At 36.0% G+C, this 72,089-nt stretch overlaps 4 protein-coding genes and 1 non-coding gene across 10 annotated transcripts; 3 read left to right on the plus strand and 2 right to left on the minus strand.

Moving 5' to 3' along the window:
- Positions 1-22,078: 22,078 nt before the first annotated feature.
- Positions 22,079-22,158, plus strand: TRNAL-UAG. Its single transcript has one exon. It is a non-coding gene; the product is annotated as a tRNA-Leu (tRNA).
- A 466-nt stretch (positions 22,159-22,624) lies between these two features.
- Positions 22,625-29,123, plus strand: LOC113276065 (transcription factor MYB35-like). 4 transcript variants are annotated; one of them, XM_026525658.1, is made up of 6 exons: positions 24,349-24,994; positions 25,091-25,245; positions 25,367-25,572; positions 26,302-26,498; positions 26,589-26,718; positions 27,129-29,123. In XM_026525658.1, the coding sequence occupies exons 4-6, from the start codon at positions 26,366-26,368 to the stop codon at positions 28,141-28,143; spliced, it is 1,278 nt and encodes a 425-aa protein (XP_026381443.1). In that variant the 5' UTR covers positions 24,349-24,994; positions 25,091-25,245; positions 25,367-25,572; positions 26,302-26,365; the 3' UTR covers positions 28,144-29,123. The 4 variants fall into 4 exon arrangements, 3 of the variants coding, with proteins under 3 accessions (XP_026381443.1, XP_026381444.1, XP_026381445.1); XM_026525659.1 differs by having other exon boundaries at positions 25,367-25,422; XM_026525660.1 differs by having other exon boundaries at positions 25,367-25,422; positions 26,330-26,498.
- On the plus strand, positions 24,870-25,761 carry LOC113272757 (ubiquitin carboxyl-terminal hydrolase 12-like). The gene is made up of 4 exons (XM_026522555.1): positions 24,870-24,994; positions 25,091-25,245; positions 25,367-25,572; positions 25,654-25,761. The coding sequence occupies exons 1-4, from the start codon at positions 24,870-24,872 to the stop codon at positions 25,759-25,761; spliced, it is 594 nt and encodes a 197-aa protein (XP_026378340.1).
- On the minus strand, positions 29,124-32,674 carry LOC113276064. Its single transcript, XM_026525657.1, has 9 exons — positions 32,231-32,674; positions 31,394-31,477; positions 30,806-31,288; positions 30,537-30,672; positions 30,285-30,447; positions 30,060-30,188; positions 29,748-29,942; positions 29,517-29,639; positions 29,124-29,428 (listed from the first exon to the last, which is right to left on the minus strand). The coding sequence occupies exons 1-9, from the start codon at positions 32,418-32,420 to the stop codon at positions 29,321-29,323; spliced, it is 1,611 nt and encodes a 536-aa protein (XP_026381442.1). The 5' UTR covers positions 32,421-32,674; the 3' UTR covers positions 29,124-29,320.
- A 10,523-nt stretch (positions 32,675-43,197) lies between these two features.
- LOC113276069 (mitotic spindle assembly checkpoint protein MAD1-like) lies at positions 43,198-48,268 on the minus strand. 3 transcript variants are annotated; one of them, XR_003323904.1, is made up of 16 exons: positions 48,130-48,268; positions 48,008-48,052; positions 47,822-47,920; positions 47,586-47,696; positions 47,231-47,405; positions 47,051-47,107; positions 46,652-46,788; positions 46,484-46,543; positions 46,312-46,389; positions 45,783-45,856; positions 45,535-45,611; positions 45,260-45,342; positions 45,023-45,153; positions 44,705-44,928; positions 44,167-44,372; positions 43,198-44,016 (listed from the first exon to the last, which is right to left on the minus strand). XR_003323904.1 is itself a non-coding variant. In XM_026525662.1 (14 exons), exons 1-14 carry the CDS (start codon positions 48,199-48,201, stop codon positions 44,915-44,917), a joined length of 1,170 nt encoding a protein of 389 aa, XP_026381447.1. In that variant the 5' UTR covers positions 48,202-48,268; the 3' UTR covers positions 44,400-44,914. The 3 variants fall into 3 exon arrangements, 2 of the variants coding, with proteins under 2 accessions (XP_026381447.1, XP_026381446.1); XM_026525662.1 differs by lacking the exons at positions 43,198-44,016; positions 44,167-44,372 and having other exon boundaries at positions 44,400-44,928; positions 45,066-45,153; XM_026525661.1 differs by lacking the exons at positions 43,198-44,016; positions 44,167-44,372 and having other exon boundaries at positions 44,400-44,928.
- Between the last annotated feature and the right edge of the window lie 23,821 nt (positions 48,269-72,089).

Here is a 72,089-nt window from a genome sequence, read left to right on the forward strand (position 1 = left end):
GTTCTTCTTCATTAATTCAGAACCCTAATCCAATTTCAGAACCCCTTTCTTTGACAGAACCAAATCCATCTCTCTCTTCATCTGTTGTAGCTTCATAATATTCAAACTCATCTTAGCAACAACACCACCAAACCCATTCTTGGTTCAATTTCTCCACCACAATAAACCCATTTTCATATTCTAGTTCATACCCATCTCAGATTCAGTTACTCTTCTCGATTTCATTGAAAATCATCAATCAATCTCTACCCGAAGTAGTCACCATCACTGCCTTCTTCATATTCTCCACGGATCTTCCACTTCTCGATCTTCTCTGAATCTCAATCTCGATCAAACACTAATTCCTCCTTCTCTGATTTCTATCAATTTCATTTCCCTCGATTTGATTTATCATCAGATTTCTTCCTCTCGGTTCCAGTAGCAGCAGCCGCTGCTTTAATTTCAGGTGAAAGAGGGATTGTGTACGAAAGACGATGTCTCTCGTATTTAGGGCAGGTTGGATTTGGGTGGGATTTAGACACCCAACTGTAGAACCACCCAGCTGGCATCCCCTTAGCCTCAGCTGGTCTGTATTTATTCCAAAAGAGTTGTCCCTTATCCTTAACTGGGCTCCAGATAGTGTTCTCCCATGAAAAGGCAAGTTTGCCCTTTTCGCACAAATTGGGTGATTTCTTCTTCTTTTCCTCCGTGCGACTCCAAAATACCTAAAACACTCAAAAAAAACGTAAAATACAAAATTCACAAGAAAAAATAGCAAAGAAAGCATAACTACTACATAGTAAATTAGGTGTTTTAGACACCTATCATAACACTACTAACCCGATTGGGTTTTCTTGTTAGATTTGTACACCTTTTGAGAGAAGTAAATAGTTGTTCAACTTTCTTGTGAAGATCACTAGCAACCTTTAAACTTTTCTTGAACGCAATACATGTATGCTGAAATTGATTATGAAAACCACAAAACATACATGAACCAACATCAACAAACTCATTTGAGAAGTTTTGAGTCGCATCAGGTTTCACAAAGCCTAAACCTCGCTTATCTCCTGACTTTCGATAATTCTTCATGGAAGAATTAAATAAGTTATTCATATCCATAGAAGTAACTTTGACAGACTTCAAATCCTTGTAATTTGCAATATCTGCAACAAGATCAGAATTGATACGGATTTTTTCATCCAACTTCTTTTGGAGAATAACTAGCTCTCTAGAAAGTTCTGGAAGATCAGAGTTTTTGATATAAATTTCGCAATGAAGACCATCAATTTTCCTTATCAATTGTTGTTTTTCTCGATAAAGATTTTTGATGATTTTTTCTAGATCAACGCACTCAACCTCGTTGATGGTTTCTATAACACACTTGGAGTTGAGTAGATCTAAGTCTGGTGAAGTGTTTATAGATACTTTACTATCCATAGAGTCAGATTGCTACAAACACAGATTTATGAGCTCTTAAACGTTTGCCTGCTCTGACACCAATTGAAAAAACGGGGGTCTAACAACCACACCCAATATTTTGTTTATGAAATATGTATGTGAAAAGCGGTGGTCTAACAAAATATAATGCGGAAAATAAATAACACAGACACCAGAATTTTGTTAACGAGGAAACCGCAAATGCAGAAAAACCTCGGGACCTAGTCCAGATTGAACACCACACTATATTAAGCCGTTACAGACTCTAGCCTACTACCAATTAACTTCGAACTGGATTGTAGTTGAACCTTAATCAACCTCACACTGATTCAAGGTACAGTTGTGTTCCTTACGTCTCTTATCCCAACAGGATAATACGTATTTTATTCTCTTAGTTGATCTCATCCACAACCAAGAGTTTCTACGACCCAAAGTCGAAGACTTGATAAACAAATCTGTCTCACACAGAAAAGTCTATAGATTGAATAAATCTGTCTTCCATAGAAATACCCAAGAGTTTTTGTTCCGTATTTTGATAAATCAAGGTGAACAGGAACCAATTGGTAAACCGGACTTATATCTGTGTTTTTAGTAACTATAAATCTGTGTTTATAGTAACGATGAGACGAAGATATTTGTGATTACTTTTATCTTGCCTATCGGATAAATTAATCTCGAGTCAATTATTTCAATTGTACTCAATTCGATAGAATCGTGCAAGATCAGAACACGCAACTACAAAAAAATAGTTGGGTCTGGCTTCACAATCCCAATGAAGTCTTTGAAGTCGTTAACCTACAGGGTCTCGACGGAAACCTAATGTTAAAGGAGAATCGACTTTAGTTATGCAACTAGTAACACACATGAGGTATGGGGATTAGGTTTCCCAGTTGCTAGATTTCTTCTTTTAGATAGTTTTCAAATCAGGGTTTGCAATCCAAGTTACCTTGGTAACAAAGCATTCAATATTCACTGTTAGATGAAAAACCTGATTCAACCAAGATAATATCTTTCAACCTTTAGATAGAACTTAGCTTGTTACACACAAATGAAATGTACCCCCATTTAGGTTTATGTAACCGTACCTAAACGTGCACACCATGCTGGTTCACAAATAGTTAACCGAGGTTATCCATATGATTACTCTCATAACTAGTTCAAATGACTCAAATGAAACTATTTAAAGAGTTGTTCAATAGCTATATTCTCATAGAATTATACAAGAACACAATTGAAGCAAAATTGGTTTGATTCACTCGAATCAATCATGAACATTATAGCCACGGTTTGCAAGATTGCTATCCTTATTATATAAATGTTTATGTTCACGTTTAAAACCGATTTTGAACTTTAAGATTTCCTTGCAATTGAAACAACTCTCTAACTAGTTCATTTGAGTCATTTGAACTAGTTATGCTGAAGAAGAATATGGTTGGTATGAAATGCTCATATGGATAACCTTTTGGTTACCTATTGTTGAACCAACAATGTACACATTTGGGTATGGTTAACAAACCTAGAAGCGTGCATTTCATTTGTGTATGACAAGCTAAGTTTTCGATCTAACGGTTGAGAAATATTAGCTTGAATCTAAATCAGGTTTTCATCTAACGGTGGATATTGATTGCTTTGTGACCAAGGCAAAACCCTGATTTGAAAGACTATATAAGGGGACATCTAGCAACTCTACAAAACTAATCCCCACACTTCACGTGTGATACTAGTTTGCGTGCTAGAGTCGTTTCTCCTTTAACCTTTGGTTTTCTTCTTCTAAAACCAGGTTAACGACTTAAAGGATTCATTGGGACTGTGAATCCAGACCGATACTACTTTTATCGTAGTTGTGTGATCTGATCTTGCATCTTCTATCATACGAGTACAATCAGATTGATTGGCTTGAGATTAATATCTCCGATAGGCAAGATATAAAAAGTAGTCACAAACATCTTCGTCTCATTGTTTGTGATTCCGCAACATCTTGTTTCGCTACCATACGATTAAGATTGTTGTGAGGTGATTGATGTATCTAGGATGTTCTTCGGGAATATAAGATCGGATTATCAATTGGTTCCTGTTCACCATGATTATTATCAAAAGACGGAACAAAAACTTTAGGGTTTTTCTGTGGGAGACAGATTGATCTTTTGATAGACTTGTTTGTGGGAGACAGATTTGTTTATTATCAAAGCCTGCGATTTTGGGTCGTAGCAACTCTTAGTTGTGGGTGAGATTAGCTAAGGGAATCAAGTGCGCAGTATCCTGCTGGGATCAGAGGCGTAGGGAGTACAACTGTACCTAGGATCAGTGGGAGACTGATTGGGGTTCAACTACAGTTCAGTCCGAAGTTATCTTTGATTAGGATAGTGTTTGTGGCGGCTTAATACAGTGTGTGTTTAATCTGGACTAGGTCCCGGGGTTTTTTTGCATTTGCGGTTTCCTCGTTAACAAAATTTCTGGTGTCTGTGTTATTTCAGTTTCTGCATTATATTGTTTTATCTTTATAATTGAAATAATACATGTTGTGCGTTAGATCATCAATTAGAGTAATCAAACCTTTGGTTGTTGATTGTCATTGACTGATCCTTGGATATTGGTCTTTGGTACCATCCAAGTTATTCCCTGTATTTGATTAGTACTCGCAGATTCTGTTTGAGGAAATCAAATCAAGAGAGAGATATAAATTCGTTGATGTACTTTTAATTGATTGAGTCTTGTTGATTCTCTTAAAAGTATATTCGAGTTTGTCCATACAGATTGTTAAACGAAATATTGGGTGGTGTTGTTAGACCCCCACTTTTTCAATTGGTATCAGAGCAGACAAATACGTTAAAGACCTTATAAGTCTGTGTTTGTAGTGATATGATTATGGACGAGTCTATCTCTAATAACGTACCAGTTCAGAAATTACCAGATGATTCTAAAAGCTTGGATTCACCTGAGAGAACTATCACATCTAAGTCAATATCTAAACATTCTCTTGATGTAAAAAATGTTGATTGGGAAACTCTCCTAGAAGAACAGTTGGATGAACTTTCTGATGAAGTTGATTCAGATATTGATAGAGATATTGGCTGAGGAAGTCTCAGAGTATGTTAAGTTTTTGGATTCGTGGAAGATGAAGAAGATTTCAGCTTCTCATGTCTCACCTCTTCTGACTCCTCTCTGTCGAGAAAACAAGAAATTGAGAAGATGTTACGTAGGTGTTTATTTTTCGAATCGTTCTAATGAATCGATCCTCAAGAATTCTGAGGGAAACCTATGTATGAAGTCACTTGAATGTGATAATCTTTATCAAAAGTACTTTTTGTTGGAAGAGAAACTTGCAGAATCTGAAACAAGGTTTAACTCTCAACAAATTAGTTTTAATGACAGAGAAAGTGCTTGTCTGGCTCGAGAAAAACGCCTTGAGGATGATTTAGCTGCCGCTCTTGATAAAATCAAGATGTTGGAAGATGACTTGAAAATTTTCAATACTAGTTCAAGCAAATTAACCACTATGCTAGGAGCAAGTAAAAATCATCGTGGTACACGAGGATTGGGCTATAAGGGAATATATGCTCCAAGTATTAACAAAGAGGTAAAATTTGTCAAGGCTAGTGATTCTTCTCAACAAAAGGTTTCCGCTGATGGCAAAAGTGAAATACCTTTACCGGAAATTAAGGTTCGAAAGAGCAAAGAATATCAACCTCCAAAGTCAGCACATACGGATCGAGGTAAAAACATTCCTTATGTTTGCCACTATTGCGGAAATAAAGGTCACCTGGAAAGGAGATGTCGTTTTCGTATAAGGAATAAGAAACTTCATGATGTTGTTGTTTGGGCATCACGAGAAGTTTTGAAACTTAGATCATATGCTAAGGATAATCCCCTAAACATTACGGGTTGTAACTTTCCAACCTTTAGGCAAAGGAATCGTTGTTGTGGTAAACCTAGATTTGCCTATAAACGTTATACGAAGCCTTTTCACAATCGTAATGGTTATCAAAAGGATAACTTCATAAAGACAAAGGCAAGATTCGATGCTCCCAATTGGAGAAAGACCAACTTGCAAAAGAATAGTCAATCCAATTATCTTCCGAAAAATCTTGAAGAGAGTAATGGGAAGAAGGTTCCGGTTGTTCCTAAATGCACTCAGAAGTGGGTACCAAAGAAATCTAATGATGCTTTGAGTGTGAAAAAGAATGATCGTCCAAAAAATTCCATGACTATGGAGAAGCAGTATCCATGATGTTGGAACTTAACAAGTTTTTTGGAAAAATGGAACTGGATGTGAAAGGCTCTAAAAGTGATCCCTTTCATGATAATCCAAAGGTAAATTGTGGTGAACAAGACATTGTTCACCCCAACACAACTTGATTGTGTTGTAAGTGCATCCTCATCAAGGAATGCCCTGCTATGTATACGGTGAGGGAAGCACAAAAATTGGGACGCACAGATTATGTTCGGTAAGGCTGTAGAATTCAATTGGATTCATCTAAAAAGGTATGTCTATAAACTTGAGAAAGATTTGTGCTTTTATTTGTTTAGAGAACTTATAATGATTCACGTACCTTTCTTATTGTTCTTTTCTACCTAACTTGATTTGTGTTTAAGGTTCTTAAACGTTTAGGTTTGAAAATAGTAGTTCGAGATGTTTGGACTTCATGGTACACCTACCAGGTATGCATAACATCTTTTAAAATCAAAATCCAGGGGTTTAAGTTCGCGGACTTGAAAATTCGTTTGCAAGCCCGTATGCATACTTGACGTCGATATTCGGTAAACCTGTTTTGGCCGTAACTTCTTCGTCTGAACTCGGAATGACCTCATTTTTTTTGTATTATCTTCCTATTTGAATTCTCGTCAAAATGGATATGAGAATTATTATATTTGGATGAGTTAAGATTGGTATTTGTCCTGTCTCTTTTTGTTGAGTGTTTTGCTCAGTTTCGTTGCTCTTGTTCCACTTCTCTGGACTTGGCACTTGTATTCTTGGAGTACTACTCTTCTAAGCTCATTGTAGCTTTTACAAGAATTTTGTTGGTGAATCACAAAGAAGGAAGTTCAAGAACAGGCAGTAGTATGCATTACTATGGGATTCTTGAATGTTCACAATGATCTTATGTGAAATGTAGTGCATGGTCGTTAATGACTTTGTATGTTCTTCTTTGTTAAGAAAATATGTTTACACGCCTTTGGTAGATATTATTGGTGTAAATCCGGGAAAAAAAGATTAATTCTACCCTCAAAGGACAAATCATCTTATATGTGTATTACGAGTTTGTCCTGATGCCTAGGAAACTTCTTATGAGAATTTATTCTTCTTTTGAGAAGGATTACTAGAGTTTGGAATAGACATTATTGTGATTACACATAGCTATTTCCAACATTTTCATCTTCATGTTTTTAAATATTTTCATCTTCATGTTTTTAGATTTATTGGTTTAAATTCTAAATTTATTTGGAAGATGATCTTTGCAGTATTAATCCTTATGGTTTCATGTATTGCAATTCTTCTGGGATATCTGTGTTTGCTTCCGTGAACTATGATTGTCCCATACCTTGTCAAAAGTAAAGTCTTTCGTACGTCGATATGCATGTATTGATAAAAAAATGAACAGACTTTTGACAAATAAAAAAGTTAAGCCTATTATGTCAATTATTGATGGAATATAGGTTAAAATATTTTGTTTGCAAGGATTATGTCTATTGAATGTCGTTATGCGAACAGTGATGGAAAATAGAATGAATCCTTGTGTTATTCCACAGTATGATCTTCGCTGATCCATATTTTATGTAATACTGTGAGGCTCCGTAATGTGTCTTGTGTTGAGCACGATACAACCAAGTTGATTAATTTTTGATTAGTTTTGTTGGTTGTTCCGTAAGGTACTTTTCTTGAACTAAATTAATCATATTGTTTAGTTATTTAGTTATTGCTCCATAAGTCTTTTTATGTCGATCAAAACAAATGACAATTAAATTGATTACTTTTGTAATTAATTTGGTTGTGTATTCCAATTAGATTAATTATGGGTTCTCTTGTAATTAATCTAGTTAAGTATTTTCATACTCCGTAAGATTCCTCTTATGTTGAGTATATGAACGACTATCCTATTCATTTTCTAATGGTTATGTTAGTCGTATGCTCCGTAATTCTCTTATGTCGAGCATAATCAATTAACTTGATCACTTTTGTGTTTAATTTGATTGCGTATTCCGATTAAATTAATCATGGGTTTGTGATTAATTTGATTGAGTTTTTGGATACAGAAAATCATTCTCATGGTTTTTGGTGTCCAATAAAAATCCTTATTTTCTTTTGAAATTAAGGTCGCTCTTGTTGTTCCCTTGGGAATGACATCAAATGGGGGAGAGTTCTTTTGAACTTGTGCTTAATGGTCATATCTTGAGGGGTGTGCGGCTGTGGAATTTTAATGGGGTTATCTTGTATCTTTAAACTCCTTGATGAGTGCTATTAGCTTCGGCTATATGATTGCATCTAAATTAGATGGTATGTATTTTCTTTTAGTCATGAAACGTCTCTTACGAAAATTTCATTATGATCATGTTCTTGTAACTTTGCCAATTTTATTGACAAAAAGGGGGATAATTAATATGTAGTTCACACTACAAATGCATATGGTTTTCGGATCATTGTGTAAGGGGGAGTGGTTTCCATGTGAGATGGAGTATTGACTAAGGGGGAGCGATACATATCACCATCGTATTATTGTTGAAGTTGTGATACAATTAGACTTTGACACTGTGTAATAATACTATGACATTGTATAACAATGATCGAGACCGATGCTTTCTCATTGTTATAGATACGGATCTTCAACAACGGTGATGCTAAACTTACAACCTTTGGGATCATTGGAGTACTTGGAAGTGACAAAGATTTTGAGGAATATTGAAGATTAGACATGTGGAATAGGAGCTACTAAAGTTTCTTTATCTTTTTTGTATTCCATATGTATTGATAGTTTTGTCACTAAAATTGACAAAGAGGGAGATTGTTAGAGCATTGCTCGGTCGAACTCGCATGTGTTGCTATCTCAAGCATGTTTGTCAATGTTAGTGATCAAAACTATAAGTCTTGATTTCTAGTCTACTATAGCTAAGTCTCGGACTATGATAGAAAGTGTAGTTGAGCTCAAGGACTTCATGGCGATTCATCATACAAGAAGAAGAACTACTCAAGGAACCGGTGGAACTTCTCGACAAAAAGGTATTTGAATACTTGAACTTATCTGTCACTCAAAAGTATATCTACTCTATCTCCTACTTCTTGAGACAAAAAGTCGTATGCTATATATAGACTTAGATTATACACATTTGGTATTTCGAGCCGAGTATACCTCGCCTATCTATATCTCGAAACATGTGTTGGTAAGCGTTTCGCTTCGACCATGTTTATATTTACCTAGTGACGTAAGTCATGATATGTTTCAATCACTTTGAAAATTGCTTTGATGAGAAACAGTGTAACAACTATACAACGTCCTCTAAGAATGTTTCAATGGTTGGAATGAGAGTTTAGATTACATAACCAATGATGGACATAAGTATTGTTGTGGAAACACATATGTGCATAAGTCCTATCCCTTGAACCAAAGTTTGTGAACTTTGTTGAACAAGAGAAACCGGAAGAATGGCTTGTTTCCAAGTCTGCAAACTCAGACCGCGAACTGCCGAACTTCTCATCCCTAGAAATTCTGCTGGAATTGACAAACTAGTTGCGTCCGCGAACCCAGTCCGCGAACCGGCGGAAAGTCTTTGCCGAGATTTTCTTCTGGAGTTTGTAAACTCTGCCCGGTTGCTTAAGTCTGCGAACCTAGTGTGCGAACTTAAGAAGGTTATATATCTGAAGATGATTTCTGAACTTAAACTTATAAAGACTAAGGAATGCAATTTGCAAACTATGGCTATAAAGTTCATGAACCGATTCAAGTGAATCAAATCATCTTTGCTTCAATTGTGTCTTGTGTAGTACATAAGATTTCCTTGCAATTGAACAACTCTCTAACTAGTTCATTTGAGTCATTTGAACTATTTATGGTGAAGAAGAATATGGTTGGTATGAAATGCTCATATGTCTAACCTTTTGGTTAACTATTGTTGAACCAACAATGTACATGTTTGGGTATGGTTAACAAACCTAGAAGCGTGCATTTCATTTATATATGACAAGCTAAGTTTTCGATCTAACGGTTGAGAAATATTAGTTTGAATCTAAATCAGGTTTTCATCTAATGGTGGATATTGTTTGCTTTGTGATAGACACATTTTTGTGTCCGATTTTTCTCGATTCTATATATTGTTAGGGCTCATTTTTGTACTTATTATGGTGTTTTATTTATTTGTAGGTATTTTTGGCCAATAAACATTTTTGGAAAAAATTGGCTCGAAAAGTTGTCGGAAAGCACCCGGAGGACATTTGCTATTCGGACTCTCACTTTGGATAAGGGGTAACCTAATTACTAAGGGGCATCCCATTTCCAGGCAGTTTCTAATCGCACCCCTACTCTAGATAAGGGGCAACCATCTTCAACATTTCAAAAACCAGGTTTTGGCGGGAAAATAGGTGCAGTGAAGAACAGTTTTGGCAGTCGTGATTTGGAGGAGTTTGAGGTCGATTAAACCTTTGATTTTCATAGGATAGACTCCTTATGGGTCTAGGAATCTGATATGGGTGTTTAAATCGATTAGACTTGGCTCAATCGACGGATTTTTCTCACAACAGAAAATATGGAAAGTCACGTGTGTGACCTGTTTTAGGGAATTTTAGAGAGATTAAAGCGTTGTAAACCTTCCCAAAGATTTGTATCTATCTAAGGAAGAGTTTAGAATAAAAAGGAAAGCTCAGAAACACGTAGAAATTCTAAAACAAGAAATTGCCGCAACTTGGCCGTGAAGAGAAGGAAAGAGATTTTGGAAGATTTGGGAGAGATTTAATCGGTATTTTTGATATAAATAGATGTCTTGGGTCATATAGAAGAGGTGTTGAGAGTTTGGGAACCTAAGGAGAGCCATAGAAGAAGAAATCAGAGCTTTACCAAACTCTGTTTCTGCTGCTGAAGAGGAAGAACGCGAAGAACATTGACGCACAGGAAACAGTCGCAGAACAGTGTTGTTGTTTAACAGCTGAAGAACATTAAGCTGTGCAGGGCAGTCGTATTCTAGGGTCTTAAAATCAGCGACAAATCAACAGTTTTTTCTGTAACAGTTCCATTGTAGCAGTTGTTTTGCAATACCAATACACTGTTGCAAACAGTCTGTGTTATTACTTTTCACTCTTTTAATCATCTTTTGAGCAACAAACACATATTTTGAGATCATGATTAATATGAGGAGCTAAACCCCATTGCTGAGGCGATAAAGGAAGCTATTTTTCCAACAAAAAGTGGTGTATTCTATTTTATCTTTTTATTTGTAATAATTATATGATTATTTGCTTTGAACTATTATTGAATATTATTTTTATTTGACTGATTGTGATCTATTTTGATGGAGTATGCTTAGTTTTAAGACTTTTGATGCTTCATACTTGGTATTTACAATTATTACTTTTGAAAATCTACTTGTTACAATATTTCAGAATCAAATTAAACAAGAAAATTGCATAAATATAAGTATTGGTTTAATCACGTTGAACTTGGAAAATAGTGGAATCTTAGCCTCGGTGTTTCTTTTAGTATTGATATCATCTTTGATTGAGTTTGCTATAATTTTTAGTGAGTTTTCTATTTTAATATTAGAATTTAAGTCTAATTAATATCCTTCACAAGTCTGAGAATCGAACCACTTTTACCACTATCTACAAATCACATCACTTTGTGACCAAGGCGAAACCCTGATTTGAAAGACTATATAAGGGGACATCTAGCAACTCTGCAAAACTAATCCCCACACTTCACGTGTGATACTAGTTTGCGTGCTAGAGTCGTTTCTCCTTTAACCTTTGGTTTTCTTCTTCTAAAACCAGGTTAACGACTTAAAGACTTCATTGGGATTGTGAAGCAAGACCGATACTACTTTTATCGTAGTTGTGTCATCTGATCTTGCATCTTCTATCGTACGAGTACAATCAAATTGATTGGCTTGAGATTAATATCTCTGATAGGCAAGATATAAAAAGTAGTCACAAACATCTTCGTCTCATTGTTTGTGATTCCGCAACATCTTGTTTCGCTACCATACAATTAAGATTGTTGTGAGGTGATTGATTTATCTAGGTTGTTCTTCGGGAATATAAGACCGGATTATCAATTGGTTCCTGTTCACCTTGATTATTATCAAAAAACGGAACAAAAAATTTAGGGTTTTTCTATGGGAGACAGATTGATCCTTTGATAGACTTGTCTATGGGAGACAAATTTGTTTATTGTTAAAGCCTGCGATTTTGGGTCGTAGCAACTCTTAGCTGTGGGTGAGATCAGCTAAGGTAATCAAGTGTGCAATATCCTGCTGGGATCAGAGGCATAGGGAGTAAAATTGTACCTTGGATCAGTGAGAAACTGATTGGGATTCAACTACAGTCCAGTCCGAAGTTAGATTGGAGTAGGCTAGTATCTGTGGCGGCTTAATACAGTGTGTGTTCAATCTGGACTAGGTCTCGAGGTTTTTCTGCATTTGCGGTTTCCTCGTTAACAAAATTTATGGTGTCTGTGTTATTTCAGTTTATGCATTATATTGTTTTATCTTTATAATTGAAATAATACAGGTTGTGCGTTAGATCATCAATTAGAGTAATCCAACCTTTGGTTGTTGATTGTCATTGATTGATCCTTGGATATTGGTCTTTGGTACCATCCAAGTTATTCCTTGTATTTGATTAGTACTCGCAGTTTCTGTTTGAGGAAATCAAATCAAGAGAGAGATATAAATTCGTTGATGTACTTTTAATTGATTGAGTCTTGTTGATTCTCTTAAAAGTATATTCGAGTTTGTCCATACAGATTGCTAAGCGAAATATTGGGTGGTCTTGTTAGACCTCTGCTTTTTCAAGTATTACATTAACTAGTTGGAATCCTAACAATCTAAGATCCAACAACGTACTACATCATTATTTGAAATAATAAATAATTATTTTTTTGAAGCAAACAATAACTATAAATTATTACTAAATGATAAAAATAATTAAAAAAATTAAAAAAATAAATTTTCTAATATTTTATTAGATATATTAAAATTTAAAATGTAATTTATCATAGTTACAATGTATTTAAAACTAGTTTTTAAGACATGTCTATTTTCGTATTACCCACATCACCAGTACTTTAAAATACCAATTTACCAAACAAAATTTACAGTTTATTATTTCACAGTGCTTTTTAAATTATAGTTTACCAAACGTCATGTCGTTTTATTTTCACAGCACAATACAACGACGCACAACACAACAAAAAAACACCTTTCTAAAACTCACAAAAATACCAAACTCGCCTTAAATCTAATTCATATTCTCCTTTTTTTTCGCTCGTTTTCTTTTCTTTCCTTTCCTTTCCTCTCTTCTTTTTTACCGTCACGGTTTCTTCCCTCTTCCTCTATTTTCTTCTTCAAACTATGATTAATCGTCGATTCTCAAAAATATTCATCGCCGATTAAGTTCATTATACAAAAGAAAATGCAGTTGAAGCAAGTGAAGAGAGGCAATACGCATAATCCAGAAGCAAAAAGACGTGCGGTCAATCCACCACCAACTGATTCGAAGGATGAACCTAAAAGAAAATTGATCAATCAAGATGATGAAACACCCGCAGCAAGCAGATAATCTTGAAGTCTTGATTTCTATAAGTTAAGAATTTAAAAAAACCCACCATTTTTTGTTGCATTTGATTGCATTAAAAGGTTAGATTTGACCATTTTTACGGTTTAAAAATTCAGTTTCTGAACTGCCTATAGCTAGGAATTAAAGAATTTGAAACCGTAAACACTATTATTCGATTGAGCAATGTTGACCTCATAATCGTAAGAGACTTATTTTTTCGTCTACGGTCGGAAATTATGAACTCCCAACCGCAATTTGGAAAATTATGAACTCCCAATCATTCACATAGTTCTTGGAATTCAGACGAACCAATTATAAACTTGTTTGGAAGTGTGGAAAATCGTTTCCAAGATTGTAAGTATGAAAAAGGACTTGCAAAGTAAAGATATCGACATATTTTGAACATGTGCAGTAACTCTTATCATTAATTGTTCAAAGATATTCCTTAATAGCTAAAGGAGAATCCCAGGATCGAAATAAATTGAGAGTCTTTTAATTAAGGTTTCTTAGTTTTTATATGCTATTTAATTTTCAGCAATTAAATGCATATCTTTAGAAAATAATAATTAGTAATGTGCATTTACTGATTATAGATTTTTCTATTGGGATTTCGGTCAATATTTGGACAATGCATTTCCAGGAGTTATGAAAACCGATTTTGTGTTTATTGCATATCTTTGAGAATATTCGGTTTTGGAAATTCCTTGGTGTCCAAACTTCCTTGTCTATAAATATTGAAGTTTGCATTTCTAGCAAACTAATCCTCAGAGCCAGCAAAACTACCTAGTTGTGTTGTTACTAGTGGAGTCGCCTATGCGGAGAGGAAAGTAACCTAATTAGGAGAAATCTCTTACGGCCGCTCAGTTTAAAGACTTCTTTGGGATTGAGAAGCTCTACTAGTACCGTTGGTGGGAAACTAGATAATTGCAGTTTATTATTAGTTTCGATTGATTTGATTGACTAACGGTTGTTGATCTTTGATGTCACCTAGTTTGTTTATGCTTGAGAATCTTCTCTTCTGATATAAGATTCACTCAAACTAGATCGAAGTTTCGATGGGGATCTTTAGACTGTTTGTAGATCTAAAGACGTCTTGTGATAATCCAACGTTAACATACTCTGTTTTGTGTGTGATTGATCACAAGAGATTCAAGTTGTGTGAAGGTGCTGATTGAAGATTAAAGAAGATTTGAAGACAAAAAGACTTTTGGGGTTCATAATCTTTAGTGTACACAATACTTTTTTCGGCTGGAAAGGGATCCAACTATAATTGGTTTATCTTTGTGATAGATTGGATTGATTAGTTGAGTAGATCGGCATCAATACACTTATTTGTGATTAATATTATTGATTCCATAGTATAACAATTACTTCGGTAGTTGTTGAGAGATTGATCTAAGGACCCGACAAAGGAGTTTATTGGTTAAACGGAAGAGCCTTTGTCAGACTCATATCACGTTGTTTGAAAAGAGTTGTCACCGAACAGATTTGTTATTCCTTCACTATTTGGAATACGAACCAAAGGAATTGTTCCAAGTGCGTGACTTATTAACAAGTTGGAGGCGCAGGGATACTGAGGAAACTAGGTGAACTATAGGTTTAGATACTTGGTCTCAACTATACGAAGTTGGTTTTATTTTGTATAGCGGCTTAATTATGAGAGTATTCAATTCTGGACTAGGTCCTGGGGTTTTTCTGCATTTGCGGTTTCCTCGTTAACAAAATCTTGCTGTGTCATTTACTTTTATTTTCCGCAATTATAATTGTTGTTATTATAATTTAAAGTAAACTACACAAATGTTGATTCCTATTTTACTTGATAAACAATCCTTAGAATTTGGTTAAGTCCGAACCTATTATCAAGTAAACATACTTCGTTGTTGTATTGTCTCGATCTTGTATCCATAGTCAATCACACAAGTTATCTTGTTTTCGTATTTTCTCGATCTTGTATCCATAGATGATCACACGAAGTGTGAACCGATTATTGTATTGTCTCGACTCAGTCTATAGACAATCATTTTCGGAGAAAGGACTTATAGGTGGAAAAGATTTAGATTGAGGTATAATTGGGTACCCTCGTCTTTTCAAGCTCGAAATCTCAAATGTGTATATAGAAAACTATATTGTAATACGACTTATGTCTCAATATAGGAGATAGAGTAGAAATAGACTTTCCAAGTGATAGATGAGTTTAAGTCTCCACATACCTTTTTCCGATGAAGTTCCACAAGCTCCCCTTAGTAGTTCTTCGTCTTCAAATGATGAACGCCGTGAAAACTAAGCTCAACTACACAATCTATGTCCTAGTCCGAGACATCTATAAATACGCTAGAAATCAAGACTTATAGTTTGATCATTAACATTGACAAACATGCTTGAGATGGAAACGCATGCGAGTTCGACCGAGCAGTGCTCTAACAATATGGACTAACTCCAATATATTTCCAAGGGAATCAACTAGACAGTCAGACTCAATCAAAGAAAATGCATCCAAGAGTTATATCTCAATTTCTCAAATTAATCTGCAATAGAACATATATAAATCTATTAACCGGATTAATATGAGAAATAACTTGGATGGAACGAAAGACCAATATCCAAGCGCCAATCAATTTCAATCAACAACTAAAGGTTGGATTTACCAATTGATTGAACTATGCACAACTTGTGATATTTCAATTATATAAAAAAATAATACGGAAAATAAATAACATAGACACAAGAAATTTTGTTAATGAGGAAACCGCAAATGCAGAAAAACCCAGGGACCTAGTCCAGATTTGAACACCACACTGTATTAAGCCGCTACAGACTCTAGCCTACTACCAATTAACTTCGGACTGTAATGTAGTTGAGCCCTAAGCAATCTCACACTGATTAAGGTACCGCCGCGTTCCTTACGCCTCTTGAACCACGCCGGATTCTGCGTATTTGATTCCCTTAGATGATCTCACCCATAACTAAGAGTTTCTACGACCCCCCAAGTCGAAGACTTGATAAACAAATCTGTCTCACATAGAAATACCTACGATTTTTTGTTCCGTCTTTTGATAAATCAAGGTGAACAGGAACCAATTGATACACCGGTCATATATTCCTGGAGAATAGCCTAGTAATATCAATCACCTCACAATAATCTTAATTGTATGGAAGCGAAACAAGATATTGTGGAATCACAAACGATTAGACAAAGATGTTTGTGACTACTTTTTTTCTTACCTATCGGAGATTAAATCTCGAGAAAATCTTAGAGAAGATAATACTCAACACGATAGAACAAAGTAAGATCAAAACACGCAACTATAGAGAAAATAGTTGGTTCTGGCTTCAGAATCTCAATTAAGTCTTTATGTCTTTAACCTCTAATGGTTTTAGGAAAAACTTAGGTTAAAGGAGAATCGACTCTAGTCGCAACTAGTATCATACAAGAGGTGTGGGTATTAGGTTTCCCAGTTGCTAGAGTTCTCCCTTATACAATCTTCAAATCAGGGTTTGCAATCAATGATACCTTGGTAACAAAATATTTAATATTCACCGTTAGATGAAAACCTGATTATATAGATCAAGCTAATATCTATCAACCGTTAGATCTAACTTAGCTTGTTATACACAAATGAAATATGACTTCATTTAGGTATGAGTAACCGTGCCTAAATGTGTGCACATGGTTGGCTCAACAATAGTTAACCGAATTTATCCATATGAACACTTTCATATCAACCTTGTTCATCTTAATCACAACTCGTTCAAATGACTCAAATGAAACTAGTTATGTAATTTTTCAATGGTTTGTATTCTCACAGAAGTATACAAGACATAATTGAAGAAAAATTGATTTTGATTCACTCGAATCAATTCATGAATATTATAGCAAGGTTTGCAAAAGAATGCATTCCCGGACTTTGAATAACTTGCAACAGTTAACATACAAGTATGCATATGTTGATATATCCAATCAATGGTTAGTCGTTCTAAACTCCATGTTAATCACTGAAACATTCTTGGAAGACGGGAATAGTTGTCTCACACAAACTATTAGCTTCAAAGCAATTTCAAGTGATCAATAGATCAATACAAAACATTTCCGAGTCTACATCAAAAGACTGTCTCACACAAATCATGTAAGATGTGACCATGCGATTTTCACATGATCATCTTTTGAATTTCGTTAATAATAAATATGAACTTGGTTAAAGCGAAAGCTTACCAACACGTATTTCGAGAAATATGTAAGCGAGTTAAATTCGGCTCGAAATATCAAATGTGTATAAAATAAAGTCTGTATAGCTATATGAATTTTGTCGCAATATGAGATAGAATAGAAATAGACTTCTGAGTGATAGATGAGTTCAAGTCTCCACATACCTTTTGTTGATGAAGTTACATAAGCTCCCCTTAGTAGATCTTCGTCTTCAATCGATGAACGTCGTGAAGCCTAAAACTCAACTACACATTCTATCCTAATCCGAGACATAGCTATAAGTAGACTAGAAATCAATACTTATAATTTTGGCAACTAAACTTGACAAACAAGCTTGAGATAGAAACTATTGCGAGTTCGACCGAGCAGTGCTCTAACAGTTCCAATTAATTTATGTAACCATTTGGGATTAGCGAGGTTACTCATCCTAGTGGGTATGCATATGATGAATGATTCACAAATTTCCTTGAAAGCTAGGATGTCTTAAAGAGAGTTTTCAGAAAATCTAAGTTCCACCAAAACAGTAGGTACGCATACCCGGTACACGTACCCTGTTGATCCGAGTTTCAGAATGAGGGTGAGGTACACTTACCAGTGCGAGTACCCCTGGGATCTGATTTTACGAACTGGCCAAGGTATGCATCCTGGTACACGTACCCTTGCAGCCCGAGTTCGTGGATTGTCCATAGGTATGCATACCCGGTACGCATACCTACCCAGTTCTGATTTAAGCAGAAGCTCACGAACTATTTTACAAACATGTTTAAATTCGCTACAACTCTCATAAACAATTTTAAGACAACTTTTCCCACGAAATCTCTTGAGCTTATGGATCATGGTCTAAATCTTGAGTGTTATTGAATACCACTTATGCTTGTAAGTTCAATAGCATACTTTCCAACATGAACCACGGCTCCAAAATCCTGGATCATAACGTATATATTCTTCTGTGTAATTTTAAGACAGACTTATCACATGCTTGCATGAATTCCTAGAAAGAATTTCATATAAACTGAGAAAGTGTTTGCTTGGATCTCAAGTTATCTTAGCTTGAATTCAACGCTACCTGGAATCTTAAATATTTATAAATAAAGAGACTCTTGTAACAGGATATCTTAATCCCTGGAAATCTTGTGTGATAGTTGTTAAGCTAGAGTTGTCCTATATAACCTAGGTTCTTCATGAACTGTATTCTAGGTTACTACTTAAATACGTTACTTAGGGATTCATTAATCCCAGCCAAATTATCTTTCACATGATAGTTCTTGTATCTGGATTTTGTTCTTAATGATCTTTGAGGTTTTCTTAATCTCACATCAGGAACAATATAGATAGAAATCACAAAGTTCTCTTTGTCTCAGAGTTTGGGATTCCTCAAAATAGGCACCTAAAATCTTCTTTGATTTGTTTGGATTGTCCTTGAGAGGTGGTTAGTAATCTAGGCTTCTCAGCTAGCTGAGTGTAGTTGTTCCGGATTCATGAGGTTTGCTTGACTTCTTCTATTGCAGACAGATTTCCAAACATAGATTGAAAATTAATAGGAAAATCAAATAGACTTGTCTGTTAGAGGTAGAGTGATATCAAAAGTCTTCACTAAAGTTGAAGAAACTCTTAGGATGTAAATGACGTCATCTAAGGGAATCAAGTGCGCAAAATCTTGCGAGGTTCAAGAGGCTTAAGGAACACGAATGCAACTGAATAACTTTGAAGGTAAATTCGGTCTCAATTACATTCCAGTCTGAAGTCTGATAGTAGCCTAGTGCCTGTATCAGATCAATACAGTGTGGTGTTCAAAGATGGACGAGGTCTCTGTTGCAGGTGTATTTTTCTTCGTTAACAAAATTTCGGGTGTCTTATGTTTTTCCTTTAAGTACTAATCAATTTAGATAGTTTAAGTGTTGTTAATTGAGATAAAAAACAAGACTTGTTCTTGTTTAATTCGCATCTTGAAAAATAGGTTGAAAGTTTCATACTTGTTAGAATTTGGATCTCTTGATTTGGATATGACTAGATTGATCTTGGATATTGATTTTTGAGATCGCCAAGAACCCTTCTACACAATTAGGTTCATCGAATTTTGAGTCTAGACATATTGACTGTGGAAGAGAAAGAGAAAAACTCAATGCACAATCTTATTCAATGATCTTTGCCTTGGCCTACTTGTGATTGTATTAGGTTTTGTCCAAACAAGTTTCCGAAAGAAAAAGTTGGTGGTGTACTTGGTACCTATTCCTTTTCAACTCCAGCTTAACACTAATATTGGTGATCTTAGCAATAATGAAGTAAAATCTATTCAAACACCTTCTACTTCAGTGTAACTTCATTCTTCCTATATGGAGCTATTTTCATAATTCCCATGAATTGTGTTGAATTAATATTAGAGACGTCAGAAAATAATTTGAATGTTGAATTATCAGAAATCTTAATAGTCACGGCATGTTAGTTTGAGCTTTGATTCTTTATACCATTATGTGGGAGCCCTTGAAGCAGGGGTGAAACCATGATTTCTAGGTTAGAAGTGCAAAAATTTGCTTTGGGTGTAATTTCTTTTTTATGGGGTGCAAAAAAACAAAATCGCCTTATAAATAAACTTATATCTTTAATTGATCCCAAATTAGGCTTTGGAGCCTACTGGGATGGAGGTACAAATGCACACCCTACACTGGACTGGACTGGCTCCGACCTGGAAGGAAAAGAATGGTCATATTCATGGAGAAAATATAAATCTTTAGATAAAATGTAAATTTTCAGTAAAATGTTTCATATGATAAAGTTGTAAACCAATCCTTTACTCTTGTGATCAGTGACAGTTCACTTTTTACTAGAGCTGCACGTGGGTCGGGTAGATCGGGTTTTAGCTAATACCAACTACCAACCCAACTATAGCGAGTTTTTATTTTCATAACCAACCCCGCACCCATAAATATCGGGCGGGTTTTTGACCCGCCCGCTACGGGTTGATCGGGTTCGGATTTAAACCCGCTTCAGATTGTAGTTTAATATTTTCTGCAAGTTTTCACCTGTAGTGTTTATATCTGTACCTGCTTTATATTCAATGATCGTTCACACACATATGTTTTAAAGTTTAAACATACTTCTTACTTAAGTTCTTAATTACTTAAAAAAATGAAACCATAAACATAAGTCTTCATTGTTAAGTTAAACAAGTACTGTGTACACTAGTACTTCCAATAAAAACAAGTTTAAACAGTACTACTACTTCAAAGTTAAGATTAAAACTTAAACAATAAAAGTTTGCAGACTAGCAATAAGTGACTCATGTCTCTTCTATCATCTTCAAGTCTCTCCTCCTAACAATTAGTTTTTTCAATGGTGTATATTTAATGGGTTTTTTCGGACGGGTTTTAGCTAATACCAACTATCAACCCAACTATAACGGGTTTTTATTTTCATAACCAACCTCGCACCCACAACGGGCGGGTTCGAATTAAAAACCCACAAGTTTAACGGGTTCGAATAAATTGAGCGGATCTTGTGCAGCTCTACCTTTTACATACTTTTTTCTCCTTTTAAGTTTATTTTCAAAAAGGAAAAGAAAATGAGGAAATTAATACGACTTCTTTTTAAGTTCATTTTCAAAAAGAGGAAAAGAAAAACATTACCACGGATAGGGCTGAACATGGTTTCGGTTTTTCGCTGGAACCGGACCAAACCAGACCAATTAGGAAGAAACCAAACCGAACCATTTACTAATGGATTGGTTACGGTGTAGAAAGTGGAAAACCGATAGTGTTGGTTTTGGTTTGGCTTGACCTCTAAAACCGAACCAAAAACCATTAGAAAACCGATTAATTTTTAAACTTAGTTTCTACCGTTAATTTACAAGTAGTAGATTCTACCCATTGATTTAGAGGATAAATAGAAACCCTAAATCTAATATTTCATTATGATACTCTCCCTCTTTCTCTTTCTTCTTCTCTCAGTCGCCTCCCTTCTCCACCCCCAACTACAGCCGCTGCTACTCGATTTTTTTCTTCCCGTCTTCCTTCTTTTTTATTTGTCAATAACTAAATTAAGATATATTATATATCTTCTTTTGATCTCTAGAATTAGAGCAAGTTTTAACTATTCTTGCTATTTTTTGTATTTTTTTTGTCTGTAAATTTGTGTAAACCAATACTATCGGCAACTACGATTTTTTTATCTGTAAATTTGTGTTTTTTTTTTTGGTTTGACATAATTATTGGTTAACCAAAAACCACTGGGACAAACCGAAACCAACTGGAACCATTTGGAAACCAAACCAATGGTTAATGGATTGGTTTGATTTAGATTTTTAGAAACCAATAGTATTGGTTTTGGTTTTGGTTTGGCTAGAAACCGAACCAAAACTGACCATGAACAGCCCTAACCACGGATCAACATACATTTGATAACGAGGAAAACGGCTTACCAACACACGAGCAAGTGGCCTGTTGCACAACATTTCGCATGATATGTTCGGTAGGGCCTTGTAAACTGCCGTTTGAGGACTTTCCCCACAAGAGTGTTTTAATTTGATTTATTCAATCACTACCCGCTAATACGAAGTCGTACAAGCAAGTCAGTTTGGCCGAGTGGTATTTTCGGCCACCGGTATTTTCAGTAGGGCCTTGTGAACTGCCGTTTGAGGACTTTCCACACAAGGGTGTTTTATTTGATTTATGCAATCATTAGCTGCTAATACGAAGTCGTATAACCAAGACAGTTTGGCCGAGTGGTCTAGGGCGCCAGATTTAGGCTCTGGTCCGAAAGGGCGTGGGTTCAGATCCCACAGCTGTCATTTTTTTTTATGGTACTTCTATAATAACGGGTCATCTGAAAGCTTCAGCAGCTATGCTCTTCTTTACATTTTAACTTACTCAAGACTCACTTCTGGTTGCGTCACTTAATTGCTTTAATGCCTTGTATGATATGACCAAAAAATGGCATATACCTTGTATGATATGACTAAAAAATGGCATAATAGGCTAACATAAGAATCCACACGATTTGAACCCTAAATCAAGAAGAGAGTGAGAGTTTATTGAATATATGAGAACAAAAAATGACGGTCTTAACAATGTATAATGCTAACGTAACTGCATTTTTAATAACATCAATAATCCATTATTTGATTGATTAATACAAAGTTTTAGAAATCTAGGGCGCCTCCATTGATCTTGTAAGCCAAATCTTTTGTCTCTACCACCTGTCGCAAATCAATGCCTAACTTTATCCATCAACTCTAAAGCCTATATATATGTATCCCCTTGCATTTCTAACCAGTTCAGAACAAACAAATTCAGTTGTCTAACAATCACTTAAACTAACTTCTTCTCCCATTTCCATGGCTAATAAAATTCCACACATGATGTTTCCGACTGTTAACAAATGTGCATCAATTGGCCGAGAAAAACAAACGGTTGTTGCAGACATGGATGGGACTGTACTCAGGGGACGCAGTTCGTTTCCATATTTTGCTTTAGTAGCTTTTGAAGCCGGAGGGATTCTCCGACTACTCGTTCTATTGTTGCTTGCTCCCTTAGCTGGGTTTCTTTACTACCTAGTTTCAGAATCCGCTGGAATACATGTTCTTATATTTGCAACGTTTACAGGAATGAAAGTTAGTGATATCGAGGCGGTGGCGCGTGCAGTTCTGCCAAAATTCTACTCTAATGATCTTCATCCAGAGACATGGAAGGTATTTTCGTCGTGTGGAAAACGGTGTGTTCTTACGGCGAACCCTAGAATTATGGTTGAGGCTTTTTTGAAGGATTATTTAGGTGCTGATATGGTACTAGGAACTGAGATAAATACTTATAAAGGTAGAGCTACTGGATTTGTATGTAGTCCTGGAATTCTTGTGGGGCAGAAGAAGGCTGACACTCTTATAGAATCTTTTGGAGAAACCATGCCAGATATTGGACTTGGTGACCGACACACCGACTTCCCATTCATGAGACTCTGCAAGGTTATATATTCTACAGAACGATTCGAGTCTGCTTTGACTTTGGTGCAACTTTCTTTTATAATATTCTCTGCAATTGAGGTTCTGACTTTGAGTTTCTTTAAACATGCAGGAAAGCTATGTAGTTCCAGCAAAACCAGAAGTTGAGGCAGTAAGTCGCGATAAATTGCCGAAGCCCATCGTCTTCCACGACGGACGACTAGTCCAAAAACCCACTCCTCTTATGTCATTACTCATAATCCTCTGGATTCCAGTAGGTTTAGTTCTTGCTATCCTTCGAATCGCAGCGGGTGCACTCTTACCTATGCACCTCGTTTATTATGCTTTCTGGGCACTAGGTGTTCGAGTTTACATTAAGGGAACGCCACCTCCACCTGCTAAGAAATCGACAGGTCAAACCGGTGTCCTTTTCATCTGCTCTCATCGTACTCTCCTCGACCCAATTTTCCTATCAACTGCACTTGGTAGTCCAATTTGTGCCGTTACATATTCTGTATCTCGGCTCTCTGAGATCATCTCACCAATAAAAACTGTCCGACTCACCAGAGACAGAGTGAACGACGCTGCCATGATAAAGAAATTGTTAAAAGAAGGTGATCTGGTTATATGCCCTGAAGGAACTACATGTAGAGAACCATTTTTGTTGAGATTTTCAGCGTTGTTCGCCGAACTTACGGACCAGATAGTACCAGTGGCAATGGCAAATAGGATGAGTATGTTTCATGGAACAACTGCGAGAGGATGGAAGGGTATGGATCCATTTTACTTCTTTATGAATCCGAGTCCGGCTTATGAGGTAACATTCTTGAATAAATTGCCCGAAGAGCTTTCGTGTAGTGCCGGAAAATCAAGTCATGAGGTGGCTAATTATATACAGAGGGTAATTGCTGCAAGTTTGTCTTATGAGTGTACTAGTTTCACTAGGAAAGACAAGTATAGAGCTCTTGCACGTAACGATGGAATAGTAGCTGAGAAACCAAAGGTTGCACCCAACAAAGTCATGGGTTGCTAAGGATTAAGAAATAGTCAACGTGTAATCAATCTCTCTCTCTCTCTCTTACATAGGAAGAGGGCATTTTTAATTTGATCAAATTCAAATATGAATGTTGTATTTCATCTATTCAAATGAACAAGTTTGTTTTGGAGAGTTGATTTGCCACAATAGATTTTTTGTTTTTGCTTTCATTTACAGTATCCAATTTTTGATGCATTGAATATTCTCTTTGAATAGTCAAGGAATCAAACAAAGAAAGAAGTTGGAGGAGCAGTAGACCGGAAAATAAGCAACATATGCACAAGTTTCATTTAAATTTAAAGGCATAGGTTTATCCTTTTTGAAGTTTGTGGTCAAAATATAAACTTTGAAATACTATACTAATGGACATTGATCTGTACGATGAACTTTTTCCAATGAATTCATTAGTCTCTAGATATACATTGAATTTAGTAGAACCTCGTTCCCAAACGTCTCTCCTGTTTTCTATTTAAGGAGTATAAAGCTACCTTGGAGCTCCTCTGTGTAACACTTCCTTCTCAAAGGTTTCATGGGAAGTCGGATAGTGGAGCTGCCTCCATATACGGAGTTCGTTTGGAGAATTGACAATATTTCGAAGTTGGCAACTTATATGGAACACTACTCTGACATTTTTTTGGTTGGTGATTGTGAATGGTAAATGCTATAACACACCTTCCCTTAACTTATTTTGCATCCATTTTTTCACTTGGTACAATTGTATAAAGATTTGCATATTATGTGGTTCCTTAGGAAGGTGTCAATTAATCCGAAGGGATATAACTACGGGGATGATGACCACTTGTCCATTATCCTTTGGCCAGTAGACGACTCATCCAAATTATCGTATGCCAAGTTCAGTTTCTCAGTTGTTAATCAAATCAATAGCGACGGCACAGTAATAGCAGGTTAACTCATTACTCGTTGGTTGTTCTTTCATTCGAAGTATATAGGTTTCGAGTTGAACATTTTAATAAACCGTTTCCTAACTAGTACTCCCATTAATATTCTAGTTATTATCTGTTGCAGATGGAGAATACGAATTCGCTGACGAAAATGGTCGGGGTTTCTTAAACTTTATGCCTGTAAGAGAACTCATCAATGATGAAGGTTATGTTGTGAATGATACTTGTATTGTAACTGTTAGGATTTCTTCTTGTAGAATGTTGGATAACTCAACAGATTATGAGGATGGTGATGAGGATGAGGAGGAGGAGGAGGATAAAGTGAATAAGGTAAAAAAGATTATGAAGTGGCTCTGGGAATCATAATACAAACACTTTACTGTAGTACTGTAACGTCGTCCATGCCGTAAGGACTTGAGCACAATGCAAGCTGTCAGGAATCAGTTCAATTTTAATGGATTTGGTCTTTATTTAGCTCATGTTTTGCCCAATAGTGGATTCAATGAAGTTATAGGTTGATGAAAAACAATTTAGTAATGGAATGGCTAAAAGATTATGATTATGAATAAACCATGGCTAGTCTCACTTAAAAATTAATAGGTAAATGAACCAACTTTTTGGCTTCTCGTGAGGCATTACTGTCAACTAAAATTTCATAAAGTATTGAGTACAATATTAGATGTGAGCTTAACCAAATAATTCACCCAAAATGAACCTGATTCAATGCTCTTGGAGCCAAGTATATGAGGTGTGCCTCTATGTGTGTGTGTGTGTGTGAAGTTTTGAGAGAGAGTATAGTAATTTGATATATTTCATGATTTTCATCTCAAACCGTTTTTTAGAGAAGATGACTCTATCATGCTCATGCAATTAGAGTTAAAATGCAAATTGAAAATCTCATGCATTTCTTGTTCTCACACTTGTTAAATGCTTAAACCCATCTCTCCCTCTCCTTCCTCACCCTTTCCCTTACTAGTACTTGCAAATATAGTGTCTAAATATTTACAACTTTGCTGCAATCATCATAAGATTTGATCTTGTCACCCTTCTTCTCATTAGCTATCTCTCTTAATCACGGAATCTCAAGCGAAAACTTTTTTGAAGACAATTTACACTATACATCATGGGAAGACCTCCTTGTTGTGACAAAACGAACGTAAAAAGGGGTCTTTGGACTGCTGAAGAAGATGCAAAGATACTCGCTTACGTATCAAGGCATGGTACCGGTAACTGGACCGCTGTCCCGAAAAAAGCAGGTTATCTTATTATAAATGACTACACATACGACCTTCAATTTTTGATATTTTAGTTACATGTTTGATTTGTATCTGTATTTGAGATTGCAGGACTTAAAAGATGCGGGAAGAGCTGTAGATTGAGGTGGACAAACTATTTAAGACCTGATCTCAAGCATGACACTTTTACACCTCAAGAAGAAGAACTGATTATTAGGCTTCATGCAACCATAGGTAGCAGGTGGGTGGCTCTCTTTCTTTCTTGGTTTCCTTGCTTTACTTCTTCTTTAAATTTTTGTGTTTCTGTCAAGATTTTCCTTTTTGTGTGTGCCAAAGAACTTATAAGGGTGTAGGCGAGTTTTCGTTATGATTTTTCGAGCCCGCCAATCTTTGATAAGATTTTTGATACCATTAGTTAACGTCATCTGGATCCAGATGTTTCTAGGACCATTTTCAAATATATTTTTCCCTTTTTCTTATGTTTGTCCTTTAAAGAGAAGCAGGAAAAGCTTATGTCATGCAAGTAAGAGAAAAGTAAAACAACCTTAACTTCCAATGTATGACATATGATGATGCAGATAGACACAAAATATTAGGGTACTACCTAAGTTCAGTTACTGATGCAGTCAACATGACTTTCCTTTGTTGCAGGTGGTCTCTCATAGCAAACCAGCTTCCCGGAAGGACAGATAATGATGTCAAGAATTTTTGGAACACTAAGCTAAGGAAGAAACTACAAGAAATGGGAATAGACCCAGTTACCCATAAACCCATTTCTCAGATCATTATAGACTATGGTAACATCAGTGGACTGCCAAACAAAACAACAAGGTTTGGATCGCTGAATCGAGATTTAAGGAATGCGTTTATGTCCACAAAACCAGAACCAGTTTCATCTTCAGTTACACAAGATCATTCCATTTCTAACATGACAAGTAATAATACTTCAACGGGTGTGGATATCAAGACACCAAAAATGGAACCAACGCCAGAAATGTCTTTTAACAACTGTCGTTCATCATCATGGGATCTTTTAGCTCAAATTCATGCTATGCAGCTAGTTACAGGATCTTCAAATAACTGCAACAAGAACAAGGAGATTGTTCAGCCTAATTACTTCCATGAAGGCTCATCCTCCTCTTCATCAGCTTCTTCTTCTAATATCATTAACAATCAGGCAGGGTCATCATCGCCACCACCATCTTATCTTCTGAACCCTCAGTCATCTTTAGTGCCAACAACTGAACCTTCATCTCCATTGTTTAGTTGGAGTGAGTTCCTTCATGAAGATGCATTTCTTCCTTCTGATCAACAACAACAACCGCAGCAGCAGCAACAAAAACAAGATCTTCAATGGATGTCATATTCGAATGGTTCTTCATCAATTCAAGCACAGCATGAGATGCCTAAAATGGAGAACTTCAAGAATGTGGATGAACAACGTACTTCCAATGGAGTTAGAGAAATGGGTAATGGTAATTTCAATTATATGGGTCAACAAACAAGTTATCATCCTGTGGTTAATGGTATGGCAGGCGAAGCAGCGACTGGCATTGGACCATCTTCGGCTTCTAATAACTCATTTGTTAAAGGAATCTTAGATCAAGAGATTCATGACAGTGAGATGTTGTGGGAATTCCCTAGTCTTTTTGATGACTCATATTAATGAGCCTGCTTATTTCAATTCAGCATTCCTAATTATAGGATCAACCAATGAGCCTGCTTTAAGTAGTTAGTAGTTCTGTGTGGTCTAGTAGCAGTAGTAGTACCAAACTGGTTGCCATTTCATAAGTTATTAAAAGATGTTCTATTGGTAAATTTGTTGTTGTTATGATGCTACTAAATTTGGTTAGAGAGAGGATTACCCTCACACATAATTGCAGGGCTAGAATGGTTTCTAAATGAATGGCCAACTACTAACAAATATTAGAGAAAATTACAACCACAACTTATCCAAAAACAGTCAATTGAGAAAGAAAGAAAGAAATCCTTGGGGAGGAGCAGATTATACAAAAATATTCACCCAAAGACAGAAATTTTTCAGGAAAGAAACAAAGAGGTGGGGAAGATTGTCTATGGTTACATTGCAGAGATCATCAACTTCATTCCGGAGGCAAGGTTCTTCCGGACTTATATGGAACGATCGCCTTCAAGTTTTTGATTTGCAAACTTCATCAGTGCCAAGTTCTGCAATTGGTGCTGAGAATTTCCAAGACAGAGGAAACATGTCACCACGTTCATTTTCTTCTTCCTCTGAACCAACAACACCAACAACTTCTACACCTTCCTCGGCCAAGTCACAGAAATGTGGTCTATCATGTGTTTTTGGAAGGTGCATCGGATCTCCTAAAGCAACCTAAAAGTAATTAAACATTTTTAACTCCTTTCCAATGGGAAGGTGCATGTACATAACAATTGCCTTGATATTTCTTTTTTGTTTTTGTTTTTGTTTTTGTTTTGTTAGAATGACTTTTTCCCTTTAATCAATTCACGGATGAACATGCAAGGATGCAATGCCTTGTCTGGGACCTGTCTGGGGGTATGTAACGAATCTGTGTGTCATCCCCAGTTAAACTAGGGTGTCCCTGTAAGCATTTTTCTGAGTGCAAAATCTCAGATTTGCAAGGATCATTACTGCTTATGTCATCTCTGTTTTAAGTAATTCATCAGATTTTCACAAGCTAAAGACTTCTTACACATTTATCACCCATGAACGCAGAAATGCAAAATGCAAGGGTAGTAAACATGGCATTACAGATGAATACTTTTAGCATAATATATAGCTTTAGTACAGAAATACCTCTTTATTTGAACAAAATGCTTATAATATTTTGGCATTTTTTTCATAGAGGTTCTTGAGTTAACCCTAATTGTTGATAATTCTTGTAATCAAGCCCATTTAATCGTACACAACATAAGACCTGCTCTGGCAATTCCTCGGCTTTGTTTCCCTGTTCTAACAAAAATGGACTACATGACTACCAAAAAACTCAACCAGTTTAATTTAACCGTCATTCTTTTAGTGCCGCAAAAGATTACCTGAATTGTCAAGCCAACATCCAAAACACACATCTTTAGTCTCTCTTGGAACGTTCCAAACCCTTTACGGGATATGTAACTAAATCTGTGGATATCGACATCAACCTCGAAATAATTTTCTCCCTGCAGAAAATTTGGAGTTAAAATGAATGAGTCCTGGGATAATTCCTTTTTGGAAATATGTAACCGACTAAATGGATATTCTATATAACCAGTTGATCAAACACTTGCCAAGTAAAATTCATGCTGAGGACGTGAAAGAACAGGTTTCTCATTGTATGCGTTCATAAGCTTCCTCTCAGCTGCACCTAACTGAAGGTCCTCCACATTTGCTACACGGCCCAAGATTTTTAACCTTTCACGAACTGGTAATATTGTATCCATAGTAAAACCTTTGACCTTTTCAACTTCATCGTCGATTATCCTCTGATGCAAAAAAAATAAAAGAAAAAAGAGAGACTGGAATAAGGAACTGATAAGGAAGCAGGTTGCACATCAATAAGAACTAAAATCCAAACATGCAAGGTCAAAGCTTCATCATACTCTGAGATTTTCTTGAAAATGAGGAGCCATGTCTTTTGCATAAGTTTCGGAGATTTTGAAGTATAAAACAACGTTCATTCCCTCCCCATCTATATCACCCGAAAAGATAGATGCAGGGTATAATGGAACCTGCAAAATCAAGAGTGCATTAGACAAAAGACAACATGAATAATATTGAATAGACCATGAGTTTAAAGCATGGTCAAACCTATAGGTCGTCAATACCTGGACATTAACAATAAGAATTGATGGAACCTTTCCAGATGTATTAACAACAGGAAGTTCCACAAACCGTGCAATATGATCAACTTTCCGCGGCGATAGATAGACATCAACACCAAACGGATAATATGCAGCAAAATTTGGGGCAAGAACCTTCTTTTTATCCCTGTCACACATATCAAGCAAGCTAAGACGAAATCTAAAGTAGCAACTGAAAAGGTTTGTAATCAATAATCCAATTAGACAACTTTTTACCTGAAATAGTTCTCCGCCCGGACTTTGAAACTGCCAGGATCAATATGTGACCAACAATCTAACATTTTCTTATCAATCGGACAAAACGGAACTTGAGAACCCGCAATTGGCCTTTCTATGACGGTCTTTGCTATAACTGAAAGGATAGGAGGACTATTAGTATAAAAGCTATCGAGTAATTATTTAGAATTTGGAAGCAGTAACAAGTACGTATGAAGAAAAAAAATCTAACACTCGAATGACAAAGAAGCTGAATCTGCGGTACTCACATAATGCTGAACTGGAATTAGCATCCCTCCATTTGAAGGAAAGTTTCAAGCTTGCCTTTCTCCGCATGCTTGGTGGACCAGGGCTCAGAGATCTTCTTTTATCAACTGAGGAAACAGTTGAAGCAAGACAAGGTAAACAATTATTTGGAAGAATGCCACAATTATCAAGAATTCCCCCTGTCCCTCTGTCAATGCTTTCATCCACCAACTGAGTAGAGATTTCATCGTGTGAAACATGTCGCTTCGCACCAGTTGAAGGGGCGTCCGACATTGATTCATGATCAACATCACTTGAATGAGAAACCCGAGCATTTACATTTTTAGCATTCTCACCTATGGAATTTCTTTGAGCATTTCCTATAGATGGCTCTCTTTGCTTATGTCGCTTGTCGGTTGAAGGTCTTGATGTACTATCAGTTTGGTCATCTCTCAGGGACGAACTGGATATAGATGCAACTTCACATCCATTAACGGACAAAGCATCTAACATTAAAAATTGTGCAGAAATTAGAAAATAGACATAATCAAACATCCAAAAGTCCACACAAAGAAACAACATTCGGAGTGCTCTCTTATAATTTAGCTTACCATCCGGGACACTTTGATAATCCTCTTCACAGTCAGACTCAAATACCGCTGCAGAATCAAACCATGCCTCCTCAGTACTTCCCCCTGGTATATCGCATCATAACATAAACCACATTAACATCTCACACAGAAGAACAACTATACTTTTCATAAACATTCTTTCGCAATCCATTGAGATTTCCGCACAAGTCTTTCATTAGAAAAAAATACAACACCTAACCATGATTACACAAATATAAGTTGAGAGTTCAGACAGACAGAGTTTCTAGGGAATGCAATAACATTATTGCTCAAAATCAACCAGCTCTATTAAGCTTAACTTTATCTTAACACGCCCAGTAAGTAACTACCAACATAATCCAAATCTCATGGTCCATAATGATGGGTTTGCCTTAATACTCTACTTAAGTTAAACCCAAACATGAATTACAGTACTAATGCACTCCTAACCGCCAAAAGAAAGTGATCGAATCCAACAGCATGGATCGGCATAAAAGAAGTAACCTATATAACTGGATCACAAAAATGTGGATAAGGAAGTGAGATTTTTGTTTTTTAAAGTGATCCACATTGAATCAAATAACAAGTGCAAGTATATCCAGATTATGTTAACATGGGCAGCATTTCAATAAAGTTACTATCAACTACTTAAACAACAATACTACTGGTACCACCTCAACTTTTTTGTACTCTCCCCCTAATCATCTTCACATTTTCTATTTTTACCCATAAAATTTTCGGACTACTATATTTAGTAATTATTCACCCTAACCAAAGAAAAATGAAAAATCAGAAATTTGTGTATTAAAACATAAAAGAAAAGAAAAGTATAATAACCTTGAAAATTAACGCTGAGATTAGATCTCGATCGATGATTATTTGGAATTGCTGATTTATTAGTATTAATATCAAGTGATAAATTATCGTGATGATCAGATTTTCTTCTTCTTCTTTTTCCATTCTTTGATCTAGAAGACCCTCTTCTTCCTACACACCCCTGTGTACTTCTTGATACACATCCTCCCATTTTTCTCCAAATTCAATCAAAATTTCCCATTCAATCAAATTTAAACATGGGTTATATGCTTAACCAATCAATCTGAATACCAAAAAAAAATTCAATAAATTACAGCTTGACGTAAGTTATAAGAGAGAAGAGAGTGATAAAGAAAGAAAGAAAGAACAGAGAGAAGCTGTACATTCAACAACAACAATTAACACTCTTTCTCTCTCTAAGGAATTTACTCTTTAGAAACTCTCTTGGTTTCATCAAGTAGCAGTGGGGATGAAATCACTATTGAAAGTCAATTAAAACTGGAACCTTGACGGCAGTTGCCTAATGTACGAACGTGGGACCTACTGTTTTATGAAGACCACGTGGACTGAAAGACATCGTAATGGATTCATTGTCGCAGGTGTATACGGCCTCCACGTGTGACGAGGTTATTATCTTCAGGTGGGACCTACAATTATACAGTGAACGACGAGCTCACGTGGATTGCCTTTTTGCCTGCTACAAATTCGCACCACTGCTCAAGGAATTACTGGAGACTGTATGGAGACACGTAACACACGTATCACGTTTTGGTAAAAGGTGGTCTTTTTTTCTCTGCTCACTCGTTCTAGAAGTGAAGTGTTTTTTCTTGAGTCGGTGTCTGAATGATTGAGTCGACTGCTAGCACATAGTCTGTTTTCTCATTTTTGGGATCTGGACAATGTAACAAGTGCTGCAGATGTTTTAAACTTTCAGTTGATCTTTTCTCGAGGGCTGCTCAAAACATGTTTAGGCATAATATTTTTTTTTAAACATTGGAAATCAGCAACATCTTTGACCAATTTTTATCATCAATGAGTGAAGAGAAAATTGCAATAGATAACCATATTTACCATCTCCATCAGGGACATAGCTTGCTATTTAAGTTATATTGATTGAATCTTCGTGACATGAATATTCAGTAGAATCATTTGCTCGCTAATAGATGCAATTCCTTCGTGAACTAAAGTTAAATTCATCCAAAACATCATTTACATACATCAAAATAATGACGTGAAGTTGAATTCAGGCGAGTCGATGGGAAAGTTAAAATATCCGCTGAAATGTTTACCGAGTTGAATCAAATAGATTTAAACGCTTAACCTGGTAAGCATTTTTTTAATCAGGTATCTTTGACTCGAACAAAGAATCAAACAAGAGAAAGATAGAAACCCGAGCAGATTTGGAAACTGATTCAGAACCGAATCAGATTCAGGTGCCGACGTAGCAAGACCAAACAGGCAGTCACTCGGCTCCTGATAAGGGGTGGCGATAAGCCTGGAATATACTACTAGTACATGGTACTACCCTACACTGTTCCTAGCCATTTACCAATGCTAGCTAACATACGTGGTACTAATATCTTTTTCGGCCCCACTACGAAAAGGAAAGTAAGACGCCTGCGGAATGTGGCGTATAATTAACGTTTGGTGTCGAGTCTGTCGACCTAGACAACTTTCACTCTACAAAACATCCTATTCAATGGTACAATTCAATTCTAAGGCCTTAATTCACGACCTAACACTCTATAATGCATCACTTCAATATATGATGTGCAAGCTCATTATAGAGAACTTTGGGTCTGTTTTAGGCCCCACTTCTAAATAAGATTTGGCTTATGCTAAGTTGCCAACTACCACAGTTAGCAAAATGTTCAAAGCTAGTTCATTACTTGATTTGGTAGTGTATCATATTATTGGCTACTTTGTACCAATTTCTTGATTTCATCTAAAACAGTTCACATTATGGAGCGGCAGGAAGACAAAGCCCGATGGCCCTCATTCACAATATTCAAAGTAAAGCAAAACTTTGGAAGGGGTTAGGTTTTGCGGATTTCAGTTCCAAATCACATAATGTGTATTGATCATGCAAGAGTGATTCCAAAATTTTAAAAAATACGGTAAAAAATAGAGGAAAAAATAGAGACAACGAAAAACCATTATACGATTTACTTTCGATTCAAAGTTCAATCCTCTTCCATAGGGAACAAATTTCACAAGATTTCTTCATGTCACGACTCTTTTGTTTGGGTTTCCAAGTCAAAAGGCACAACAGCTAGTTTAATAAAATGCACGAGTCAATCTTTTATCTAATTTCTTTTGACATAAAGAATTATTTACAAATTAACCAGTAACAAAATTATGATCCCCGAATAAAAGATTACGTATTGATGCTAGAAAGTTATTATATCTTTCCATATTGTTTTTGCTACTTCTGACTAGCTTGGAAATACCATCTGGAACTAAGTTATCATCTCTGCTAATAAATGAGAATCGACAAAAACTAGATAAATACTTAGAAATTTTATTTCATTAACTAAATTCATATTTTTCCCATTAAATAGTTGGGTTGTTTTCTAGAATTGACTCAATAATTAATATCTCATCAGCTCAAATATAGATGTTTCCATGTGCCTAGCTTTGTCCTATCTTAAGCTTCCTGATTTGCTAAACATTTTCCTTGTCCAGGACTCACTACTTGTTCTGTAAATGTTCTTTTCATACTTGTGTATCTACCTATGTGAATAGACGCCAAGCTAGTACCAAGTTGATTAACAACATGACCAAAAAAAATGCATCAATGTTTATTTTAGTTATTCCTTCTTCAAGTGTGTGCCAAGCAGATGGAGTATTAGGATTATTATCTAAAGCAGAGTGACAAGGAATATCATGATTATGTAAACTGAAAGACTACTAACACATAATTACGAAAGACCTGAGCAATTGAACAACTCTTCAACTAGTTCTTATGAGTCATTTGAACTAGTTATGTGAAAAAGATGAATACGGTTAATATGGAAGTACTCATATGGCTAACCATTGGTTAATTATTTGTGAACCAACTAAGTGTACATGTTTAGGTACGGTTACTCAAACCTAAATAAAATACATTTCATTTGTGTGTGACAAGCTGAGTTTCGATCTAACGGTTGAAATATATTAGCTTGGTTAAATCAGGTTTTTCATCTAATGGTGAATGTTGAATGCTTTTTTACCAAGGTAACTTGGACTGCAAACCCTGATTTGAAAACTATATAAAGGAGACATCTAGCAACTGAAAAAACTAATCCCCACACCTCCTGTGTGATACTAGTTGGTTTTGCTAGAGTCGATTCTCCTTTAACCTTAGGCTTCTTCTCGAGACCCTATAGGTTAACGACTGAAAGATTTCATTGGGATTGTGAAGCCAGACGAAACTACTTCTCTTGTAGTTGAGCGATCTGACCTTGCCATTTTCTATCGTACGAGTTCAATTGAATAATTTACTTGAGATTATATCTCCGATAGGGCAAGATAAAAAGAAATCACAAACATCTTTGTCTCATCGTTTGTGATTCTGCAATATCTAGTTTCGCTACCATACGATTTAAATTATTATGAGGTGATTGATAATTCTAGGATGTTCTTCGGGAATATAAGTATGGGTTAACAATTGGTTTTTGTTCACCTTGATTTTATCAAAAGACAGAACAAAACTTTTAGGTTTATCTGTGGGAGACAGATTTATCTATCATCATAGACTTTTCTGTGTGATACAGATTTGTTTTTTAAAGTCTTCGATTTTGGGTCGTAGAAACTCTTGGTTGTGGGTGAGATCAGCTAAGGGAATCAAGTGTGTAATATCCTACTGAGATCAGAGACGTAAGGAGTGCAACTGTACCTTGAATTAGTGTGATATTGATTAGGGTTCAACAACAGTTCAGACCGAAGTTAGTTTGTGGTAGGCTAGTGTCTGTAGCGGCTTAATACAGTGTGGTGTTCAATCTGGACTAGGTCCCGGGTTTTTCTGCATTTGCGGTTTCCTCGTTAAAAAAATTTCTGGTGTCTGTGTTATTTTTATTCCGCATTATATTTTGTATAATTGAAATATCACGGGTTGTGCGTTAAGATCAATCAATTAAAATATCCAACCTTTGGTTGTTGATTTAAATTGATTGACACTTGGATATTGGTCTTTGGTACCATCCAAGTTTATCTCTCTAGTATTTGATAAAGACTCGCAGATTTCCATTTGCTTGAGTAAAGATCAAATCGAGAGATTGAGATATTAATTCTTTTATATACTTTTATCTAGATTGAGTCTGACTGTCTAGTTGATTCTATAGAAAGTATATTCGAGTTAGTCCATACAGATTGCTAATCGAAATATTGGGTGAGGTTGTTAGACCCCCGTTTTTTCAATTGGCATCAGAGCAGGCAAACACGTTCAAGACCTCAAAAGTCTGTGTTTGTAAGCGATCTGACTTGATGGACAGTAAAGTCTCTATAAACGCTTCACCAGGAATAAATCACAATCTTAGAGAATGTTCAAAAAATCTTGTTATTCACTAAAAGACGTTGGATGAACAAATCTAGATCAACATTGATCTTGTTGCAGAAATTGCAAAAAATATGGATTTGAAATCTGTCAAAACTCCTTCAGTTGTGATGAATAATCCCTTTGATTCCTCTCTAATGAATCATAGTAAGTCAAGTGTTAAACAAAGTGCATGCTTTGAGAAACTTGATAGAAGGAAGAACTTATCAAATAAGATTACTGATGTTGGCCCCTTTATGTTTTGTGAGTCTCACAATCACACTCAACATACGTGTACATGCTTTCAGAAAAGTATAAATGTTGCGAGTAATCTTCTCAAGAAAACTGAACAACTGTATACTTGTCTAAAAAGGTGTATAATACTAACAAGAAATTCTAAACAGGAAAGTAGTGTTAGTATGGGAGCTTTTGCCTTAAAATCAACATCACCCTTTCAATGGTTTCTTGACAGTGGTTGTAGCCGACATATGACTGGAGATTCTTCATGGTTTGTTTCTACAAGCGACTTTGAAGGAGGACCAGTTACTTTAGGAGATGGGAGATGTTGCTACATTAGCAAGAAGGGCACGATCAAGCTTCCTGGTGTTCCAGAAATCCATGATGTAGTATACGTCAAAGGTATGACAGCAAATCTTCTTTCTATAGTCAAATTTGTGACAAAGGACATAAAGTTGTTTTCAATGCAAAAGGATGTGACATTTTAGACAAAGCTGGACAAGTGATTTTTCAAGAAACTCGTGGCAAAAATAATTGATATCTTCTTGATACTCAGTTTAGTAACTGTTGCAATTTGACTAAGGTGGAATCTACACATCTTTGGCATGAGCGTTTTGGTCACATCAATTATCGTCTCTTAACTAAGATCATTAACAAGGAACTTGTTAGAGGCGTTCCAAAAATCAATGCAAAAATTGACGGTGTATGTGGTTCCTGTCAACAGGGTAAGCAAACGAAAGTTCACCATAAGTCATCTCGAGATATTCTCACTAAGGCTCCACTTGATTTAATTCATATGGATCTCTTCGGACCAATTCAACAACCCACCGTTGCAGGAAAGAAGTACGCCTTAGTTATGGTAGATGACTACACCAGATTCACTTGGGTAGCATTTCTAGATCATAAGAATGAAACCCTTGGTGAATTTAAGATTATTGTTAATAGGATCCAGAATGAACAAGGTCGTAAACTAAAGAAAATTAGAAGCGACCGTGGCACTGAATTCAAAGACACTGAAGTATTTGAATTCTGTGATAAACTGGGGATTATTCAATAATACTCACCACCTATCACTATTCAAGCTAATGGAGTTGCTGAAAGAAAGAATATGAATATTCAGGAAATGGTCAGGGTAATGCTCCACAACAAAAACTTACCTCTGAGGTTTTGGGGAAAAGATGTCTTTACAACATGTTACTTGATCAACCGTGTCTACCTATGGTCTAAAACCCTAAACACTCCATATGAGTTGTGGTATGGTAGAAAACCCAACTTACACTATCTTAGAGTGTTCGGAAGTAAGTGATACATCCTGAAAGATCGAAAACAAAGAGGGAAATTTGATACTAAAAGTGATGAAGCTATCTTTCTGGGCTATGTATCTGATAGTCGTGGTTTTCGAGTATTTAATCTCAGAACCCAAGTAATGATGGAATCCGCTAATGTTATCATTGATGATATTAGTGATTTTCACCATGATTTTTCTCCTACTGAGCTGCTTCCAACAAGAAAGTCAAAGAAATTCTGGATTCAGTTGAAGTTGTACCTACTGTTGCTGATCCTGTTCTTTCTTGTGACGAGGAGAAAAATACTGATCAGACCGTGCTTTTTGAACAAGAATGTGTCCCACCGCGACATCTCTGGGTTCAAAGAAATCATAATCCAAACAGTATCTTTGGAGGAAGAGATTTTAGTGCAAAGACTAGAGGACAACTTCAAAATTTATACAATTTTGGTTGTTATTTGTCACATGTAGAACCAAGAAATATTGATAAAGCTCTCAGCGATCCCATATGGGTGAATGCAATGCATGAAGATTTAAATCAATTTGAAAGACAAGATGTATGGAAGCTTGTACCTTATCCTCCAAATGTCAACATTGTTGGCACCAAATGGATATTTAAGAATAAGTCGGATGAGTTTGGCACTATTGTCAGAAACAAAGCAAGACTTGTCGCTCAAGGATATTAAATCGAAGGAATCGACTTTGACGAAACCTTTGCTCCTGTGGCATGCCTTGAGTCCATCAGATTATTATTAGCTCATGCTTGTTTTCTTAAGGTAAAGTTATTTCAAATGGATATCAAATCCGCTTTTCTAAACGGAACCTTAAAGGAAAAAGCCTATGTAGCTCAACCTAAGGGATTTGAAAACCCTGACTTCCCAGATCACGTTCTTAAACTTAATAAGGCGCTATATGGGTTGAAACAAGCACCTCGTGCCTGGTTCAAAAAACTAACCTCATTTCTTCTTGGGAAAGGTTTTTTGAGAGGAGGAGCTGTTAAAACATTGTTTACCAAGTGGAGTGGAAAATATGTTGTGATTGCTCAAGTTTATGTAGATGACATCATCTATGGATCAACATCGGAGAAACTTGCACAAGAATTTCAAGTGTCTCTTGGAAAGGAGTTTGAAATGAGCAATGTTGGTGAATTAAAATTCTTTTTGGGTTTACAAATTCAACAACACAGGGATGGAATTTACTTATCTCAAGAGAAATATGCTAGAGATCTTGTTTCAGGATTTGGCCTTGATAAGTCTACCCCTAAACTAACTCTTATGCCTACCACTGGTAAACTGCATCGAGATGATAAAGGTGTAAATGTTGATCAAAAACTTTATCGATATATCATTGGAATCCTTTTATATCTCACAGCCACTCTACCTGATATTTCTTTTAGTGTAGGTTGTTGTGCTAGGTTTCAGGAAAATCCAAAGGAGTCTCATCTTGCAGATGCAAAAAGGATCATACACTATATTAATCACACTGCAGGGTATGGTCTCTCTTACACCTTCGATACTAACACTGATCTTACTGCCTATTCAGATGCAGATTGGGCAGGATGTGTGGAAGATAGAAAAAGTACATCAGGGGGTTTCTACTATGTAGGACTAAATATTGTAGCTTGGCATAGCAAGAAACAAAATTCACAATCCCTCTCAACATGTGAAGCAGAATACATTGCTGCAGGCTCATGTTGTACTCAACTTATATGGATGAAACAAATGCTTGCTGATTGTGGAATCAACAATGGAATAATGAGAATCTTATGCGACAACACCAGGACAATTCGCATAATAGAAAATCCAGTTGAGCACTCAAAGGACTAAGCACATTTACATAAGGTATCATTTTATTCGAGATCTTTATGAAAATAGTATCATTAATATGGAGTTTGTGCCATCGGAACAACAATTGGCTGATAGTTTCACCAAACCATTAGATACTGCTACATTTCAACACTTACGGTAGTCTATTGCTGTCGTTCTGGTTCATTATTCTTCCATAACTCTTGCCCATGTTATTATATCGATATTTTGGGCAATTGAGTTTGGAATGTCTTGAGGTGTAAGGCTATATTGCACATTCGTTTCTAGTAGATGTATCTTCTAAGTATCTTAGTGTTATCTTAAAATCCTTCTTTTCTTGTAAAATTAAGGTCACTCTTATTCTTTCAGGAATGACATCAAATGGGGGAGAGTTCTTTTGTACTTTCCATATCTTTGTGGGGAGTGCGGTTGTGGAATATTTTAGGGATTATCTTGTATCTTTATAAACTCCTTGATGAATGCATTTAGCTTCGGCTTTATGATTGCATCTAAACAAGTTGATATGTACTTTTCTTTGGTCTTGAAGCATCTCCGTGGAAATTTCATTAGGATCCCGTTTTCGTACCTTTGCCAATTTTATTGACAAAAAGGGGGAGAATTAATATGTAGTTCACACTACAAATACATATGGTTTACGTGTTTTACGGATCATTATGTAAGGGGGAGTGGTTTTCATGTTGAGATGAAAGTATTGACTAAGGGGGAGTGATACATATCACCATAGTATTGTTGTCGAAGTGTGATATAAGAACTTTGATAATATGTAATAATACTATGACACTGTATAACAATCATCGAGAGCTTTTGTTTTCTCATTGTTATGGCTACGGATCTTCAACAACTCTTCGATGTGATTTAAATTCTCTAGTTTTGCCAAGTTGGTTGAGCAGATTTTACACAAAAAATCAATACATAAGAGGAAAGTGGGTTGATTCCTCAATTCGAGTTTATATAACCATGCGAAGTGTTGTTGATGTTGATTGAGTACGTGATAACATGAAATATTATATGAATATATTTGGGTTTAATAAGCATTTTTTTAATGATTAAACGTATTTTTATATTATGGTATAGTTCCTCATCAATTGCTATATTATCATACAGTGGTTGTTGAGGTACAAAAGCACTTTGGTATAAGCTAATGTGAAAAGTACCGTCAAACCCATTTTTAAAATTTTCTTCACTGTGAAACCCACAGGCGGAAATCTTCACGCGCATACCCATTTTCTGGGTTAAAATTTTCCTCACACCCATATTTTCTAAAATTTTGTTCGATTAGTCAATGAATAACAACGTTTTCAGATTATGGAAATAAAAAAAGAGATTACGGAGAAATCATGATATCAATCGGCGATCAAAATCAGAAACCTCATTTGTCTTCAAATTGAAAAGGGAGAAAAAGAGATTGAAACCTTGGTAATTAATTCAATTCATTCCCAAAGCCCTGATTCAGAAATCCCTAATTATTATTATTAATTTTAATTACATCTCCTTTTGATCATTCGTATTTTCATTTGCCGTAACATTTTACTGTTTTTCAACGTTGTTCAGTAACGGATCCATTCGCGATATTAAAATTTGAGGAGTTGGATAAGATGAGTTTATTGGGAAAATGAGTTGGTTGTGGAGTTATGAATTATTGGTGATGATGTTGTTGAACTGGTAAGGAGATTGATAAATTACAGGAGACATGGAGATAGTGGACTTGAGTTCTGGTGGAGTTTTAGATGAATGTTAGGTATTACATAATGGGATTGTGTAAAGGGAACTTGAATGGATGTGACAATTCTGAAGTGAAATTCGTGGAGTTGATGGTGATTAAGGTGAAAAATAATATTTTTGGCCAGTTATAAATGTTAGGTATTACATATGTACATACGGATGAAAATAGTGAAGCTTGCTAATTGGAATCTTTTTGTGGAAACGAACTCCCAACGTAGTGTTTTGAAATGTAAAGTGCTTTTTCGTTTTGATTTCGTTTTGTTTTTATCTCTGAATATTGTTTAATTTTTTGTTTTTAGTTTTGATTTCGTTTTCACTTTCTAGATTTAGGGCTTTTTCTTAATCTTGGTTGCTACAAGATCTTAATTTTCTTGCTGATTTCCTTTATTTATGGATTGATCTATCTTTTTGCTGGTTCAAATCTCTGATTTCAAGCAAAAATTTAGGGTTTTTAACTTTTCTTAGATTTGAGTTTTAATTTAGGTTTGTTGATTTCAGCACATGCTTTCAGTCATTAGCTATTTGGATTCTTAATTTTCGTTGTTGCAAATTCAAATCTTCTGAGATTCTTTTGGTCTTAAGTGGATTCCAGTTAGGTTGAGATATTTTTTCAATTTCCTTCTCAAGGTTTTGTAGATTTTTCAATCAAACAGTTGAAGCTCATCACATCTAAAGAGTCTACTACAACCTCAAGTTTCTCATCAGCAACATTAGAAACATGCCTCTGGTTCGTGCTTACTCTTCCACAGCAACAAGACACCCAAAGACACTGCTACAAGGTTTTACCAAGGTACCAAAGACATTGATACAAATTTTTACAAAAGCACTCAAGACACCAAGACCGATTTCGACTCCGATCCACCCCAATACAGACCGATTCAGCCAGTTGTTAACCAATTTAGGTTATACTTGTTACTTATGTTACTGTTACTATGAAATCACTGGTGTTTGGTTGGATTTATGGATCCTCTTTTACCAATGTCGTCTGTTTTACTGTGATTTAGAAAAAACTCTTGAGAAATGGTTGGATTTACTCCTAACATCTCTATTTATTTTAGATTTATTATATGGTTTGGATGTGCTACTTTTCCAGCCAAGACCATTTAAACTTGTCTCTTTAGCTTGGAATCGGTCAGTAATGGTAGGATTATGTTGTCAGATTGGGTATTGGGACTATGGTGTTAACTGGTTTGATTGTCTTTGTAACCTGCTTGAATCCTTGGAAAATCTTGTAACTGTTGGATACCCCAGAGTTAGTCCTGTAATAGCTTGTGATAAATATATTTGAGGCGTGCCTCTTTTACGGAAAAAAAAAGAAAAAGAAATGTAAAGTGCTAAATGGAATTGTAAAGGGAGAAAACATTATGATGTATGATTTCTAGCTTTTAATATAATCTCTTCTCATTAAAAAATAAATAATAGAGTGGCTGATATCTTAGACAAAAATACTAGGATTATTATGGGGAGAGCTTATCCCAGAACTGTTAATCTCTAGTTATTTTTTTTCCTGTCAAGGTTATCAAAGGAGGATTTTCCAGTTTTCTTAAGTATATTTATTAGCAATCAGGAAGAAGATAATAGTATTACCAATAGATTGTTGTCTAAATCTCAGAATAGGACATGTCCTGATCTATAGCTGGACAATAATTTCTTACTTTGTTGTCTGAATCTTTGTTTGGTTTGGTTAATGCATATCACTTATTCTCAAAAAAAAAAAAAAAAACAAAAAAAAAATAAATTAATGGGTAAAAAAAAAAATCATACATCAAAGGTGCCAATAATTCCCGGCTAAAATACTCATTTCTTCCGTTTTATTTTCCCATTCTGCAAGAAGACGAGACCAAAGACAGTGTGTGCAGAAAAATATCCCGGTCAATATCTTTCTAGTTTTCAAATGTGCCGACCTCTCCTTGTACTCGGTGGTGAAACATCGAAAAGAAAATCCACCAAAGAAAATCAAATTTATCAATTTTATAATAAAAAATACAAATAAATAATAAGATCGTAAGTATTTCATATGAAAAGACATCTAGTAATAGGGACTTGTACCTAAAGCTGTCACTTGTGTAATAGTATATTGACACAAGAGGTGGGACATAACATCAGCTTTCTTTCTTTGCAGATAAAGAAAGGTAGAAAGAAAATGACCCTGGCCTGGCTTGCGATCAAATGTTTTTCAACCACCACCCGTCGTGGTCATTTTACTTCAACCACAACTTCATACCTATTTATTTTCAAACATAATGCCAACGAAATAGTAAAAGAATACAATTATACAAGTCTTATTTGGGGAATCATATACAGAATGACAGGTTCCTCAATTTGTAAACCAAATCGAAGATCGCAGTTTTAGGCAACGTTTGCAAGTATATACCTTGGTTATTAACAGTTTTAGGCAACGTTTGCTGCTCGGACATGCAATAGTATAGAAATGCTTGATCGGTAAAGAGATCAACCATTGCCCATGAGGTCTCCAAAACGCAAGATTCAAGAATCATACTAACTTTCATAGTCTTAGCGAAAAACACGAAGTAACCCTGAACCCTGAATGCAAAGTGGCAACTCCTAAGCTCCCATCTCCTACCAACATAATCAAATACATCATATATGAGAATGAGAATTTTCCACTTTCTTTTTGCTAGAGAGAAATCCCACATATGATCCAATATCTTTTGTTTGTTTAGTCAGCAGCGAGATCAAAAGTTTTCATCGGCCATACGGGAAAAAACTGACATCGGCCTACCACACAGTTGCCTAAGTAGGTGTAAACTCGACGTAGTCAGCAAGCGAATTGTCTTCACATAACCAAATCGCCATAATCCCAGAATTATATACTAACGGGAAATGGGTTTGGTACACAAGAAACAAAACTGTTATTTTCCTTTTGAGCAACAATATTTACAACAACTTACTCTGCACTAATCACCCGGGGAAGAAAAGAAGGAAAAAGTGAACCCCTTGAGCTGAAGATGTACTTGGATGTCCAGATAATGCTCACATACGCAGCACAACATAAGATCTGGCCACTAAAACACTGTAAACCAGCAGCAGTGGATCTGAACTTATAGAGACCGATTTGGATTCTGAGATATCTGATATGCTACTAACTATTGCATTCCGCATTATCTAGCTTGAACTGCAGGGAGATAAAATAAGTTGCAGATAAGACTGAGAGTAAGGGGTTGGTATTTTAAAAAGGAACTGGATATACCAAAAGGAACTGGATATACCAAGAATGGTTAAACCCGGATGAATGTTGAGTAATTACTAAACCTGGATAATCCACTATTCCTTCATCAGTGGTTGAACTCTCAGACTCTAATTGTTGATGGTGAACTTGAACTGATGGAGAGCACTTACCCTGTAAAATTTAAGGACGATTCTTTATGAGTTGATCTTATTTTATCAGGTATTGATGAATGCAGTTCTTTTTTCTCACTGGTCAACAAGAAACAGAAATAGCTTGCCTCGGATGTGGAAGAATTCGAATTATGTTTCTCCTGTGAAGAGTTCTTAACAGCTGAAATAGGTCCCTGACATAGAGGTGAACCTGCATGGGAAAAAAAATTGAAACAAAAAGGAAAAGCAAAGATTTAGGTGAAGTTCTTAAAAGGCATTAAGGATAAAGAATAACAACCAATAATTTAAAATCTATCACTACTCAAACCTAGACTACAATTCAATGATAAGAAATCAATCCTTGTCAAGAATATCAAACATGAAGCAGAAGGGAGAACGGAACCTGTATTTTCTGTAGCTCCTTGTCCAGTGTTGCTAGCTGGAGAACCTTCTTTACTCTCTTGAACCATGGCATTTGATCTAAATTCAGCAATGAATTATGAAGATTAGTGTATTTTTGCAGACAGAGAGAGCAATGATTTAATCACGGGATGAATCCATAACTAAAAGTTATTGGTACCCATAGGAGCTCAACAGACGGAGTTCTCAGCAAACATAGAGGATTCTGCTATAAATGAGGTTGCACTATACCTATCATTCCTTTCTTCGCTCATTGTTGGACATTCGTCCTGGGCATTAACTACTGACAAATATGCCTTCTGATCCTGGTTTCAGTGATGCATCACAATTCATTTCAGAAAAATGGAAGATATCAACAGAGATAAATTTACACCTACCAGCAGTATATAAGGCAAAAACAAAAAATACTTTAATGGTGACATGTACTAGTCTATCGAGAAAGCCACACTATTGTGTTAATGGTCTGTAGAAGGTGACAGCAACAATTAAAAGCATAAAACTAAGGATCACTCAAGAATACAGTATGCTTTATTAAAGTATTAAAATAAATTTCCATTTAGATTTAGTGTACAAGTCAACAAGACAAACTGCACAGGGAGTTTCTTACTAAATCAAAAGAACCAGTCCCTCGTGCCTTTCATGAAGATTGACACTCATGATTATATCAAATTTCAACCATGTTACACAGTTTATGAAGATTAACACTCATGACTATACTGAATCTGGATTAGATATCGAAACGATTTGCCTTTCCTCTCACCTCTGCATTCATGTGAATAACAGCTTCTTGAATCTTCTGTAAGATAATCTCCAAGGCCCGCGCTTCGAAAAACAAGGCCTGACAATAGAATAATATCTAGTTTGGTCACTAACGAATGAGCACAATTTGGGGCTAAGGCAGAATGCTGCAAACCAAAAAAAAAAAACCAAACCTTCTTTTCTGTGTTTAAATTCTGTATAATGCCTTCCTTCATGGATAATGATTTCTGAAGGTAATACAAGTAAAAGAAAGCTTGGTGTGTGAAAAAATAGGATATTGCAACATGCTTTATGAACTAAGTTTCATATCTACTCATTTAAATCAGTATATGGTTGGATATTTCTTCTATTTGTGGCTGGCAGTAGTTACTCGTTGTGGCTGCCTCCACCTTTTCTTTTAACTCAAAAATAACAGTATCCTTTCTCCTCAGCTCTTCATTGTTAGATCTCAGCTTCTTTTCCAGCAAGCATATCTTTTCTGCATGTAACAGATGAAATTTTTAGTCCAGTATATCGGAGCAGAAGTTAAAGAGGAACCGACGTTATCTATTGCCCACTAACTAGCTATTCAACATGGTTCTGTCATAAAATAAACAAGTAGTGTACTGTTGTAAAGATCCAACTCGAATGATTCAAAAACATAATATCCTGCACCTAGTCATAGCATGATATAATTGTATGGTTGCAAATTTGCAATCGTCCAAGAAACAGAACAAGGATTTTAACTCAAAGAAACCTACCGACAAAATCCTTCTCAAATGATGAAACCTGGTCTAGTTTCCTCTTCAATCCAGCCACTGAATATAGGAAGCAAAGTTAAAAAGTAACAGACACAAAACTTCCAAATAAAACTAAACTATATAGGCAAATCCAGAGCATACAGTTCCATTGAGAAATAATAGTTCAGAGTAATTACATGCCTACATCCTCTTTTTCACTTACGAGCCTTTGCACATTATCTACGACTTGCTTCGTAGAAATAGATTCCTTTTCTATGGATTCAAACAACGACAAATGATTTTGTATCTTCTCAGATAAAACAGATAGCTTTTTATCTCTTACTTCAATTGAACGTCTCATTTCACATGTAGAATCCTACAAAATAGTTCATAGTCGAATATTAATCAGAATTTGGTACTCTTTTTGGTCACCGTTAGGGTGGATACCTGGCATGTACAAATGAATAGGGCACCATGTACACCAAATCCACGACCATTCTGTCATTTTTGACTATCATCAGATAAAAATAGGGGTTTCTCAAGGATAGAAATGTACCTCATAAAGACTCAAAAAACTGTCCCTGGACTGAAGTAAGCAATCAATAGTTGCTTTCAACTCTTTTTGTTTATTATCCAACAACACATTCTCATTCTGAAGGTACTGCACCTACAATTATGAAAATGAAAACAACGAAATCAAAACTAGATGAATTGAACTGAAAGAAACTCTTAAATCGCTCAATTGGATGAAATTAGGGTTCAAACAAAAACCCTAAACCCCCAGATTAGTACCTGAATTTCGAGTCTACGTTGTAATTCTTGAGATGAAGACAACTCCTTCTGTAATTCATTTATTATTCTACTGAATTCTTCTTCTGTTTTCTTATGTTTCTGAATCAAAAACATTCATCAGAATGCTACAAATCGAGGATGAAATGGACTGAACTCTGAAGGAATAGGTAATGGAAGTGAAAATACCTGGATAGAGATTTGATGATGTTCTTTGGTTGATTGTTCTCTTTCCTGAATCAATCAATTAACGAATTAGAGAAGCAGAAGGAGAGAGCAGCGGGAGAGAGTGAGAGAGGGAGCGAGGTTACCTTGAGTTCTCGAACTTCAGCGATTAGGGCACGAAGTTGAAGCTTAAATTTGGAGAGTCGAAGCAACTCCATTCTCGCTGCTTAACGTTTCGAATTATGTCTTTGTTTGTAAATATCTGGTCTGGTGTTACTAAACTTTCTTTGGCGCCTCAAAGCGGTGCTAGCCCGTGACCTAATTCATGTTACTTCTTCCGGGCCGCATCTTTTTTCTTTGAGGCTGCATTATGATTGAAATGTTTAGAGTGTGGATGGGAGACCTAAAATGTAGCGAATGCCAAAATTCCTCTTCTAGACCATCTCCACCGGGTATGGATATTTATCCTATCTGGAGATAAAAAAAAATGTGCAATTGGGGATACTTTTTTTTGACTGGGAATATGAATTACTAACCCCATCTAATAGTGTCTGTTAAGAGATGTTTTTTGGGACGGAAATACTAAAATGCTCTTCTATTTAAATTAAAATTTAAAACTAAAAATCAAATCAAAATCAAATCCTAACAAGTTCTTAAAGATAGATTAAATTGAATTGTTGTTGAGCAAGAAGAATACCAGGCTGATACTAGTGCCGGCATGGTTTTTAGGATGAATACCATGCCGATACTAGTGCCGGCATGGTTTTTAGGATGAATATCATGCCGATACTAGTGCCGATTTGGTTTTTAGAATGAATATTATACCGATACTTGCTATTTCGGACAAATTTTTTGTATGTTTTTGTCCTCAAACTGGCACGGTATACTTGGAAATCGACCATGCCGGCACTACTACCGGCATGCTTGATAATTAACTTTTTGTGTCGGCAGTGTACTTACAATTTCAAAATTGGGGGATATTGTGTATCGGCATGGTGAAAATATGAATACCATGTCGATTGGTCACTGCTGGCATGGTATTCATACTTTTATCATGCCGGCACTGAGTTTTTCAGGCGCAACAATGGCGAATTCAATGGGAAAAAAAATCAAATTTCAATACATTGATACCTTATATATAAGTAATTGGAACACTTATATGTACAGCTTGTTTACTTTCCTAGGTTGGTTCTTCACCTAAACCTTCATGATCATAAATATCTTGATTTGATGTTGTTGCATCAACAAATTCAATGATAATAATTTATTCTAATGATTATCAAACTAATCTATTAACTTAACTAATTATATTTAACCGCTAAACATGATTAGTAAGGGATAAATTAGGAATTATATAAATTATCCGGATAGGGGGTGACCTTGATTTACTATTTAAATCTCGTTTTTGTTTTTTTCCTATATCTCCCAATTAATAAAAGTATCCCCCAATTGTTGTTGGAAAAATTGACAGTAAAACAGGGTGAAGAAAAGAATGTTGTAATCATTTCCCAATTGAATTGGCGAGTACAAACAGGTCAATGAATATCGCCGTCGGGATACATGAAGCCCCACAACAGTGTTAGATTCAAAGCTTGTACGACCTTGATCCAACCAAGAACACACTGGTTTTGTTTCTGATGATGCTTGTAAGAAAGAAAACAAAAAGAGTTGAGATGTGTTTTTGAATGAAAACAAATCTCCTATTTAAAGAGGAAATCACACCCTTTGGAGATGACTCTTCATCTCTACAGGCATATTTTCAGAGTGAACAGGCGCGTCTCTTCCTTCAATGCGTCCATTGGTGAAACGAGATTTCTGTTCAGTTTTCTAACTGATAATTCAAGAAAACCAAAATAAGGGTTTGTTGAAAATATCCAACATTCTCCCCTTATTTTCAAAAAACCAAAATAAGGAATAAAAAAATTTAGAACTGGAGTGGCTGCATCACCTAAGTGACTGCCTAGTACCCGAGTGGGATCAAGCCAACGTAGTTCAAGCTAAGTTGAGACAAAGCATCATCGTGGAAACCAATACATAAATGATAGGTACCTTTTGGGTTTGAACCTCCACTTAGTGTAAGATATTCAAAGCTTTATCGAGGTCCTATGGTGAATTTAATCTTGAACCAAGTACCCCTTGTGATAAAGCCGGAACCTCCACACATATTTATTTCAGGAAGTAGTGTGTTCCGTAGCTCGCACATTAATATCCCTGTGCTTTCTCCTGGATTCATGAGTCCTTTTCTGAGAACGATCTTATTCTCATAGGAAACAACCTGATTTCCAAATACTCATATAGGTAAGTCTCGAAGGTGTTTCTGCGAGACACCTTGTGATAAAAGTTAGACTTATTAAGGATTTTCATACATCCCTAAGATCATGCAGAATCACTACACTAGAAGGACAATGAAAATTTTTAGTTTTAGTGTACCATAATCACTACAATAACTTGTTAGTGCCACATTGAACTTAGTTTATCTTTTTCAAAATATAACATAAGTTGGGTTTCCGTTATTGGTGATCAAACTTCTTTCACAGACCTGAGTCCTATCTCCTTACACTTTATTGAATGCACATCCTTTGGTAGACACTTTGTGAAAGGATCTGCCAAGTTCTTTTTCGATTCAATATAATTTACTGCAACTACTCCCCTTTTGAGTAATTATCTGAAATCTGATGTCTAAGACTAGCATGTCTTGACTTTCCATTATAAGTCTTGTTTGAGACCTTATAGATCGTAGCCTGATTGTCATAGTTAATGATAACAGAAGGAGTTGGTTTCATCCATAATGGGATTTCTACTAGTAAATTTCTAAGCCATTCTGCCTCCTTACATGCATCTGTAAGTGCAATCAATTCTAACAACATTGTTGAATCAGAAATGCAGGTCTGCTTCTTGGAACTCCAAGACACAGCAGCACCTCCCAATGTAAATATACATCCACTAGTAGATTTGGATTTGGATTCTACATTGTTCCAGTTCACATCACTGAATCCTTCTAATACAGCGGGATATCTCTGGAAGTGTAAACCATAATTTATGGTTCCCTTCAAGTAAGCCAACACTCTTGAAATTGTTTTCCAATGTTCAATTCCAGGGTTACTTGAGAAACGACATAGCACTGCCACTACTTGCGCTATGTCCGGTCTTGTGCAATGCATAACATACATAAGACTGCCAACAACACTGGAATACTCAAGTTTTTTATGAGCTCTATCAGTGTTCTTCATTAACTTCACACTGGGATCTAGAGGGCTAGGTGCTGGTTTGTCATCAAAATGACCATATTTCTTGAGAAATTTCTCAATGTAATGAGATTGGCTTAAGACCAACTCATCTCCGTTTCTTAGGATTTTAATTCCTAATATCACATCAGCCTCCCCTAGATCCTTCATGTCAAAGTTTGAACTAAAGAATTTCTTAGTTTGTTCCACAATAGACAAGTCAGACCCAAAAATAAGCATGTATCAACATACAAACAGAGAATCACGCACTCACATTTATCTTGTTTACTATAGATACATTTATCAGCGTCATTCACAACAAAACCATATGACAAAGCTACTTTGTCGAACTTCTCATGTCATTGCATGGGAGCTTGCTTCAAGCCATAAAGAGATTTCACTAGTTTACACACTTTCTTCTCTTGGCCTGGCAATATGAAACGTTCAGGTTGTTCCATATATATCTCTTCTTCTAAATCACCATTTAGAAAAGCGGTTTTGACATCCATTTGATGTACAACTAGCTTATGAAAGAAGCTAGTGCAATCAAGCAACGAATAGACGTGATTCGCGCAATAGGTGCATATGTGTCAAAGTAATCAATACCATGTTGTTGTTTGTAACCCTTAGCAACCAATCTGGCCTTAAATTTATCAATGGTACCATCAACATTCAACTTTCTCTTGAATATCCATTTACATCCTATTGCCCTTAGCACCAGGAGGTAAATCACAGTATATCCAAGTTCCATTTGCCAAATGGGAATGCTTTTCATCATTGATAACTTCTTTCCAGAAATTAGCATCTCTGGAGCTTATTGCCTCAGCATAGGTTTTAGGATCACCTTCATCATGCATATTATACATGGTAGTGCTAAGAATTTCATTCTTATCACCCTCTACAAGATAATATTTGAATTCTGGGTCAGGCTTTTTCTCTATTCTTCCTCTCTTACTTTTTCTAGGTTCAATATCTTCAGTAGGAACTGAAATATCATTGTTTTGTGTAGAGCAGGAAGGTTCATCATTGTTATCCTTCTCCATTGGTTCTAGACTTGGTGACAATGGGTTTTCAGTGGGTAGTGTCTGAGAACTTGTCCTTGTCATGCTTTCAAAAAATTCCACATCTACAGATTCTATAATCTCAAAAGTGTCAAGGATTAAACATTTGTAGGTAATACTATTAAGAGAGTATCCAACAAAAGCACATTTATAGGCCCTATTTCCTAGCTTTGGTCTTTTAGGTTCAGGTTTTCTAACATACGCTAGACAACCCCATGCTTTTAGTTTTTTCAAATTAGGTTTTCTCTTAAACCATAATTCATAAGAGGAAATATTTTTCTTTTTCAAAGGTACCCTATTCAAAATATAGCATGCAGACAACATGGCTTCACCCCACAAAGAATTAGGCAAACCAGAACTAATAAGCATAGCATTAACCATGTCAATCAAAGTCCTATTCTTTCTTTCAGCAATAACATTTTGTTGAGGTGTATAAGGTGCATTAAATTCATGTATTAAACCATGCTCTTGACAAAATACAGTAAATTCAGTAGGATAATATTCACCACCACAATCAGAACGTAACACTTTAATTTTCTGTTCTAATTGTGTTTCTACTTCGGCTTTGTAAATTCTAAATTTATCAAAGACTTCATCTTTAGATTTCATCAAGTAAGTATAGGCATATATAGTATTATCCTCAATAAAAGTGACATAATATTTGTGTCCACCACGAGTAACATGACTTTTCAAATCACCAACATGACTATGCACTAATTCAAGTAAGGAAGAATTTCTTACAACAGACTTAAAGGATATCCTATTTATCTTTGCTTGCACACATATTTCGCACTTAGAAACATTAACAAAATTCCAATTGGAAATTAATCTTAATTTGTTCATGTTTCTAAGAGAACCATAATTCACATGTCCTAATCTAGCATGCCATAAATCAATAGAGTCAACAATATAAGGAGAACCATTATTCATTAAATTAAGTTTAACCATTCCTTTACAAGGGTATCCTTGTCCAACAAACTTTCTGTTTTTGGACAGTACAAACTTATCAGATCCAAACTTAACCTCGAAACCTGCCTTGTTAACAAGGACTCCAGAAACAAGGTTTTTACATATGTCTGGGACATGTAATACATTGGTAAGGGTAACAATCTTTCCAGAAGTAAACTTGAGTTCAACAGTGCCTTTTCCATGTACTTTACTAGGAAGACGATTTGCAGAAATCACATCTTCTCCGACAACAGGCTCATATGTCTTGTAAAGATTTCAGCCTTTATAGATATGAATGGTTACACCAGTATCGTACCACCATCCACTTCCATGATCTGAAACAGTATTGGCCTCTTGCACAACAATGACAAGTTTAGAATCATCGACCATATTTGCTTCCTTATTCATTTGCTTCTTCTTTTGACGACAGTCACGAGCAATATGGACGGGTTTATTACAGAAGTAGCAAGGGCCCTTATTCTTACCGTTCTTGTTTGGATCTTGCTTCTTAAACTGAGAATCATTATGAAATTTCAAAGAATTCGAAGTTTTTGATTCTTGCACATTATTAATCTTAGAATGATTTTCAGTTTGCTGACTATCCTTAATCTCACGATTACGAGCATCCTCTTCAATGCGAAGATGACGTTGCAAGCCTTCTAAGTCATAGTCAGTTTCAGCATGCTTAAGTTTCTTCTTGTAACTATTCCATGAAGGGGGGAGACGAGAAATAATAACCTCAACAATGAATGAACTTACAAGATCAAAACCAGCATCTTTAAGATGATTAACAATAAGCAAAAGATCACTGACCTGGAAATTATAGACTTACTGTCAACCATTTTCCAATCCATAAAGTTGCAAATTAGGAACTTCTTGTTACTGGCCTCAGAAATCTTGTATTTGTTCTCCAGTGCAGTCCATAGTTCCTTCGCAGTTCCATAAGTACGATGAGCATTGTAAACGTTCAACCCCAAAGCATTCAGAATATGACCTCGGCACATGAAATCATCTTCTTCACGCTTCTTTCGCCTTTTCTTTAATTCCTCATCGTCATTGTCAGTAGCAGCATAAATGGCCTCTAACCCATCTTCCAGAATGTACCAAAGTTTCAGAAACATAAGATTTAATTTGAGAGTTTCCTGCCAGCGAGTAAAACCCTCTCCTTCAAATCGTTCTAACCTATTAAAAGTCTGATTCATGACTTGCAGTGATTGCACAACAGCCATTGAAGATTCACCCTCCATGTCGATAGTAACTATCGAAAACTGTTGGAAAAATTGACATTAAAACAGGGTGAATAAAAGAATGTTGTAATAGGGTTCAAGGCTCTAATGAATGATTCTTTTAGAAAATTATTCGACCCTTTCCCAACAGGATACTTGAATCCCCACAACAGTGTTAGATTCAAAGCTTGTACGACCTTGATCCAACCAAGAACACACTGGTTTTGTTTCTGATGATGCTTGTAAGAAAGAAAACAGAGAGAGTTGAGATGTGTTTTTGAATGAAAACAAGTCTCCTATTTAAAGAGGAAATCACACTCTTTGGAGACGACTCTTCATCTCTACAGGCATCTTTTCAGAGTGAAAAGGCGCGTCTCTTCCTTCAATGCGTCCATTGGTGAAACGAGATTTCTGTTCAGTTTTCTAACTGACAATTCAAGAAAACCAAAATAATGGTTTTTTGAAAATATCCAAGAATTGAGCGTTCTAAAAATAAGGCCCTCCGTTCCAAAATGATGAGCTAGTCATTTTTAATTTTTGTTCCATTAATAGTTGATTTTATATCATTTGATAGTTACTAGAAATAACCTGTGCCGTAACGGCACGACATGAAAGGGTATAATTTTGTATCATAATAATTGTAATAATTATTACACACTATCATAAGATTCCATTTGACTCATGCGAACTTGTCTCTGTGAATACTTTAGATATTTTTCATCCAAATAATTTAAAATTCAATTACACTTCCAACTAATTTAAATGATAATTGTACCGTAAGTTTAAAATGATAACAAAAAGAAAAAATACAACAATAAGTTTGATAAGAGTATGGATAAAAGTAAAAAACAATGTGTACCCATAAGATAGATGTTGTTTATTCTGGATTCCAAGTCATCAAATTCAATAAAGGAAAAGGCATGCATGGGGATGCCTCCGGTATCCACCAAACAGTCAATCTCGGTATTCCATTTGAAGAATAACCGATGATCATTCGTTGATGGACGAAATTTGGATTTCTCCGTTGTGGTATTGAACTTAGAGAGTGAATTAAGCCCTTCCTAATGGAACAATAACCCAAACTTCCATATCAATTTCTTGGGGACGATGTCGTGCATGGTATCTCCCTATGTAAGATGCAAAGATTGATTAGAATGCACAACCAATATTTTAGTTTTAAGAAAAAATAGTTTGACAATATACTCACATTTTTGTCAATCATTAGTAAATCCAAAGTAGTGACTTCGTTGGTCGTCATGAAATCGACCTCTTCTCATTTCCTTGCAATACGAAACCTGAGTACTGCAGGTTTGTTTTCATCGCAATCATGCATACTCGAAAAGGAAGCAAACACATTTTTGGCAACGGTTTTTGTCGGGCTGCATCTAATCATGTTTGACATGTTGATACACTTAAGCTAAAAATTTCACCAAAAAAAAAATTGGGAATGAGTGAATGTGTGTGGTTGAAGAAATACATTCCTCTATTTATACATGTTCATTGCTAACTTGTAAGTAGTGACACATTCAATTTTTTGACGTTTTTTTTTCTTTTTTCTCTTAATGGGTTATTACGGGTTAATCATAAAGGATCAGCCGTTTTGTCCATGCATAACTTATAACATGGACGGTTTTATCTTATTTATAGGTAAGAAAGGGTGAATATAGGAGGAAAGTAAGTGAACAAATTAAAGTCATCCCTAATTTCGGTCATATATAGAGGAGGAGATTTATTTATGGTCTGATCAAAAGAGAGAAGGTGAAAGGTGCGTTGTATACCTAAATTACCATTTTTTGTGATGTTTTCTTTTTGAGCATCTTTTCTCAATGTTTGTGTTGTGGATCACCAAAAAAAGAAAAATAAAGAAATAACTTGATTCTTTCCATGAGATATATATTCCTAGTGGATAAAATGTGTATCGTACACTTTGTGATCTTTCTGAATACAAAATTAAAAATGACAGGAAAACGCATGCGCCATCAACATTCGCATTCATGACTCTGGAGTCTCATTCATTCTTTAATTTAGTAAGCGTGTAAATGGCATGGAAGCTCATAAGTTTCGTTCTCATCAATTGATACAGAATGCAAATGGTGTGAACTTTTATGACAGTTCGTTTCACCATTTAATTTCTATACATGTATATGTGTATACACCATTTTTCAATTCATTGATCAGGATTTTTGATTTTTTCGCTCTTTTTTTGGTTTGATTTTATCTTCTTTTTTTTTGTTTGTAGTGCAGATTTTGATTAAACTATTCATGGAAATGATGAAAGATAGCCATGATCTTGATCAATAATGCTCAAATGTTACCAGGAATGCTAAAGTTGATATGGATGAAAACAGGGTTCATCTTTCGATTGGTTAAATGTCTCATTCGAAAATAAACTTGTTATGGATGCTAGAAAATGATTTTTCTACATTATAACTCTTTTTTTATTTTATTTTTTTGCAGGTTGATGAAAATAGGCTTATTCGATTCCTAAAATTGAAATCAGGCCTACGACGTAAGAGTAAATTATTGGTGAGTTATATTTTATGAAGCTAGAAAATGAATGTTTTATACTGGAACTTTAATGTTTTTTTTTTCTTTTTGCAGGTTGACGAAACTTATTCATGAGTACAATGAAAATTATTTTTAGTATATTTAAAAAGAATAATTATTTGTTTATTTATTTATTTTTACTTTTCAATGGTTACATGGACGTAATATTTCTTTTCAGTTTTTTTTAATTTCCCATTTATTTCTTCAATTGATGAAGAACTAATTAAGATAGTTATTAATATCTCCATAATGGAAGGAGGTTACAAACACCACAGCCGCTAGATGTCTTTTGATGGGATGAGACTGGGATGGTCGGATCACTTGTTTGTCTCTCAAAATGTTATCCGACCGTCCAAGGCTCAAAAACCCATCCTGTTTTGTATTATAGACTAGGATATGACCCGTGTCGTAACGGCACGGGGTTATGAGTTGTTTTGGTGTTGGTTATTTTTTTTCTTCTTACGAGACTACCATGAACTGAGCGTGGGAAACTTGGGGGAATGGTAATCTTTCTTAAACTGAATTCGAAGCTTTGATCGATATTATTAACATTTGCGGGATTGATTTCTTGTTAAATGGTATTAGGATGTCCATATATGAATATACACTGATATATATACATCATAGAGTATTTGTTTTAGTGGTTAAGATATCCATGTATGCTTGTACACTGGAACTCCACCCAGATTCATTTATGGTAATTGAGATAACCATCAATTCACAGTTGTTGCAAATAATGCCAACAAACTTGAAAACTTAAAGTCCCAGGCGGGAACTCGTAGAAATTCATTGTTTGATAAAATTAACTTGTCGATTACATTCCAAATTACAAATGCAGTTCAGTCAATTGTAATTTTTTTCGAGATTCAAAAAGTTAAATCTGAGCTGCGAACCCTTCTTTCATATCCCTAAAAAGTGTTATATCTGTTTTCAATGTATAATTGGCATGGTTACACATTAGTAATACTCGAACCCATGGTAAAAATTTTAATCGGTTGGGTTAATATAATTGATGGCCAGTCATTTTATGGCCATTAAACATGTCATTTGCATCAATATGGTAACTAACATTCATCATTGTACTATGAAGCCTCTTTTTAAAGAATGATGACTATACAGTTTATGGTTTAAACTAACATATTAAAAACGCGCAGGTTACAACGTCACAAAATATAAAAGAAGATAAAAACGTCATTGAATCTTTCATAGCGGTGAAAAATGATGCAACTGATGAAGTTGCATACAGCATATGCCAAGTATGCTTTTCCTTGCAAATTAATAATACAATCTTGTAGTCTTATTAAATAGTGAAAGACTCGCATTAAATAAAATTGCAGATCCAAACAACAGAAATTTACCACTCTAATATATGAATCGATAAATGATACATTTATAGGAGAGTTTCTCTTTGTCAACATATGCATTTGAGACCTAAAAGTAAATAAAAGACCCATTCTAAATACCAATGGTATGAAAACTTGCAAATGAAACTGATATTACACCTTGACCTAAGAGTACATAAGAGACCTAAATTTCAGACTTAGCAAGATGGTTGACTATGTATAAATAATTTAAGATGATTTTCTAAGATAATAACCATTCTTGGTTTCAACTGCATATAATCATTATTTAACTATTCATGAAAAAACTATGATAAAAAAAATACTCACTTTGTAAACCACCAAAAGATTATAAGTATTAAGAGATGTAATTTCAAGGTTTATATGATACAAAAAATTAGAAGAATAACAAATATAATCAAGAAACTTCAATTTATTTGATACCAACATGTACACGACTCTAATCCAATTAAGAGTTTGAGCTCTCCAACGGCAACAACAATACAAGTAAGAAAATGCCATTTACCGACCCAAATTAAGGGCATAACAATGGAACCGTCATTTTCTTCGTCATTTATTTTCACTCCATGTAAATCCTATAATTTTTGGTTGAAGAATTCAAAACCTTATTGACCAATTCCCTGTCCAGAAAAAAATAAAAAATATTATGTAAAAAAATATAAATTAAATGGTATGGTATTAAAAAAACACCTAACAAAAGAATAAAAATGAATACCTAGCAATCATATATCTGATCAGTATCATTTGACTGCAAATGAAAAAACAAAATCGAGATAACAAAATAAAATATTAATGAAAAAATAAAAGAGAAATTAAACTGCATAAATGAGACAAAAATTAGGCGAGAGGCACCATGAATCCATGGATGTTAAACAAAAAATTAAAGAGAAAAATTAACAACAATTATCTGAATCAACCAAAATAAAAGTGAATCATACCTTGGGAATAGAGTTGTGCAAATGATGAACCTTGGGAAAGAAATTTGATTATAAAATGGATTAACTTAATGGGCGTTTAATTTTGAATAAAAGTAACGCTTGACATTAAATGGTCTTTTGATAAACGACTGCCTCTGGTGGTCTTTTGTTCTTCGTGTTCTTGGTGCAGCAGCAAAAACAGAGTTCTGAAAACTCTTGATTCACGCCTCATGAGCTCTCCTCTCGACCCCAAACTCTCCGTCCCTCTTCTATGTGATACCATAAGCCTATATATACCCACAGAGGCCTTCGAATATCACCCCATTACTCCAAATAATCCTCATAACTCCGGCAGCAAATAAAATATTCTCGGGAATATTTTCTTCCCTTTTTCTTCTCCTGCACGCGTTTGGATATGTGCATAGAATCTTTGTTTAACTCCTTCACGTTTCTGAAGCAACCAACGCGTGCGGTACACGTCCAAACTCGCTGTAATCCCGTGACTATCTCCCTTGTGAACACGGTTGCCCTGTTTAGCTTCAATCCGACGATGCAGCCAATTTCAATCGAAACAATCAACCATACCACGCCTGTTACGCTCCGTAAAGTCATCCCGTGCAAATTCAGCCATTGAGTCTCACTGCAGCTCCTCCAAATCCGAAGAAGAATATGTTGCAGGTGAAAAAAATATTTCCCGCCAAACAAATTAAATTCAAACGAGGGAGAAGGGTGTTGTGGACAAAAATGGGTGTTGTGGACTAAAATGGGTTACATATAGACGTGGGTGACACTTAGCAAAAATGGGGGTCCGTATAGCAATTGTCCTTCGGGGTGCTCCGAGCAACTTTTCGAGCCGAATTTTCCAACAATATTTATTTCCCAAAAAATACTTACAAACACACAAAACACCATAATAAGTACGAAATCGAGTACTAATAATACGGAACATTGAGGACAAATTAGACACATAAATGCGTCTATCAAATACCCCCAAACTTATTATTTGCTAGTCCTCGAGCAAATCTAATCTAGAAAATAAAAATGACTACACTTAGCACGTGCATCAAGCCGTTAAACCGCTAGGTGGCCCTAGCGGCGGAGTGTTGTCTCCGGAGGGTTTACCAGAGGTGTACCCACAAAACCATTACTCCAGACCCTAGCTATCTACGCAGAACCTTGGAAGGCACTAAAGAATCTCCTTGGTTGTCATACAAACATTGACTATAGGAGGAAGTACCCTGATGCGAATTTCCAATTGTTGTACACGAGTTTGCACTCAGCATACTAAAATTCATATATAAGTGACAGAGCTCTACTCAGATAGTTTCTGTACATCATAACCGGAGTCAACCAATCACATGGAAAGATTAAGAAGATGGATAAAGAGATGGTTAAAAGTGAACGGTGTTTCCCATATCTGTCTAAAGGCCTCTGCCAAGGTGAACCTATCCTAATGGACTGAGATACCGGTCTGACTAATATCAACACATCTGGCATATATAAGGGGACCAGTGGTCGATAAACCTAACGCTAGGTCAACACAACTGACATATACAAGGGCACCAGTGGTCGACTTTATTGAATTTATTCCGGTTGGTCTAATGGTCTGGGGTTTTTTTTTTCATTTTTTTTATATTGGTATCTCAATCACTCTATTCCACCCTAGCGAAGGTAACAACTTGAATCGTGTGCCCCACCAAATCACTTAAAAAATCAAAACAGAAGGATTAGGATTCAACGAGATATAGCGAAACTACCAATTTTTTTTAATTCTAACACCTGAGATCTGTGCTTTTATGAATAGACTCTGTAGATGTTTACATCTAATCAGATTGGTTCCTCAACTCCTACAAACAAGATGTTTCCATCCACTTAGATTGGTTAGTGCCAACCTTAATAAGCATAAATTTCTAGGCTCTGGAGTTTATTTGTTGTAGCTAAGAGCTAACAAAAAGTTTCTTCCCCACCCCAAACTTAAATCTAACATTGTCCTTAATGTTCTAAAGATGAAATTAAAAGCATGAACAATAAGAATCTGTTACCACTTGATGGATGGAAAAATAAATAAGGAAGGATATTACCGTAAGCATGAGTACCTACCAGGAAATGCTAAATTTAAAGTCTTTAGCTAGACATTAAATACCTCAAAAAGGATTGTCACCTTCCAAAGTCATATATCAATAGTCGAAACAATTGTGGGTCCATAAGACCAAATAGAAATGACACCAGTATGAGACAACTGCACTGATTCAGAAAAATGAAAAGAAGGAGCACGTCCTCATCTAAGGTTTCTGTCAAGCAGGGTTTATCTGCAGCGCGTAATTGAACTTCATATGTGTGTCTCGATAAATAGATTCATCCGAAAAAGGGTCTCTAATACCTGGGTTACCTCCTGGACAGTATCAGCAGGATCGGGTTGCGGAATCTGAAAAGACTCAAGTAATATCTCAGAAGTACAAGGATCGAATCCCAAGTTAGGAACTCTAATTAGGGATACGATACAATCACAAGAACCATCACTACCCCCGAACTTAGGGTTCACAGACAAACCTCTAACTATTTCTTGAATTTTCGGATCTTCAGAGTCCTTAAAATACTCAAGAGATTCTTCTAGTTCTCTACCCCCAAACTTAGGGTCATCATTATTCTCAGAAAAACCTAAAACTATTGCCTGAATTTCTGGGTCCATAGAATCTTTAAAATACTCAAGAGCTTCTTCTAAAGATTGATCACATATATGATCTAAGAGAATGGTTTCCTCAAAATCATCTAAAGAATCTACCAGTAAAGTGTCAAGCCAATTATCCTGAACCAAATCCTGAACTAAAGTGCTAATCATATTCACTTCTTCTAAATCATCGTTCTCAGAAGGTTGTCTAGTAACATTAAAGACATTTAGTTCAGTGGTCATATTACCAAAGGATATGTTCATAAGCCCAGTCCTACAGTTGATGACAGCGTTAGCTGTGGCTAAAAATGGGTGACCTAAAATCACTGGGATTTGACGACTTGGGTCCTGAACAGGATGGGTGTCTAGAACAACGAAATCCACGGGATAAATAAACTTATAAACCTCAATCATAACATCCTCTATGACATCACGAGGGACTTTGACAGACCTATCAGCTAATTATAGTATCATATTAGTCGGTTTCAACTTACCAAGACCTAGCTGGGTGTATACATGATACATGAGTAAGTTAACACTAGCTCCCAAGTCAAGTAAAGCTTTATCGACCATGTGATCACCAATCACACAAGATATGGTGGGGCATCCAGGATCCTTATACTTAGGGGGTGTTTGGTTCAGAAGAATGAAACTTACCTGACCAGCTAAAAAAGCTTTCTTATGGACATTAAGCTTACACTTTCATGTACAAAGATCTTTAAGGAACTTGGCATAAGAAGGCATCTTCCTAATTGCTTCTAATAGCGGAATGTTGATGTTCACCTGCTTAAAGGTTTCCATTATCTCGTTGAAAGTCGACTCCTTCTTTGTTGGGTCTAACAAATGTGGATATGGGGCTCTAGGCACAAAGGTAGACCTATCAGGAATTTCTTGGCAATCCTTGGAGACTGTTTCAGTTCCTCGTCTACGGGATCCTCTTGGGAAGTAGAAGGTGGAACTACAATATGTCCACTAGGAATGGCTACCTTATTGTCTACCGTTTTACCACTCATAAGGGTTGTTATCGAGTTCACATGGTTTGATGATTTCTCACCAGCTAAAGATATTTGATGGACTCCCCTAGGGTTGGGTTGTGGTTGACTAGGAAACTTTCCTTTTTCCCTCAATGTCTCATTTATCTGACTAACCTGGGTTTTCAACTCGGAAATAGCTTGAGAGTTAGCTTGTATCATCTTTTTATTTTCATCTAATCATTGTGCAACCGATTGCTGAAATTCTAAAGTGTTCCGAGTTAACAAGGCAAGAGACTCTTCTAAACTCATGATTTTCTTATCTGAAGGGATCTGAAACTGTGCCGGAGCTGAAGGATTCTTAGTATAGCCAAAACCTGGGGGAACCTGAGCATTACTAGACTGACCTTGATTCTGTACCTTGGACCAAAAAAGGTTTGGATGGTTTCTCCAGCCAGAAATTCTGTTGGTTATCAAACCTAGTGTTGTTATAAAGAGCATTGTCTTGCTCTTCAACAACATGGCCTTCCCAAAAAGGCTCATTTCTTCCACTACTACCACTAGAATGACCTAATTCTAAGGCTTCTAACCTTTTGGCTATAGCTGCTACTTTGGCATCTGACTCATAAGATCATTCTACCCTATTAACATTTTCTCTACTTAGAAGAATTGTTTTCTGGGGTTCCTTACTATTTTCCCATTGTTGGGTCTTATCGGCGATTTCGTTCAAAAATGTCATCGCTTCATCAACAGTTTTATTCTCAAACCCACCTGTGCATAAGGACTCAACCATGGTTGTTGTTGAATAATCTAAACCCTCGTAGAGGATCTGAACTAACCTAACCTTCTCCAAACCATGATGAGGACATTGAGATATCAAGTCATTGAACCTTTATAAGTACCTATATAAAGATTCTCCCTCTTGTTTGGCAAAAGTACATATTTGTGTCCTAATAGACGATGTTTTATGTCTTGGGAAAAACTTATGTATAAAGGCAGAAGTAAGTTGGTCATAGGTTTCAATTGACTCAGAGTCCAAACTATACAACCAAGATTTGGCTTTATCTTTTAAGGAAAAGGGGAATAACCTAAGTTTCAACGCATCATCACTTAGGTTTTTAATTTTCAGAGTACTACAAGCTTCCTCAAATTCCCTAACATGAAAATAGGGGTTCTCATTCTCCTTCCCTAAAAACATTGAGAGCATATGTAAAGTCCCAAGTTTCATTTCATAATTTGCCTCGGTTTCAGCTAACTTGATACAAGACGGACGAGAGGTCCTAGTTGGGTTTAGCAAAGCTTTCAAAGTTGCCATTTCTGGCACTACCAAAGGACTAGGAGTACTTTCCTCACGAAGAGACAGATTCTCAAAACTGAAGTTTCCAAAAACGGGGCTCTCAAAAGAAGAGTCTTCGAGCTCCCCGCCTTCACAAGAAGAACTACTAGGTTTTTCACTAATCAAACGACCTAGAGTGTTTCTTTTCCAAACCCGTTTAAAAACTTCGGGCATACACTAGAAAAACAAAATCAAAAAGAAAAGCCCTAAAAAGGAAGGGATGTTCTATGCAAACACAAACAAGGCTGACTCCACCACAGCAAACCTACTGATTTCTAGCTAACAAAAAGCATGATGGCTCCACTTAGATTGTTTCTAGACTCTAATCCTTCGAACGGGAATTCGTTACAATTTAAGCAAACCCCTCTGTAATCAATCCGAGTTAAAGTAAGTTGAATAGAGGCGAGGGAAGCTCGGTGGAACTTTGATACCCAAGGCCTCACCGGTATTACAAGGCGGCGCAGTCACGCATTCAACTTACAGAAACCGTCAAGAACTTCGAAGTATGTTTAAAAGAGTAACCAATATTTTTCGAATGACTTTCCTGTTAATCTCGTTACCCTATCAGTCTCGTTCTAGTCAAAATTTTAGGCTTAGGTTCGCGTTTGGTGTCGTTTTCCTAAGGTGGGCAAGAAGAGAACGGTGATAAAATCCGAACCCTTATCTTGTATGGCCAGTCCTTGCCCTTTACTAGGAAATTAAAGCAGCCGTTTTCAATTCCTCAACATATATGCATACGAAGGAAGACAATAACTCGCTGACAAGGGATTCGCGAGTGTTTCGACAAACTTACCTCCCGTACCAAACGGGGGATGAACCTTTGCAGTCGACTCGGGCCACGACTCATATGTCATGTACGAACCCGAGGGGCCGAGGTGATATCGTAATCACTGTCCTTCTCTGCAAACAGTTTATATTTAAACTACCCTTCCGTATGGTTTTAAAAAAAAATAATGTCCCAAAATTTAAAGTCCAAAGTGCAAAAGAAAAAGAAAGTCTAAAAAAAATAAAAATCTACAAAAATAAAAATGTCTCTTTTTTTTTTCTCTTTTTTTTATAAAAAAAAAATCTTCTTCTTTCACTCCTTTCGCTTTGCCTTTCACTTGAAGTCTTTAAGTATTCACCAAAAGCTTTGGCAAAATTTTCTTTTGCTCCAAATTCCGAATTCTGTAAGAAAATGACAAAAACCCAAAAACGTAAAGAAGAACAAATAAAATAAAAACTTAAAAAAAAAAAAGAAATCTAAAAACTCTAGCCTAAAGACAAGTCCGCGTCGGCGGCGCCAAAAATTTGGTGTGTTTTCAAAGTTGGTGTAGTAATATGATTCGTTCAAGACTTGTGAAAACAGATTTTAGATTTTTTTTAATAAATAAAAAATAGCGAACTAAGTTAAAAAGATGTTGTGAAAGTTATGGAGAGAATAGGGCTAGGATTCCACCATTGGTTGATATTAGTGATTTAATAAAACAATAATTATGCAACTCAACATTCAAATTGATTCTAATGGTATTGCCTAGACATGTAGATTTCCAAAAGAATAGATGTTAATCCAAGCATAGAATATCAAAATCCTAAAGCAAGCATATTCTATCAAGAGAAAATACACCTAACTAATAAAAATCATATAAACAATTTTTAGTTCAATGCAAAAATCATAATAGAGTTGTTGTAATTAATTAATATAAATATATCACTTTTACCGAAACAATGGCTTCCTCCATAGCCCCAAGGATTGGGTTTAGCTCATCATGATGTTGGAAACACGCTCAAAAGTTGATTTCATTGCTCAAAGTAGGTGTACAAATGATGAAATGGAGAAAATGATGAAAATTGGGTGCTTGCAACGTTTATAATTGTTGCAAAACACTGTTACAAAGAACGATAGAAAAGAACTGATGTTGTTGTAACTCTGCGACCCTCGTGTGGCTGTCGTTGTCACTGTTGATAAACGACTTCCTCTGGTGGTCTTCTGTTCTTCGTGTTCTTGGTGCAGCAGCAGAAACAGAGTTCTGAAAACTCTTGATTCACGCCTCATGAACTCTCCTCTCGACCCCAAACTCTCCGTCCCTCTTCTAGGTGATACCATAAGCCTATATATACCCACAGAGGCCTTCGAATATCACCTCATTACTCCAAATAATCCTCATAACACTCCGGCAACAAAGAAATTATTCTCGGGAATATTTTCTTCCCTTTTTCTTCTCCTGCACGCGTTTGGATACGTGCATAGAATCTTTGTTTAACTCTTTCACGTTTCTGAAGCAACCAACGCATGCGGTACACGTCCAAACTCGTTGTAATCCCGTGACTGTCTCCCTTGTGAACATTGTTGCCCTGTTTAGCTTCAATCCGACGATGCAGCCAATTCCAATCGAAACAATCAACCATACCACGCCTGTTACGCTCCGTAAAGTCATCCCGTGCAAATTCAGCCATTGAGTCTCACTGCAGCTCCTCCAAATCCGAAGAAGAATATGTTGCAGGTGAAAAAAAATATTTCCCGCCAAAAAAATTAATTCAAACGAGGGAGAAGGGTGATGTGGACAAAACTGGGTGTTGTGGACAAAAATGGGCTACATATAGTCGTGGGTGACACTTAGCAAAAATGGGGGTCTGTATAACAATTGTCCTCCGGGGTGCTCCGAGCAACTTTTCGAGCCGAATTTTCCAACAATATTTATTTCCCAAAAAATACCTACAAACACACAAAACACCATAATAAGTACGAAATTGAGTAGTAATGATACGGAACATTGAGGACAAATTAGACACATAAATGCGTCTATCATTCATCATTCTCGGTATTATTGAACGAAACAAAACCCGATTCTCTGCATTTAACTGTTTTAATTTCTCTAAATCATTCATTTAGTATCTTAGTTGCTTTTCGTGCTAGCCTTTTCAGAACTTACTCCACCAATAAACGTTACAAACATGGCATCATAATTGAGGCTAAAATTTAGAACGTGCAATTCATATAACTCACTTTTTTTTCCTATTTTAAGTAGATCAGAGACAAATACTTATGGACGAAAATTAATGAAAAAAAATCGAGGTAACAAAATAAAATATTAATGAAAAAAAATAGAAATTAAGCTGCATAAAGGAGACAAAAATTAGGCATAAGGCACTATGAATCCATGGATGTTAAACAAAAAATCAAATAGAAAAACTAACAACAATTATATCAATCAACCAAAACAAAAGTGAATCATACCTTGGGAATAGAGTTGTGGAAATGATGAACCTTGGAAAGAAATTTGATTATAAAAGGGATTAAGTTAATGGGCATTTGATTTTGAATAAAAGTAACGTTTGGCATTAAATGGGAGGAATAACTCTCAAATAAATGCACATTAAAAATCTACTGTGTATGAAGAATCTAAGATAAACAAATATTCACTTTGTAAACCATCAAAAGGTTATAAGTATGAAGAGAAATAATTTCAAGGTTTATATGATACAAAGAATTAGAAGAATAACAAATATAATCAAGAAATTTCAATCTATTTGATACCAACATGTACACGACTCTCCGATTAAGAGTATGAACTCTCCAACAACAATAACAATACAATTAAGAAATTCCATTTACCGACCCAAATTAAGGGCATAACAATGGAACCGTCTTTTTCTTTGTCGTTTGTTTTCACTCCATGTAAATCCTATAATTTTTGCTTGAAGAAGTCAAGGTCTTATTGGACAATTCCCTGTCCAGAGAAAAATAAAAAATATTGTGTAAGAAAATAGAAATTAAATGATATGGTATGGTATTAAAAAAAAACTAACATAAGAATAAAAATGATTACCTAGCAGTCATATATCTGATCAATATCATTTGACTGCAAATGAAAAAACAAAATCGAGACAATAAAATAAAATATTACTGAAAAAATAAAAGAGAAATTAAACTGCATAAATGAGACAAAAATTAGGCGAGAGGCACCATGAATCCATGGATGTTAAACAAAAAATTAAAGAGAAAAACTAACAACAATTATCTGAATCAACCAAAATAAAAGTGAATCATACCTTCGGAATAGAGTTGTGCAAATGATGAACCTTGGGAAAGAAATTTGATTATAAAATGGATTAACTTAATGGGCGTTTAATTTTGAATAAAAGTAACGCTTGACATTAAATGGGAGGAATAACTCTGAAATAAATGCACATTAAAAATCTAATGTGGACCCTTCTTTATATGCCTAAAATGTGGATTGAAAATCTTAAATATGTAGCTCAATCTGGACCATTCTTTATATGTCAAAAATGTAATTGAATAACTTAAATATGTGCCTCAATCTGGGTCATCCTTTATGTGTCCAAACTGTAGATCTCCGTCCAAATGGAAAAACACCCTTGTCCCTTATAACATAGATATTTATATTTGTTACATATGTGTTTTAAAATGCTTTTCAATGATATAATAGTTTGAGAAATAAATCATTTCCAAATTGTATTACTAGCTCAACTAATTTGGGACTGAGGTAAGTATTTAATAACACAGCATACGATTTGAATTTGCATTTTGATAAGCATTTCCGGTGGAATTTCTATGCATATCTATTTTCATACACTTGTCACTTATTTGTAGAAATTTAACTCAGAAAATCTAAAAACAATAACAGACTGATGATGACGTGGGTGTGGATATGAGTTTCCAAAAACCCATACTTTTTTCCAAATTTTAACTTCCAAGTCAGATTAATTTTTTGTTATCCAACAACCACTGAAGAGGTTTTTTCTGTTAAGAGTTTCTAAAATCCTAGGTGGCATCAATATTTTTAGTGACCCGTACTTCATTGGAGATGCTCTTATTAGTACCATCGATTATGATATTACTCTTTCTCTATAATTAAATCTAAATCTAATCCAAAAACAAAAAGCTTAAAGCCCATTTGGGATTAAATTTTTTATATCAAAAGCACTTTGTAACAAACTTGTAATAAACTTTTACTAAAAATTGTGTTTGGTAAATTTTTTTCAAAGTGCTTTTGGAGAGAAATACTTTCGTTTTAGTCATGCTTTTAAAAGCTACTCAGTACTAGCTTTTAAAAGCTGGAAAAACAGAAGTCGCGGGCCTACATAATTTGATTTAATTGATTCTTTATTTTACCTTATTATTTTATTATAAAAACAAGTTTATCCTAGAATATTGTACACTTATCATTATATTTCAAACTTGTTCATTTGTTTTTCATATTTACTTTTGAAATAAAGAGTATTGTTAGAGCATTGCTCGGTCGAACTCGCATGCGTTGCTATCTCAAGCATGTTTGTCAATGTTAGTGATCAAAACTATAAGTCTTGATTTCTAGTCTATTATAGCTAAGTCTCGGACTAGGATAGAAAGTGTAGTTGAGCTCAAGGACTTCATGGCGATTCATCATACAAGTAGAAGAACTACTCAAGGAACCGGTGGAACTTCTCGACAAAAAGGTATGTGAAGACTTGAACTTATCTATCACTCAAAAGTCTATCTACTCTATCTCCAACTCTTTGAGACAAGAAGTCGTATGCTATATATATAGACTTTGATTATACACATTTGGTATTTGAGCCGAGTATACCTCGCCTATCTATATCTCGAAATATGAGTTGGTAAGCTTTTCGATTTAACCAAGTTTATCTTTACCATGTGACGAAAGTCATGATATGTTTTAATCATCTTGAAAATTGCTTTGACGAGAAATGGTGTAACAACTATATAATGTCCTCTAAGAATGTTTCAATGAGAGTTTAGATTACATAACCAATGGTGGACATAAGCATTGTTGTGGAAACAGATTTATGTATAAGTCCTATTCCTTGAACCAAAGTTTGCGAACTTTGTTGATCAAGAGAACCGGAAGAATGGCGTGAGCCAAGTCCGCGAACTGCCGAATTTCTCAAACCCGAGAATTTCTGCTGGAGTTGACAAACTACTTGCGTGAAACTAAGTCTGCAAACTCAGTCCACGAACCCAGTCCGTGAACCCAATCCGCAAACCGGCGAAGTTCTCATACCCGAGAATTTCTGCTGGAGTTTGTAAACTCTACCCGGTAACTTAAGTCCGCGAACCTAGTCTGCGAACTTGAGAAGGTTATATATCTGAAGATGATTTCTGAACTTAAACTTAAAACGACTAAGGAATGTAGTTTGCAAACCATGGCTACAAAAGTTCATGAACCGATTCAAGTGAATCAAATCATCTTTGCTTCAATTGTGTCTTGTGTAGTACATGAGATTTCCTTGCAATTGAACAACTCTCTAACTAGTTCATTTGAAATCATTTGAACTAGTTATGGTGAAGATGAACGTGGTTGATATGGAATGCTCATATGGATAATCATTTGGTTAACTATTGTTGAACCAACAAGTGCATACGTTTGGGTACGGTTAAAAAACCTAGAAGCGTGCATTGTCAAGTGTGTGTAACAAGCTAAGTTTTCGATCTAACGGTTGAGAAATATTAGCTTGAATATAAATCAGGTTTTTATCTAACGGTAGATATTGATTTCTTTGTTACCAAGGTAACTTAATTACAAACCCTGATTTGAAAGACTATATAAGGGGAACTCTAGTATCTGTGCAAAAGTAATCTCCACACCTCACGTGTGATACTAGTTTGCATACTAGAGTCGGTTCTCCTTTAACCTTTGGTCTTCTTCTTCTAAAACCAGGTGTTGATGGTGGTTTTTTGCTTAGGATTAAAATCGTAAAACCTTACATCTGACATGACGTCACTAGGACCGCTAGCGCATTTATTGAACCGTTCAACATGCCTGCGTAAGAATTACCAGGGTACCTTTTTTTCTTACATATATATGTGTCATGTTCCACGGTAGAACCCTTAGTATTGACCGACATCACCTTCGTACACCAAACCCTAAATTCTTACACCACCGTGCCAATAGCAAACCATTCCAGCCACGTCTCCACGCCAAGGCATGCCAACCATGCCAGCCGCACCACCGTGCCAATGAAAAACCATGCCATCCACGTATCCGCGCCGAGGCATGCTAACCATGTCAGCCGCATGTGCCAATGGCATGCGATACCATCCACGTTTCCGCGCCAAAGCATGCCAACCATGCCAGCCGCACCGCCATTCCAGCCACATCTCCGCGCCAAGTCATGCCAACCATGCCAGCCGCACCACCGTGCCAATGGTAAACCATGCCAGCCACGTCTCCGTGCCAAAGCATGCCAACCATGCCAGCCAATGGCAAGCCGTGCCAGCCACATCTCCGCGCCAAGGCATGTCAACCATACTATCCGCACCACCGTTCCAATGGCAAACCACGCGTAAACCGCTCCAAGGCATGCCGACCATGCCACATGTGCCAATGGCATGTCGTGCCAGCCACCTTGCCGCGCCTAAACCATACCATGTCGACCTTCCCTTTACGGCTACCAAAACGAAGGCATGCGACAATCAATGGCCACCCTTCCATCTTAGATGCAAATCTTAGCCGTCCAAGGTCACCAACCAACACATGGTAACCTTTGTCCCAACACCCACACCTAAACTGCGCCAAGGCATGCCGACCATGCCACGTGTGCCAATGGCATGCCGTGCCAACCACCTTGCCGCGCCTAAACCATACCATGCCAGCCTTCCCCTCACGGCTCCCAAAACGAAGGCGTGCGACAATCAACGGCCACCCTTCCATCTTAGATGCAAATCTTAACCGACCAAGGTCACCAACCAACGCATGGTAACCTTTGGCCCAACGCCAAAATCCTATTTTTGACCACGCCTAAACCGCGCCAAGGCATGCTGACCATGCCACATGTGCCAATGACATGCCGTGCCAGTCACCTTGCCACGCCTAAACCATACCATGCCGGCCTTCCCCTCACGG

This window comes from Papaver somniferum, chromosome 4, assembly GCF_003573695.1.
Source record: "Papaver somniferum cultivar HN1 chromosome 4, ASM357369v1, whole genome shotgun sequence".
Taxonomy (NCBI): Eukaryota; Viridiplantae; Streptophyta; class Magnoliopsida; order Ranunculales; family Papaveraceae; genus Papaver; species Papaver somniferum.

Excerpts from the sequence above, each read along its gene's own strand:
- LOC113272757 (XM_026522555.1), top strand. The coding sequence starts at position 24,870 with ATGGGAAGTCGGATAGTGGAGCTGCCTCCATATACGGAGTTCGTTTGG. Across the intron at positions 24,995-25,090 it reads TTGGTTGGTGATTGTGAATG|GAAGGTGTCAATTAATCCGA; the intron begins GTAAATGCTATA and ends GTGGTTCCTTAG. Across the intron at positions 25,573-25,653 it reads AGGAGGATAAAGTGAATAAG|GACTTGAGCACAATGCAAGC; the intron begins GTAAAAAAGATT and ends CCATGCCGTAAG.
- LOC113276065 (XM_026525658.1), top strand. The coding sequence starts at position 26,366 with ATGGGAAGACCTCCTTGTTGTGACAAAACGAACGTAAAAAGGGGTCTT. Across the intron at positions 26,499-26,588 it reads CGCTGTCCCGAAAAAAGCAG|GACTTAAAAGATGCGGGAAG; the intron begins GTTATCTTATTA and ends TTGAGATTGCAG. Across the intron at positions 26,719-27,128 it reads CATGCAACCATAGGTAGCAG|GTGGTCTCTCATAGCAAACC; the intron begins GTGGGTGGCTCT and ends CCTTTGTTGCAG.
- LOC113276064 (XM_026525657.1), bottom strand. The coding sequence starts at position 32,420 with ATGGGAGGATGTGTATCAAGAAGTACACAGGGGTGTGTAGGAAGAAGA. Across the intron at positions 31,289-31,393 it reads TTATCAAAGTGTCCCGGATG|ATGCTTTGTCCGTTAATGGA; the intron begins GTAAGCTAAATT and ends TTTTAATGTTAG. Across the intron at positions 30,189-30,284 it reads TTCTTATTGTTAATGTCCAG|GTTCCATTATACCCTGCATC; the intron begins GTATTGACGACC and ends TTGATTTTGCAG.
- LOC113276069 (XM_026525661.1), bottom strand. The coding sequence starts at position 48,201 with ATGGAGTTGCTTCGACTCTCCAAATTTAAGCTTCAACTTCGTGCCCTA. Across the intron at positions 47,697-47,821 it reads AACGTAGACTCGAAATTCAG|GTGCAGTACCTTCAGAATGA; the intron begins GTACTAATCTGG and ends TCATAATTGTAG. Across the intron at positions 46,390-46,483 it reads ATTTAAACACAGAAAAGAAG|GCCTTGTTTTTCGAAGCGCG; the intron begins GTTTGGTTTTTT and ends TTCTATTGTCAG.